Raw genomic sequence first — 71,485 nt, forward strand, 5'->3', positions numbered from 1 at the left:
TGTTCACTGCTGAATAGTATTCCAGAGTGTACATCCGCCACCGTGTATTTACCCATTCACTGGTTGATGGACATTTGGGTTGTTTCCAGGCTCTTATGCATAAAGTTGCTCTGGACATTCATGTACAAGTCTTTGCAGGGACACAGGCTTTTATTTCTTGTGAGTAAATACCCAGGAGTAGAATGACTAGATCATACAGGTGTAGGTATATGTTTAAGCAGGTGTATGTTTAACTTTTTTAAAAAGTTTATAAAATGGTTGTACCATTTTACGTTCCCACCAGCAGTGGGACTAGGCCTTCCACATTCTCACCAATATTTAGTATGGTCGATCTTTTTAATTTTACATATTCTAATAGGTATGGAATGGTATCTCCTTGTGGTTTTAATTTGCATTTCCCTAATGACTAAGGATTTTGAGGATCTTTTCATGTGCTCATTTGCATTTCATGTATCTTCTTTGGTGAAGTATCTGTTCAAGTCTTTTGTCCATTTTTTTAAATTTTATTTTTCAGTTTTTAAAATTTACATCCAAATTAGTTAGCATATAGTGCAACAGTGATTTCAGGAGTAGATTCCTTAGTGCCCCTGACCCATTTAGCCCATCTCCTCTCCCACAACCCCTCCAGTAACCCTCAGTTTGTTCTCCATATTTATGAGTCTCTTCTGTTTTGTCCCCCTCCCTGTTTTTATATTCTTTTTGTTTCCCTTCCCTTATGTCCATCTGTTTTGTCTCTTCAAGTCCTCATATGAATGAAGTCATATGATTTTTGTCTTTCTCTGACTGACTAATTTCACTTAGCATAATACCCTCCAGTTCCATCCACGTAGTTGCAAATGGCAAGGTTTCATTCTTTTTGATTGCCGAGTAATACTCCATAGTATATATATATACCACATTTTCTTTATCCATTCATCCGTCGATGGACATTCGGGCTCTTTCCATACTTTGGCTATTGTTGATAGTGCTGCTATAAACATGGGGGTGCATGTGCCCCTTCGAAACAGCACACTTGCATCCCGTGGATAAATGCTTGGTAGTGCAATTCCTGGGTTGTAGGGTAGTTCTATTTTTAGCTTTTTGAGGAACCTCCGTACTGTTTTCCAGAGTGGCTGCACCAGCTTGCATTCTCATCTTTTGTCCTTTTTTTGATTGGGGTGTTTGTTTCTTTTTTATCGGGTTTGGGGAGGTTCGTTTTTTGTTTTTTTTTGTTTTTTTTTTTACAATTCTTTTTTTTTTAATTTTTTTTTTTTAAAGTTTATTTATTTTTGAGACAGAGAGAGACAGAGCATGAATGGGGGAGGGGCAGAGAGAGAGGGAGACACAGAATCGGAAGCAGGCTCCAGGCTCTGAGCCATCAGCCCAGAGCCTGACGCGGGGCTCGAACTCACGAACCGTGAGATCGTGACCTGAGCTGAAGTCGGACGCTCAACCGACTGAGCCACCCAGGCGAAGGGGAGGTTTTTAAACATATGTTCTGGATACACGTTCTTTATCAGATATGTGATTTGCACATTTTTCTTCTAGTCTGTGGATTGTCTTTTCTTTTTTAAAGGTACTTAGACTCATTCATCTGGGCTGGTTTAGGCCTGGTTCTGTAATGCAGTGGGATTGACTGAATGATAACTCAAAAGCCAGTGGAGCTGTAATAGTTTGTACCTCAGGTTTGATGACGATTATTGTAGGAAGAGATGGCCCACGAAGTGTCACTGTGTTTGCCTCCCTTGAAAATCTCCGAAAAGGGCTGTAGCCAATTTGGGGTCCGCTTCAAAAACCAATTGCTAAGGAATCTATACAAACCAAGAAAAGCATCAAAACCGACAGGATTCGGCAGGAGTCACCGAGAACCTGGGGGAAATGAGGTCTGTATGTGCGACCATGCTTGTAGGAAGCTCAGCCGGTTCCGTGTCAGGGGGATTTGCAGGCTGAGCCTGTTTTTGCCCAGGACGGGGACCGGAAGCTGGAAGGACTAAGGATTGAATACCACTGGAACTTCTTCTCTTGTAAACAGATGCTTTTGTCCTGTGCGTGGCGGGCTAACTTCATGTGAAACTGTGCAAGCCACACGATTGGCCTTGCCTGTCTCCCACCTCCCCTGACGGTGACCCACTTTTCACCTTCACAGCCAGTGCTCACCGTTTGCGCGCCCCAACCAATAATCCGAGAAGCTCAATGACTAACGTGATAAGCACGTAGTAAAAATATTTATTCCCTAGGGCAGTATCTCAAAATATATATATACACCAGACTTTATCTATCCAGCCTACGGTTAATTGGACAGTTCATCCTGTTATTTACACATTCTATACCCTTAATGACTGTTAGCTGCTAAAACATTCCAGGACTTCTCTCCCGGTGCACAAATGTACTTATTTCTGTCAGGTATGTATCAGCAGTGAGCCTGTTGGGTTACAGGACTAAACATATGCTTAGCTTTAGTAGATACTATGAAAGAGTTTTCCAAGTGGTTGTACTAGTTTCCTCTCTTCCTAGTTGTGGATGGAGTTCTGATTGCCTCCCATCCTCATTAATATTTGCTATCATCAGGTTTTGATTTTAGATAGTCTGGTGGATATGTAGCAGTATTGAGTTGTGGTTTAACTTAGAATTTCTATGATGTATTTCTGTGTTTATCGATTTCTAGCTGAATTCTCCCAAGGTCAAATAACATATTTTGTACGATTTCAAGCATTAAAAATTTGTTGATACACGTATGGCCCAGCATGTGATCTATTTTGGTAAATGTTTCATGTGCGTGTGATAAGAATGTATATCCTCCACTTCTTGGGTAAACGTTCTGTTAATGCCAAACATTGTTTATCATTTTGTTTAAACTTCCTATATTCTTTTTTTTTTTCAATATTTTTTTTTTGAGAGAGAGAGAAAGAGAGCACATGAGCAGGGGAGGAGCAGAGAGAGGGGGAGGGAGAGAATCCCAAGCAGTCTCCTCGCTGTCAGCACAGAGCCCCACGTGGGGCTTGATCCCATGAACCATGAGATCACGACCTGAGCCAAAATCAAGAGTCAGACGTTTAACCGACTAAGGCACCCAGGCGCCCCGAAACTTCCTATATTCTTAATGATTTGGCGCAGGGGGGCTCATACTATATCAGTTGCTCAGGTTGTTTTTAAAAAATTTTTCCATTTGACTAAGATTGTGGGTTTTATTTTTGTCTTTAGTTCCGTCAATTTTTGGCTGTATATATTTTAAGGCTACATTATTCGATCATCGAAATCTTAAATGATGATATCTTCCTGGTGAACCACACCTTTGGTCATTGTGAAACATCCTTCTTTGTCTCTGGTTACGTCCACCTTAGTCTTCCCTGTCTGATATCAGTAACTGGCTTTAGTTAGTGTCGGTGACTGTGGCTATTTGTATTTTCCAAAGGTGGCCCCAGCGTTTCCCATCTGGCTCGTTCTCTTTACTCCTGCAGTGGTAGCAGAATTCACGTTGCCTCCTTTTGAGCCCCTGTAGTCCTTTGTATGATTTCTGAGGCTAGCCCATGAGCATCAGTGCACTTCTGTCTTGTTTTCTTGAATGCCAACCCTTGGAATTCGGTCACCAGGCTATGAGAAGCCCAAACTGGCTCGCATGGAGAGACATGGGACAAGACCACGTCAGGTGCTCTAGCCTACAGCCCCTCTAAGGCCCCGGCTGATGTGTCAGACGTGCGAAGATGCCACGATGATACCAGCCCTCAGCGGCCGAGTCTCCCTCAGCCTCAACTCCTCTTGGACCTTCAAGTCTTTCCAGCCGAGGCCCTAGACATCTTGGAGTGAAGAGAAGCCACAGCACTGTGTCTTGTCCAGGTTCCTGATCGTGAACGTTAAAAACGGTTCTGACACCACTAGGTTTTGAAGGTGTGAGCAATTGTAACTGAACGGGGTAGTGTAAGTTTTCTATCCTTTGTTAATCGTTGCATATCTCTATGTTTTTAAGGTGGGTCTCTAGTAAACAGTAGGTAGGCTTTTAAAAAAAACTGAGTCTGATAATACTGGCTTTTAATTGGAGTGTTCAGTTTCTATTCTGTTTAACATAATTATTTCTCCACGGCTTTGAATCAAGATAACAGTCTTAAGCGTAGAGTGAAGTATGCAGACAAGGAGGCCAAGAAAGAAATCAAGAGCGAAAATTATATCTAGGAAAGAGCTCGGTGCGTGGTTTCTGACCCAGGAGGCTGTCTGGTCTACGTCCATCGGAAACGTATTTAGTTTCTGGAGGGATCGTGTTTGCAAAGGAACCATGAGCCCTAAAAAGCCTTTGGCTGTTTTCAGCCAAATTTGGGCCCCCAAATTTCCATAAGTAGGACACAGTCTGCAAAGCAACAGCCTTCAAGGCAAACACACTCTCTCCAAGGGCAGTTCAGATGTGGTTTGATAACAGACAAGGAAAAAGGCCCAAACGGGGAAGCTAGAGGCCACACAGAACAACAGACAAGGGAAGGCTACCCTGAGAGCCCAATCAAGGTCAAATCTGGGAGATCTTCCTGCTTCTCGGGCAGACATGCTCATTACTCGTATGGACTGATGACTGTACCTCCTGTTCCTCCTTTTAGCAAATGGGGGCTTGTCCTCCTTCACCCTGGCCAGCCCGTGACATGCTGCCCTCAGACCTGGGCAGCGGACACAGACCTTCTGGAAAACCTCGCCCCTTTTTTTTTTTTTTCAAGGTTTTATTTAAATTTTAGTTGTTAACATACAGAGAACCTAGCCTTTGAACTGTAGGCAGCGGTTGGTAAACTGCTTTGGGGGTTGTCTCCCCTGGGGTTTCACGAGTGGGGAGAAAAATACCATGAATATTAACCGCCTACAGGGGTATACTGCAGCTGAGACTGGTCTGTATTACCAAACCCATTTCCTCTTTTTTCTTCGGGGCTCACGGACCTCATTCCCCATCCTCCCTTGTAAGAAAGCACGGCTTTGCGGAGTTCTAGCCAATGGAAAATGAATGGAAGAGAAAGGGCCATTTTGAGGCCTGGCCCATAAAAACCTCCTGAGAGATTCCGTCCCATTTTGTCTTGATGCTAAGGGGCACGGTGACTTTAGCAGCCTGCCTTAAGAGGGACGAGCTACAGGCGAGAAGGAGCCTTCCTTCTGGAATCACTGCTCCGGCACCTGTTTTGGAATTTATGCGAGTGGGAGAGAAATACCCATTTGCTAAAGCAAGCTAGCCTTACCCTAACTACCACACAAAGCCTTTCTTCACCTACCTCAATCACACACAAAACTCTCTCTGCTTTGTCTGGTAGTTTAGAGAGGGGAGGGATATACTTTAAACACTCTGTCCTGATAGTGTTTCTAAGTGGGAACAGAACGCTGAATTTTAAAGGAAAAGTCCCCAACTCCATTTGGACAAAGTGTCCTGGCCCACGAGCGGTAACACCTGCCCTGTTCCCATCTCACTCCAGTGGGGAAGGCTTTTGAACCCTGGGAAGCAAGAGCCAGCAAGACCCCAGGAGAACGGAAGAAAAGTGGAGTCAGGCAGAATCACAGATATGTTGAGGCAAAGTTACCTTGAGGTATCCTCGCTGGGTCCTTCTTCCCTTTTTTACAGATAAGGAGACACAGGCTCAAGAATTAAAGGGAGTCGTCGCATAAAATTGGTGACAGGGCTAAGATTAGAAGCCGGGTCTCCTACTATTATCTATGGCAGAAGAAAATAGATAGGCACACACCATTGCTGCAGCCGGGGGTTAAACATTTCTTTGATGTCTCGTGGTTTTCCTGAAGATTTCATGCCAATTCCCCAATCGATACCATAACATACGCTCAATAATTTTATGTAAAAGAAAGTTTTAAATTACTCGTCATCAACTAGAGAGGACTCTCCCGGAAGACGCACTATATTTCTCTACCCCTGGATACACTACCACTTACCTCCAGGCATGCACATACCCCAGGCTGAAACACGTGGCTGGATCGCAGACGCAAAATGATCTTAGCACAAGGGCCTGGGCCTGAACTCTTCTTGTCCTGATTCCTTCCCTCTATGGTCTAGCGCCCAGATTCAGCCTCAGTCCTAGAGAGTCAAGCATCACCCTCCAGGTGGGCCGGTCGGACTCCTCCTTGTCCTTCGAGGTTCAGGTCCAACATCATCTCCTCTAGGAAGCCTCCTATGACCCATCCAAGTTTCCCTGCCCCACCCCCCACGCACTAGGCCCGAGGCATCCTAATTCCCGCACTTCCCACGCCACGTTCCACTGCCGTCTGTTGGTATGTTTGCCTCTTCCAGAAAGTATGACACATAAAAAAGTACTCAGTAATAGAAACGAGTGACCTGAAGGCGGTGCCTGGGCCTCCCTGGGGCCCACATCCCGCGCTCCCCGGCCCACTCCTGCTGGGGCCGCCCAGGTAGGGAGCTCGGCAAGTGCACACTTACTGGCTGGGGGAGGGGCTCCGGAGGTAGTGGGCCTGCACGGCTCTCACACTGGTTTCATCCTCCTCACTTGGGACGACCTGCTCCTCCTCTGGGTCCCCGCTGGTCGCCATGACAGCCTGCCAGTCCCTGTGGGTTTGGCAGGAGAAAGGTGGTTAGGGAATCCGCTTCTGGAGGTTTTGTGGGGGGAAGGGGTATATCGGCGGCGTTAGCGGGGGAAGGTCAGCGCCTACGACCCACCCCCGGGAGGGAGACGACCCACGGGGAAAGCCCGGTCTGACTTGGGTTCGGCAGGACACCGAGATGCACGCCCCAGCTGTGTCAGCTGTCCACCTTGGAGTCACAATATTTAAGAAGCGACACCCTGGCCCCTTCCTCAGATCCCGGCAAGGAGGCAGCGAGGCGACCCAGGGCTCTGCGTGGACTAAGCTAAAGCCGTTGGAAAGCAAGGGATTCCTCAGGCCAGAAGGATCTTTCTGTTGGAACTCCCGGGTGTGCCCTCACATACACACAGGCACGTGAGCACACACACGCACGCGTGCGTACATATATGTAGGCACACGCCCCACTCGTGCACAGACGCACGCCTTCGCCTCTCCCGGGGGAGGGGCGGCTGGCCCTCTTCAGCGCCTCTCACCAAGGCCGCAGGGGTCATTGCCTTTGGCTCAGGCACCACCCTGATTAAGGAACATGAAGTCCCTCCGGAGCTGGTCCCACACACGGCTGGGCCTTGCCACTCCAGGCAGAGTTGCTGCCCCTCTGCTTGTAAGTCTGGGGCTCACAGGACGCAATGAAGGGAGAGGCGCACTCACCGCGGCTTTGCCTAGATCTCCACACCAAAGGGCAGTCACCCAAGGGCTGAGGGACCCGGATAAAAGGGCCAAAAGTTCCGATCAGCGAGAGGGACCAACCTCTCTCCTCTCTTCAGTGCTTCTGCTCTGAGGGACAGGACAGCTGTTAACGGGAAATCTTAGCTACCTTCTAAATTTAGCCTCTGGCCCCAAAGCCTGGCAGATCTCTGGGAGGACGGAATGCAGTCTCAGGACCCAGACCTGAAAGCTGGCCCCATTTAACTCTTTCCCTCCTGCTCCTGGCTGATTCTCTGGACACCGGACACTGACATTGAGCAGCAAAGTTAGAAGACGGTCAGGCTTCATAGATGGAGAGGCCTGAAGAAAAGGTTTCCTTTGGACTCTCTGTCTTGCCTGCAGCTACCTATTCAAAGTCTTTCCAGAAGGCGGTCTAGTGCCACAAATCTAGAAGAACGGAACAAATTGTATCCCAGCCCCATGTCAGTCTAGAGGGTGCTGGGAAACAATACCCAATATATAGATTGGGGCAGGGGCTCTGATGGATGTCGGGAGAGGACCGTGGTGCAACTGAAGGGTATAGTCAACGGCTTGTGACCAGGGTTACGTTTCTTTGAACAGCGATGACTCTGAATAGTAAACGAGTAGTTGTGTTCACCCTCTACAGTCCCTCCCCGACGACACTCACATTCGTGGGGATGGTCAAGTGGCAATCCTGGGTGCTGTAAAAATCCCATGAGCTTCAGGGCTCCTGGCTGGCTCAATCGATTGAGCGTTCGACTTCGGCTCAGGTCATGATCTCACGGTACAGTTCTGTGAGTTCGAATCCTCCATCAGGGCTCGCTGCTGTCAGCACAGAGCCTGCTTCCAATCCTCTGTCCCCCCTCCTTCAGTGCTCCTCCCCCACTCCTGCTCTCTCTCTCAAAAATAAATAAACATTAAAAAAATTCCACAAGCTTCATAAACTTCAAATGAGCTCATAGCCCACCTTACTCCCCTTTGTAAACTCCCACCATCACCATGACCAAAGCAAAGCCCAAAACCCCAATAGTTGAGCCCCTCATCTCACACATTCTATAATTACACCTCCATCCATCCATCCTTCCATCCATCCCATCCCATTTGTCTGCCCATTCACAAATGGTTATCTACTATGCGTCACATAATTATATGCTCAAAATGGTCCTTCTCCTTGGCCAAATGGAACAGTGTCTTGCACGTAGTACCATCAAAAATTGGCTAAATAAATGAATGAGCTCACGCTTTATTAGGAGGAATGAGACACAGATCAAAAATAACTCCAGCATAAGGCAGAATGTAGTTAGTATCCTAAGAGAGATCCAGAGTGCTGTGTGAGTTCACAGGAGGGAAGACCCCTTCTGGCTGAAGAAGTCAGGAAAGGCTCCATAGAAGAGGTAATGATACACACACTGGCCTTTTAAAAAACAAGTTGGATCATAAGAGCAGATATGATGGGGGAAGAAACGCCAGAGGGGAGAGCATGAACGAAACTGGGGGATGTCAGTGGTTAAAGCTGGGAAGAAAGCCAACAGGTTGTGTGGCAGAGACTGGGCAGGGCTGGAGTTAGGGGCTCCTTTGGCAAGAGTGGTCAAGGAACACATCTCTGAGGAGGAACATGGCACCACCCCTGGCCAGTCACCAAACCTCCACCCTGAGGGTCAAAATAGGGACTCAGGAATTGACTGCCAAGGAATGGCCATAACTGAGAAACGCTGGGGATTCATTTCATGCCCACCCAAGGTTCCATAAACATGAAATGTGGTTTGGGAGAGAGGTGAGATAAGGGAGGGAAGGGGCAGGGAAGGACAGAAGGGCTGCCTCAGTCTGGGTAAGGCTCAAGGTGATAGGACCACAGCACAGAGAATGAAAGGGTGGCAGGGAAGTAAGGGAGGGAGGGGAAGACGGAGAGCCAACAACACACCTAAGAGAGGCAACAGATAAGGAGGGGACCGCTCAGGAGGAGGCATGGCCTCTGTCTTCTGTATACCCTCAGTCACCTGCAGAGGGTGACATCAGGCCACTGGAGTGAAATCAGAAAAACACTAGCTGTATGACCTTTGAGAGCTCATTTCACTTCTCTGAGAATCAGATCCCTGTTTGTAAAATAGAGAACCGTCATACTCATCTCCCCACTTTGTTCTGACCACTCAGCCTAAAGTGGGGCCCCTTTCCTTCCCTTAATTTCATTTCCTGTAACATTTTCTGGGTTATGTTCCCCATAGCACCATCACCCTTGAAGTAGGGTGACCAGTCATTTCCACTTTGCCTGGACTAAGAGATTCCAGGGACAAGGGATTTTCTCTTGTCTCCCTGGTTTCTCTAAAACCAGGGTAGTTCCATGGGCGGGGGTGGCAGGGGTGGAGACAATCCCTTTAATAAATGGTGCTGGGACAACTGGACGGCTACATGCAAAAAAATGAAACTGGACCACTTCTTACATCATACACAAAAATAAACTCAGAATGGATTAAGGACCTAAATGTGAGACATGAAACCATAAAACTCCTAGAAGAAAACACAGGCAGTAATTTCTTTGACATCAGCCACAGCAACATTTTTCTAGATATATCTCCTCGGGCAGGGGAAACAAAAGCAAAAATAAACTATTGGGACTACACCAAAATAAAGAGCTTCTGCACCCTGAAAAGAAAAAAAAAAACAAACCATCAACAAAATGAAAAGGGCAACCTACTGATTGGGAGAAGGTGTTTGCAAAAGATATGCCCTATTAGGGGTTATTATCCAAAATATAGAAAGTATTACTCAACACCAAAACAACAATCTGATTAAAGAATGCACAGAGACCCTGAATAGACATTTTCCCAAAGAAGACAGATGGATGGCCAACAGACATATGAAAAGACGCTCAACATCACTAATCATCACGGAAATGCAAATCGGAAACACAATGAAGACATCACCTCACACGTTAGAATAGCCAACATAAAAGAGACAACAAATAACAGGTGTTCACAAGGATGTGGAGAAAAAGGAACCCTCAGGAACTGGTGGTACAGCCACTGTGGGAAATAGTATGGAAGATCCTCAAAAAATTAAAACTAGAAATACCATATGATCCGGTAATTCTACGGATACAAACTCAAAAGAAGATGAAAACACTAACTGGAAAAGACATATGCACCCCTGTTGACTGCAGCGTTATTTACAGTTGCCAAGAAGCAGCCCACGTGCCCTCTGATGGCTAAACAGATGAAGAACATTACTCGGCCACAAAAAAGCACGAGATCCTGCCATTCGCAACAACGTGGTTGGACCCAGGGGGCATTATGCTAAGTGCAATAAGTCCGACAGAGAAAGGCAAATGCCGTTATCATTCCACTTACGTGTGGAATCTAGAAAACAAAACAAACAGACAAACGAAAAGCAGAAACAGGCCCACAGATACAGAGAACAAACCGATGGTGGCCAGAAGGAAGGCGGAAAAATCGGTGAGGGGAGTAGGAGATCCAGGCTCCAGTTAAGGAATGAATAAGGCACAGCCAAGAGAACTACAGTGAAAGGTATCACAATAGCACTGCAGCATGGCGGGTGGTAGCTAACTCGTGACGAGCACAGCATAAGGTATAAACTTGTTGAATCGCTATGTTGTACACCGGAAACGAGTGTCACATTGTGTCTGGTTCAACTCTACCTCGATTCTTTTTTTAAGGACAGTTCCAAGCAAACCGAGACAAGTTGGCCATAGTGTTTCTAAGATGGTCTTCTTTCTTTACTCGTGTTTAACTCTCATCTTCCCAACCAAATGGTCAATTCTCTGAGCATAGAGCCTTCCTGTCTTCTTCGTGACTGTGGCTGTAGTGTGGGTCAGGTGGGGGTTGAGGAGAAGGGAAGGAAGAAGGGGATCCTATTGTGGTCTGGGGTGTGTCAGCAATTGTGGGCAACGCCCTTCTTTTATTGGCTTAGAGAACCTGCCTCTGAGATCATTCCCCTTTTTATTACAAGATGCTAACTTCCTATCTGTTATAGCAGCCCACGCCTTGGTGAGAAGTCCAGGACTTTGTACACCTGCCGAATGGAGAAAAGGCGGGGGGTGAGGGGGCGGTGACTGGTTCAAGTCCAGTCCAATAGGTTAGCTCCTCTGCCAGACCAGCTGACGAGCACAATTGGGGGGCCAGGCTGGGCAGAGGTGTGCAGGAAAAGGGAAACCACAGCGACAGAGGGCTGGGCCAGGCCAGAGGCTGCTGTAAATTCAACTAGTCAGCCCAGACCTGTCTGGGGCTCAAGCCAGGCTGGGCTTGGGGCACAGAGGAAGCAAGACCATGGCGAGGAAGATAAGGCCTGTGCTGGGGATGCTCTGTGCAGGTGAGTAGGCTCTTCCCCTGTCCAGGGCCCAGGGGCGGGTGAGACAAGGGGCCTGAGTGCTGACAGTGCCTCCTCAGGGAGGCCCTCCAGTGACATAGTTGAGTTCCTGCTGGGCAGAATTACAGGTTCTGCTGTGCAGGCGGCAGGTTCCAGGCCAGAACCAGTATCAGAATGGTCTGTGTATGCGTATCAGTAAATACAATTCCAGTCCATTTCTGGAATGAATAATTCATAAATTCTCAAGACTGTAAATTCTGATCCCGAATCAGATCACGAGATCAGACACACGATCTGACAATAGGGACTAAGTATTTGAAATCAAGTCCCAGAGAATCCAGAATGTGTGGATATCGACATGTTCACTACCTGGGGTTTGACCCGTCGCCTTAAAACTAGAGGAAGAGGCAATGGTAAAAGTGATAATATCTCCATCCCACGTAGGGAAACCGAGGCAGAGAGACACTGCAGCTTGCTCAATGTCATCCCCAGAGCAAGAGAAGACTCAAACCCTTCAAAAACCAAACTACAAAGGCCCTCCCCAAAGGTCGAAGCCCTTCAGCCCTCCTGATACTCTGGTCGCTGAAAACTTGGCAGATGGGAACACCCTGCAAAATAGAAATCAGACATTTGTCGATATAATGGTCAAATCCAAATCCACTGCTGCCAAACAGCAAAGTCATTGCGTGGGGCCCATGGGGTGTTTGAGGGTTAGGGCGGAGGCCTTGGTGTTGGGGTACTGGGCACAGGGAGGAAGTAGAATGGAGAACGGAAATTGAGAGACTGGGGCTGAGGGAATTGGAGGAGTATCTCTAATTGAGTGTATTTGGCTATGCTGAGAACTCCCATCAGGCTGCCATCTAGAAACTGTTCCAGGCTTCAGGGATCTGGTAAAAATGGGGAGGAGGTGAAGAGGTATACCAGGAAACTTAGGAAACCCCTAGGCCTGGGAAGTGGGGCCAAGGTATTCAGCTGTTAGAGCAAGCCCCAGGACCAGCTGGCCTGTCGGCCCAGCGGGCCCCACGCTTCCCATCGCTCAAAACCTGGCCTTCAAGCCCGTAGGTGGAGGTCAAGGCCTGGATGTGGACCTTTCTCCATCAGCTCAGGCTTGCTCAAGCCCCACAAGAGGCCCAAATGACTGGGGGTAGAGAGGCCCTCGTGAGCAGGTTAGAGGGCCTCGGTGGTTCATTCCTTCATGGAAACCTCTTTACTGCACGCATGGTTTCTGCAGGGGTCTCAGGAGTGAGGGGTCTGGAATGATCGCAGCCATGAGGGAACCTGTCTCAGCCATCAGTTGCAGATAGTAAGGGTGCTTCAAGCCCTGAGGGAGGGAGACTGAAAGGAAATGACCATCCTCCCCGGACTAGGCCAGGGACGCTCTGAGCCCGAGGTCTTGCCAGGGACGTTTCCCCCTCCGCCACCCCCCCTGTACACATCCTTGCATTTGCAGTCTGGCTACAACCAGTGCATTTTTGGCCTAGCAAACAACTCTAAAACAAAATGCTCACCCGGCTTAGAATGAAAAGTGGCCTTAACTCTGAATTGCCCGGAGGGGTCCATTTTGCCCCTTCCTTTGAGGAGGCGTGTGACCCCTGGGGAAACTCCCCCAGTGGAACCAGCTCTTGGGCCTGTGTTCAGACCGGATGATGAAGCGTGCCTTCTGCCGTCATCCCCTTCCCTCTACCCGCCCGGCCTGCCCGGTCCAGCTCCATGCATTCACCACCTTTGCCTCCATACCTCACACGAAGGGGGAGGAGCTGGAGCAGTGGGCAGGGCAAGCCCCGGTCGGTGGCCAGCTCGGGGCATAGGGACGCTTCGCCAAGTGGAAACATCTGGGGACAAAATGCCCACTGGCATGCACAAGTGAGCGATGAAGGTGTTCAAAGATCAAGCCTAAGAGCATCTGGGTGGCCCTTCCCACCATGTGTCAGGAGAGGACCCCCGAGGAAGGAGCAGGGAAGTCAGGGAGGGGCTCCTGGAGGAAGCGGAGCTTGAGCTGGGTTCCAGAAGACCTATTAGCCTTCCCTCCCGCTTCCTTTCTCCACCTGAACCTGCACAGGAATGACCTAGATTTTGCTGATGTCCTGGGCAGAGCAACACCCCCTCTGAATGAGCCAGTAGGCCCCAGGACTCATCAGACGTTGGGGAGACAGAAATTATGACATACGGTAGGGACCCAAATGGAAGGTGGCATATTAGAAAATTTGAAAACAATATGAAAGCCCACGGGAAATCAGCCTGACGAGACTAGTTCGCCCTTCCAGAGCAAATGTTCCCACCTCCTCCTATCATGGAGCTCTACCCCGTCACAGGCACTGGGAGGGGCCTCTCCCTTCCCGTGCTGACTTTACACGGCGGCGGTGGGGAGGGCAAATTAGTTAACCTCCATCAACCTCCGTTTCCCGCTCTGTGCAATGGGGGAGGGTAATCTATAATGTGTACAAATGCAGTGTGCCTTGGGGCGCCTGGGTGGCGCAGTCGGTTAAGCGTCCGACTTCAGCCAGGTCACGATCTCGCGGTCCGGGAGTTCAAGCCCCGCGTCAGGCTCTGGGCTGATGGCTCAGAGCCTGGAGCCTGTTTCCGATTCTGTGTCTCCCTCTCTCTCTGCCCCTCCCCCGTTCATGCTCTGTCTCTCTCTGTCCCAAAAATAAATAAACGTTGAAAAAAAAAATTAAAAAAAAACAAAAAACAAATGCAGTGTGCCTCCCACAGGGTTATTATGGATAGTAAATGAGTTTGTAAACGTAAAGGTCTTGGAACAGTGCCTGGCACATAATAAGCATTCAATAAATGCCAGTTATGATTATCACGGATATTATTAGTGCGGGCAAGTGTAAGTTACAGAGAATTAGTAGACTTTGGTAATCAGTGGCCTGAGCGCTGGGGTCTGGTTAGACGTGTGCCAAGAAAGAGTCAGGTCACCATGGACGAGTCCTGAGTTATCGCCCCTCCCAAAGGCTTCTGGAGAAAATGGCCCAACTCGTACACAGAACTAAGGCTCTTCCCCTCCGGGGAAGTTTTTCCAGCCACCAGACTCCGTGAGATTTGAAGTGACGGAGGTACAGTTGCAGGAAAAAAGATGTGGAAAGAGGAAGCCGCCCGAGGGAAAATAGAGTCTCTAAGCAGCTCCGCCTGGAGTCACTAAAATCTTTGAAGACTTGATAAAAGACACAAAAAAAGCCCCACCTTCCCAGAACTAGAGGAAACCCCTTTGAAGCTTATATTAGAAAAACTTTGGAAAGTACTGCATTACACAGAGAAACAAAGGAATCTATCATCTCAAAATACAGTAGAGGAGGAAATACACTTTTTCTCCCCCATCCGAAAATTTTTCAACAAATCCATGGATGCTTGACCCATGGGGGGGGGGGGGTCCTTTCCTGGGATCTAGGCGTCCAGGTTCCTGAACTGAGGCTGACACGCCATTTTAGATCCCTTCCCTGGGGTCTCTGCTAGAGCCACAATTCCCAGCAGGATAATTTTCCCTAAAAGACTTACACTTGTCCGCTCTGAAGGTCACACAGGCTCGGGGAGGTCCCTGTGCTCTGCCCTGTCACAGTGCAGCAGATCTGAGCTCAGTGTCAAGCTGTATGTCCAAGCTCCGAAGCAGGGACCCGGCCCAGGCTGTGAGGTTTGTGGATTTCGGCCTTAGACGTGCACACCTGAGTAGAATCAGATAAGAGGGTGGCCTTGCGCCCAGCGAATCTTGACTCTGAGAGGACGGTACTCAGGCCAGGGCCAGCATGGTGTCAGCACGGCGTGCTGTGAGATGGGCAGCCCAGCCTTTCACCTGCTCCGTGGGTATGAGCCCTGTTGTCACGCCCATCCCCCGGGCCCGGCTCCCACCAGGGGCCTGGGCACCACCTGCTCCTGGTATCTGAGCACAGGTCAGAAGCCAGCACTCCCAGGGAGGGCTCATGTGCCCGGGGAATTACACAGGCTACCGGCCAGAGATTCAATCAGGATTAAAATGCCCCAGTCCCAGCCGCAGCCTCAAAGGGGAAGGATGTCATGAATGGTCAGCCCAAGGGGAGTACGCGTGCAAAGGGGGAGGAGTGATGGTTTAGGGCGGTGGCTATCAATCCATAATAACCCTGTGGTTATCACAATCACCCCAGGAGTAAAAAACAGAGATGCCCCGGTCCCCCCAGACCTTCTGAATCAGAATCATGGGGAGGCAGAATCTGCGTGTCTCCCTGAGGTTGACAGAGTTACCCAGGTGATTCTCACGTGCCATCTATGTTTATGTCATATACTGAAACTTGAAAGAAAGTAGGTGTAATCAACGGTCACCTCTGTTGCCACGGATACTCTGCAAGTGACTCGGCTCAGTTGTGCGCCATCTGGAGACTGTCCTGAGTTACAGTCCGGCCTCTGATTTGGTGTCTGGACTCAGGGGCCCAAGTGCGTGCATTCTCGCACTTTCGCGTGCATAAACGTCCCCTGGGGGATCTTGTAAAAATGCAGACTGATTCGGCAGGGCAGGGCCTGAGATTTCGCATTCCTAACAAGCTCCCACGGGATGGTGATGCTGAGAAACGGTTTAGGAAACAAGACTCCAGGGCGGAACGGGTTGGTGGGCACAGGTGTGACCCTCATCTTGCCCTTGTCCCCCAGTCCCATCCCCGGGCTTCTGGGTAAAGCAGCCACACTGCTGACCGTGAGGTTGGTCCCTGGGAGGCCTGGGGAGAACGCGTCTGGCTCAGGATGTGCTTGTATTCCTGGCAGCCCTTGACCCTGCTCATCCCTCCTTCCGGAAACGATTCTGTCTGCTCCCATGATACCCCCTCTCCTGGTTCTCCTCCTCCGTGCTGGCCTCCTCCTCTCAGGTGTGTTTTGGGGCTTCATTCTCCTCTGCCCACCAGGAAATGTCAGAGCTCCTCACGCCTAGACCCGCTTCTATTTTCACCCTACGGTCGCATCCACATCTTCGGGCGTCACCCGTTTCCAAGGGGCTCACGATTTGTGCCTTCAAACCCGACCTCTCTCCTGAGCTACCTACACCCGCAGATCCAACAGCCCGCATGACCTCTCAACTTAGATGTCTCAGAAGCACTTGCAGACTCACCAGCTGCAAAGCAAGCTCGTAATCTTTTCCCCTAACCTGGCCTTTCTCAGCGGACTCTGCCTCGTAAATGACGCTCATCCGTCCCGGAATGAAAGCCAGAAACCTAGCAGTCATCTGTTAACAGCTTCCTATTGCTGTGTGAGTTAGCTGATGCTAACTCTGGCTCCTCTCTCTCCGGGCCCCTCTACAGGGAGGCACAGCCTCTAACTGGCCCGGTGTGCCTGTTTTGCCCCTTCTATCTGTCCTCTACACTGGAGCCAGAACAATCTTTTAAAGTACAATGATGACCATGTCGACTACCCCTACTTAAAGCTCTGCAGTGGTTTCCCACCTGCTGCCAGACTCAAATCGTGAGGGTAGGTTCTCCTAATTAGGTTAGATTTAAGTTCTATAGACCCCTGGAATGTTCACCGAACCCCAGCATGTCAGCACACCGACTGATCCCCAAGACTGCCTCCTATACCTTGGACGGTCCAAAAATTTCTGTCATATCCCGTGTTTACTCTTCGGTTTGGAAACGTATTAATCACTGGCTTTACCTGTAGTATCCACACCTTCCTTTTTTTTTTTTTTTTTCCTGTCTAATCTTCAAAGGCCACAAGTCCCTTTCCTCCATTAAAGCCTTCTCAGGTCACTTTGGGCCCCACTGATGTCTTCCTAATAGGAATTTATCGTCTGACCACTTTGCCATTTGTTATGTTGCCATTCAGTCTTACACTCACTTTGGGGCTTAGTTTTCCTAAACAACCTGGGGGTAAGAACTGTTCAAATTTTTCTCCTTCCTTCCTTCCTTCCTTCCTTCCTTCCTTCCTTCCTCCCTCCCTCCCTCCCTCCCTTGCCTTCCCTCCTCCCTTCCTTTCCTATCACAGTTACCAGAACAAAAGCTCACAAAGTATGCCTGGTTTTCCACAATCCACTATAACTTTCTGGTCCACTTTTCCTCTCCAACTCTTTTCACTGAGCCCTCTCCTCACCTCTGAGACTCCCTTTGGTCTGACTTGGGCTTCCATCCTACCAAGCATTCTTAGCTACTGTTATTGACCTGGGAGATTCCACACTGCAGTCCTGTCCTCGGTGATAAAGGCCTGCTCCTCTCCTTTTCAGTACTCCCCTCCTCTACCCTCAAAATCAAAAGTACCCTTCGAGGCCGACAACTTCCACAAAACAAAGCTTCTTCCCAACCAGCAGCTGACCTCTCACCCCTCCCGAGTCTCCTTGCGCCCATTTCCGGGCACTCGTTCTCTTCCCTAAGATGGCCGCCACGGAGCACAAGGAAGGCGGCTGGCGTCCCGGCCATGCGGGGCCACCATCGTGCTGGGGTGGGGGTGGGGGGGGTCAGAATAGGTTGGGCCCGAGGAAGGGGGCCCTTGAGGAGGAGGAAGGGACGGAGAGGGGGACCCCTGGATATGGCGGGCCCACGAGGCTCACCACTGAGCTCCCAGCCTCTGGCTCTAGCCAGAACCCACCTGCCTGGCACAGGAAGTGGGGGCCTCATCCCCCAGCATCAGGGGCCGGAAGTGATTGTGGCCGGTGCCCAGATGTGGGGTGAGGGCGTCTCTGTGTCCACCGAGCGTTTAGATGGGCTCTTTTTCCGACGTGGCAGAGCTTACGAACCATACTACTGTTGAAAATAAGTAGGCCACTTGGCCCTTTGATGCTCACCACCAGGTTCCTTGGACTGAAACCAGTCGTTATAGCGCAAGCCGTGATGACAAAAGTTGTGTTGAGGGGGTTGCTGTCAACCAAACCAGGAACCTAGGACAAGAGATTGGCTGAGAGCACATGGCAGTGCCTTCCTTGCCAATGAAGACTGGGATAAAGATTTGTGGGAACAGGTCAACGCCCGTTTGGGCATAGCCAGCTACTTTAGCCACAAGAGCCCCACAAACAGCATAGTTATGGAATGTAAGACTAACCTGGCTTTAAGCATGCACCTTTCCAAGTCTGCTGTATGCTCTGCCGTGGAAAACCGATGGCAATGCGCGATAACCGAGTATATTATTCACGTGCTAGACTCTAGATAATGCTTGCCTTTCCCCACTAGCAGGGGGTTCTTCATTTTTCTCCTTATCTAATTGTAGAAAGATAAACTGGTTTTCAAACTAATTAGTGCTCTTTTTCCCCTCCCCCATTTGAGTCTTCACTTCTTTGATGCAAAAAAAGAACTGTATCAATTTAGCCATCAAGGCAGATAGCAAGAAAACCCACACACAATAAAACCCCTCAAATTGTCGTCATGGCCTTTTAGACTTGGGCCCCGTTCCACATTTCTGGCCACAAGGCGTTACAGGACAGCCCAGAATTGCATTGTAGGACAGTCTTGAGGGGACAAGGGGAGGCGACCTGGCTGAAAGAGGACAGATAGTGGAATTTGTCCTAAACGGCTTCTTTTACTTTCTGGAATGTGCCCCACCTTCTCCATGCCCTGACCTCTGTACAATGCTCTTCCCCCACCCCCATCTCTTCTCCAATTTTCTTGTGGTTCACTCCTGCTCATCCTCTAATGTCAGCTCAAGAGGCTGTCCCTTAGGATCACCTCTTCTCATCCCCAAATTTTGTTATATCCTGTCGCTGAATGTGTAATACTTGTTTTCCATGGCGGTTTTACATTTGTCTCTGGGATTCTTCGTTCCAGTTTGACTCACCCAGAAGATTGAGTGTCGTGAGAGCGGTGACCCTGTCTGTCCCTGCTTGTCATTTTCTCCCCAAAGTCTAGCACAGTGCCTGCAACATGCGTGCCCCGCAGCCATTTGCTGAACAGGCTGTTAATGAATGAGAACCTACCCTTTGGAGCCTCACTAGGCAGCAAGCTGGTTTGCGTATAGTTATCTCCTGTCCTGCCTTTCTTTCCTTCCCTCTTTCTCTAGGCAGTCCCAGCTTCTCTCCAAGTCTCCACTTTCTAATCTCATCTGCTTCTATCAAAAGTCACCCATTCTAGGGACGCCTGGGTGGCTCAGTGGGTTAAGCGTCCGACTCTTGATTTGGGGTCGGGTCATGATCTCATGGTTCGTGAGTTTGAGCCCCGCATCGGGCTTTGTGCTAACAACCCAGAGCCTGCTTGGGATTCTCTCTCTTCTCTCTCTGCCCCTCCCCCGCTAGCATTTTTCTCCCCTCCCCCTCCCCCCGCAACAAAATAAACTTAAAAAAAATAATAAAAGCACTTAAAAAAAAAAAAGTTACCCATCCCGAGTGCCTTTCCAGGGTCTGATGGATAAGAGGGACTAATTAAGGAGATGGGTCGGTCCTGCGGGTGAGAGGAAGAGAGTCGCCCAGTGTGTCCCCCCTCCTCCCCAGACGGCACTTGCATTCAGCAGCTTCAGTGTCGCCCCTCAGTGGTAGGGATTTCAGTATTGAGAAAGCTGGTGGCGGACATATTCCACCCGGAGGCTCTTATAGAGGGTGTTGCCCCTCAAACTCCTCCGTGTTGGCAGAGCCCAGGTCTTACCCCCCCCCAACCCCGCCCCCCGCCTGCTGGGCTTGTCTCTGTTCCCAGCTAGCCCTGTCCCTGGAGCGGCCCTCTCTGCCCCAGCACCAGCTGTCACACTTGGAGCCCGCCTCCTTCCTGAGGTGCCTCCCTCCCCTGTGCCACCCGGTGGCCTTTGGGCTGCTTCCTCATTTTCTGCCCTGGTGAGTCAGGGATGCCCTAAACACCTGGCATGGGCAGGACACAGTCACAGATAGGGGCTCCCACGTAGGGACTTGTCTCTCCGCACGCATGGAAGCAGCTGACACTCGCCGTGAGCACGTCTAGTCCCATAGGACCTGATCCCACCCTCCCCCCCCCCCCCCCCTTGCAGGAGTCTTGCTTTTTCTGGCTGCTTCTTCTATGTTCTTACATATACAAGTTCAGCATAGTGAATTGACTCCTTCGGGGCGGGGCAATTCCAAGTCCCGCCTCCTCAATGAGCCTTTCTGTTACAATCCTTCTTGGGGTGGTAACACTGCCCCTCCCGTCCCTCCCCCTACACTTGACTCCCTTGACACTTGCACTTAATTAGGCTCCATTAGGCTGCCGGCTGGCAGGGACCTTTGACTCCTTCCTGTGCAGGGACTGTGCCCCAGGCCACTTGTTTTTAAGTTTATTTATTTTGCACGAGAGAGAGAGTGTCAGTGGGGAAGGGCAGCGAGAAGGAGGGAGGGAGAGAATCCCAAGTAGGCTCTGAGCCGTCAGCACCGAGCCTAACGCAGGGGCCCGTGGCCCCAAGCCCAAGTAGGACGCTTAACCGACCGAGTCGCCCGGACGCCCCAGTCCACAAGGTCTCATGAGCACCCAGCTCTGTAGAAACCTTGTGGGGGGGAGCTGGCAGGCAGTGGCGACAAGAATAACGGGAGACACCCCGCCAGCAGGAGCGTGCCATCTGACTGCACGCACCAGCCGTCAGAACGTGAAGATTGTGTGTGCACGAGAGAAGCGTGCCGCCTGAAGCAGGTCGGGACAAGCCTGCAAGCAGGCGGGGGCTGGGACGGTCCCGGTGGTTTCTGGAGGAGGGCCCAGTGGTTTCTGCTCACTTCCCCAGAGCCTGGCCCTGAAGTAGGACCCTGGCGAAATTCATGGACTCGATTAGAAGTTACGGATCCCTACACGTCCAGGCTGACAAATGCGAAGTTCTAACCACCGCGGCCACCAGTGGAGGCAGCACAGACCCCCCCCCACCAACAGGCCCTGTGAGCTGCCCCTCCCCCTCCAGGGGACTAACACTTCCTCAAGGCCAGAGCCAGCGCCTTGCCCTGGGCCGGGTGGGGTCACCTCTGGCCTCGGGGCACCTCCTCCTTAACCATGTGGTTTCTCAGAGCAGATGGATTTTTCCTAAGTGAAAGCCTCACTACCAATTCCCCAGGGGTTCCAATAATGCGCTGCGTTTGCCTCAAGCGGCCAGTTCCATCAAACATTTCATTATCCTCCTTGGATGTATCACTTTCCGGTGAGCTCTTGGGAGACAGTTTATTATCTCCTTAACAAACCTTAATTATTTACAAGCAGTCATCAGGGCTTCAGGCTGGGTCTCCGACCCCACCCTTTTAGGGAGGTTTAATGGACCTTTCTCCTTTCCAACTGGGGCGTCTTCCCCTCTGGGGGGGGGGCTCTTTTGGTCCTTTATTTGATTTTTTGGCATGTTTCTAGCAATCGGTAAGACAGGTTCTCCAGCAAGTTTCTCTGGGTGTGAATCCCACCCACCTTTCAAGCTCAGATTCTCTACAACTCGTTTATTTGCTGTGGAAGAGCGCTTGCTTGAGCACCTCCTCGGTGGGGCCCTTTGTTGAGCCCTGGGGACACAAAGATGAGGAAAACAGAGTAGCAGAGGGGGAAGACGTGACGATCTAGAATGCTGGTATAGTTCTTGCCCCTGTGCCAGGGTAGAGGACGTGCGTGCTGACTGTGGTAAGCCATGCAATCCCCCCCAACAACCTTGAGTTAGGTAATACTGTTATCCTCGTTTCATAGCTGGGAAAACGGAGGCACAGAAAACTTAAGTTGGTTAAGGCCCCCTCTTTTTCAGAGGGGCGCCGAGGCGGCTCTGTCGGTTAGGTGTCCACCTTTGGTTCAGGTCATGATCTTTCGGTTCGTGGGTTCGAGCCCCGCGTCGGGCTCTGTGCTGACAGCTCGGAGCCTGGAGCCTGCTTCCGATTCTGTGTCTCCCTCTCTCTCTGCCCCTCCCCGCTCACGCTCTGTCTCTCTCTCTTTCAAAAATAAATAAACATTAAAAAAAAAACTTTTTTAATGAAAGAGGATGGCAGCCTGGGCAGTTTGGCTCCCGCATTTGGGCCCTTGGCCACTCTGCCACTTGTGTTATAAACTTTCACGAGACAGAAGTGCTAAGAGGCAGGTACTCCTGGGTAGCAGGTGGCACAAAGGAGAGAGGCATCCACTCTGCTTGGGAGAGCCTGGACCTTCCCTCTAGGACAGTGGACCCACTCTAAACTTCTTCCTCAGCAAACTATGGCACCAGGAGATCCTGATTCCTTCCAAGAGGTGAAAGCACTCGCTCTCCCACTTTGTCTGTCCTTGGAGAGGTTAACACAACGCTGACCATTTTTAACCCCTTGTGGGGAATTAGCTGAGTCAGTTGGATATTCTTCACGAATAGAAGGGCTCGGCCTTGAGGAGAACCTTGAGGGGGGTGAGGGTGAGAGAGAACCCTTTGAGCATGAGGCAGGCCGCTCTCAGGCAGCAGCAGGAAGGGGGGCGGCAGCTGTTCGGGGCAGGGTGGGTTCTGGGCAGATAGAAAGGAGATACTGGATAACTGGAAGGCTCTAGAGATGAACTTCTGTACTTCTTACTTTTCTCATCACAGATTAGATGTCCCGTCCGACACTTTTGTCTCCCTCGCTGAGTAGGGATGCAAAGATCCCATAGAAGAGGAAAACAAAGGCTGCAGTATTAAAAAAACATTGTTTAAATCATGAAACATATATTTTTAAAAAGGCACAAACCTCTCTCAGCCCTTCAGACTCCTTTAGCCCCCACAGCCCCTTTTCTCTCTCTCCCTTTTTTTTTTTTCAATGTTTATTTACTTTTGAGAGAAAGAGAGAGAGACAGAGGCGTGAGCAGGGGAGGGGCAGAGAGAGGGGGAGACACAGAATCCGAAGCAGGCCCCAGGCTCCGAGCTGTCTCCAGGCTCTGAGCTGTCGGCACAGAGCCCAAGGCGGGGCTCGAACTCACAGACCGTGAGATCATGACCTGAGTGTCAGTACAGAGCCCAAGGCGGGACTTGAACTCACAGACCGTGAGATCATGACCTGAGCCAAAGTCGGCCGCTTAACCCACTGAGACATACAGGAGCCTCCCCTCTCTCTCCCTTTTGGCAAAAGCCGTCCTCTTCCTCTCCTCCCGTTTGCTCTTGAACCCATTTCCCGGGCTCCATCCCTCTCCACTCCGTGGAATCTGCTCATACCAAGGTCACCTCCATGTGACCACAGCCAGTGGTCATCTCTCGGTTCCCAGTTCCCTGGCCCAACAGATGGGCAGCATCGGAGAGGTTGGCCCCCTCTGCGTTCATGAAACGCTTCCTGAGCGGCCTCTGGGAAATGCTTTCTCTTGGCTCTCTTCCTAGCCCCCTGGCCAGTTCTCTTTCTCCCTTGCCGGTTTCCCCTCATTTTCGCCACCACTAAGCACTGGAGTGCCCCAGGGCCCCGTCCCGGATATCTTCCCTGTCTTTGTGCACTTCTCTGTTTTCCTCCCCATCCTCTGGCCTTCAAAGACTTCTTCGGGGAACTTCAGACTTGCACAACCGTCTCCTCAACACCTAGGTGTCTAATAAGCATCTCAAACTTCACATGTCCACAAACTCCAGCTCTTCCCCCTGAAACCTGCCCCTCCCTCAGCCTTCGTCTTCTCCGTAAATGACGATCCCACCCTCCCAGTTGTTCAGGCCAAATCCTGTACGGATCCTTGCCTCCTCTTTTCCTCTAACATGTCAAATCTAATGTGCAGCCAAATCCCATTGGCTCCATTTTCTACATCCATTCGAATGTGGATCACTTCTCTCCACCGCCACCACCACGACCTCCTGCGCCCAAGCCACCATTTGCACTCATCTGGACTGTTGAAATAGCCCCTTGAATGTTTGCCCTGCTTCCGTTCTGTTCCCCAGTATCCTCCTTCCTTTCACCTCACTTCAGCCAGGATGATGCTTTAAAAATGTATGTCAAATATGGGAAGGCAAGCTGGTGCAGCCACTCTGGAAAACAGTATGGGGGTGCCTCAAAAAACTAAAAATAGAACCGCCCTCCAACCGAGCAATGGCACTACTAGGTATTTAGCCAAGGGATACAGGTGTGCTGTTTCGAAGGGACACAGGCACCCCCATGTTTATAGCAGCTCTATCAACAATAGCCAAAGTATGGAAAGAGCCCAAATGTCCATCAATGGATGAATGGATAAAGAAGATATATATATATATATATATACACACACATATATATATATTGTGATATATATATAATGTGATATATATATAATGTGATATATATATATATATATATATATATATATATATATATAATGGAGTATTACTCAGCAATAAAAAAGAATGAAATCTTTCCACTTGCACCTATATGGATGGAACTGGAGGGGATTATGCTAAGTGAAATTAGTCAGTCAGAGAAAGACAAAAATCATATGACTTCATTCACATGAGGACTTGAAGAGACAAAACAGATGAACATAAGGGAAGGGAAACAAAAATCATATAAACACAGGGAGGGGGACAAAACAGAAGAGACTCAAAAATATGGAGAACAAACTGAGGGTTGCTGGAGGGGTTGTGGGAGGGGGGATGGGCTAAATGGGTCAGGGGCCCTCAGAAATCTACTCCTGAAATCACTGTTGCACTAGATGCTAACTAATTTGGATGTCAACTTAAAATTAAATTAGAAAAACGTATGTCACATAGATTACCTCTGCTTAAAACCCTCCCAAGGGCTTCCCACGCCTCCAGAGTAAAATCTAAAGCCCCAAATATGTGCTACAAGACCCTTCTCTGTCTCATCTCTCCTCCTCACTCCCCTCCCACCCTTGTGTCTTCCTTGCTGTTCCTCGCGTGGACCACACTTACTCCTGCCTAGAAAATTCTCATGACACGTATCCACGTGGCTTTCTGCTCCAACCACCCATTGCTACAAACCAAACCACCCAAGACTCTGTGTCTTAAAACAGCGCCAACATGTATTTTGCTCAGGAATCCTCACTATGGGCGGGTTCTGCAGGGTCCGTTCGGTTCTGCTTCCCTCGATGGCTGGGCTTGCTCAGTTACATGCTGGGAAGTGAGGGTGGCTGCCCGGGGACCTCCGCTGGGGGCGTGTCCCAAATACCTGCACGTGCTCTTTCCATGTGGCCGCTTCACTTCCTCGCGGAATGTTGATTTAGGTCCTCAGAGTGAGCATCTCAAGAGGGCCAGGCAAAGCTTATGGCCTCTTACAGGTTAGCTTGAGGAGCCATATGGTGAAACTCACACTGTAGTCACAGCCTCACCCAGATCCAAGAGGAGGGGACACGGAGGAGAGTCACCATCATGTGGTAAGATGAGCACACATGATGGGACATACTCGCGTGGCCGCACTGGTTTCCTCACCTTGTCCTGATAAACTTATGTAGAATAAACTCACCAGGCACACCTTTTCCCGACAAACCCCGGGGAATACCTTCTATCTCTTTACCTTGATATAAATCTTATTTATAAAACTCCTTACCACCTTTAAGCGCTGCGTAAAAATGTGCTCAATGAATGACTACATCATCATCACAACGAAAAAGATGGTGAGGACTGTTTATCAAGAGCCGTCTATGTGACGGGGACTAAAAGAATATATCTATTTACGCGTCTTATCCCATCAAGTTCTCCCAGAAGCTCTAGGAAGTATCCGTGTTCCTACTTGATGGATGAGAAAAGTTCACGCAGCTGGTAAGAGGTGGGGCTGAGGCTCAAAGCCGGGCTTTTAGCTACCACACTACCGCACAATGCATTTAACTTTGTGGTGCTGCAGGATGGGTATAGGGTGGACCAAGGTACACGTTTGTCTTCGCCTTAGTCTTGGAGGAGAACAGCTGGTGCGCCACGGCCAAGATCACAGTGTGATCTTGTCCGGCTGCGAGTGCAGGGGGAGGATGTCCCTGGGTATTCCCTCAGAAGCCCTATGGGCAACGAGTGGCTATGCCGTATCATTTACTTCTTCCCGCTTCCCACTTTCTTTCCAGTCTGGGTGACTGCCAATGCCGTCATTGTGGAAACCCCCCGGAATGTTCTCCGGGCTGCCCGGGGAAACAGCGTTACCCTTCCGTGCACCTACCACACTTCTGCGTCCAACCGAGATGGATTTGTGCAATGGGACAAGCTTCTAAGGAGTCACTCGGTAAGGATCCTTAAAAAATACTCCTGTCGTGGGAATGCGTATTACCTGACCACGACCTCTTAGGGGACAAGCACTAAAGAGTCTTTCAAAAAATGTTAGAATAAACGTTAACACCCAGGCTGGGCCGACGGGAGGAAGCAGTGAATGTTGGCTCCGGGGAGGGGTCCTTTATATGAAAAAGTGACCTTCTCTAAAATACCCTTCTGCTGGACTGTCTCACATGACCTAAATTGTGTCATTCGAGACCGTCATTCCTTTTCACGAGCACAGAGCTCTCCCTGAGACCAGATTTTATAGGCAGCATATTCCAGGCCGTTCTGCCCCTTGCATTTTTCACTTAATATCGTTCTCGGAGAGCTTCCTGTATCAGTTAATAGAGAGCGCCCGCATTCCTTAAGAGCTCATAGGAGTCCATTGTGTGGAGACACTGTTAATATTTAACCAGCCCCGCAGTGATAGGCACTTGTTTCTTCCCAAGCCTCCAATAACCAGTAATAGCCATTTCCATATGTCATTGTGTTCGTGCACAGGTAGAATGCGCTCCCAGAGAGGGTGCGTGCTTTTACGATTTCACGGAGGCTACCAAGCTGCCCCCCACGGGGCAGCATTTTGTGTTCCACCAGCAGGGCCCGAGTGCCTGTTTCCCCACGGCCTCAGCTGGGTGAATGTGTGTGTCTAAATAACACATGCTTGACAGAAGACCTCGGGGGAGGGGAAGGGGGGAAAAAAAAGTCACAGAGAGGGAGGGAGGCAAACCCTAAGAGACGCTTGGATCCGGAGAACAAACTGAGGGCTAAGGGGGCGTGGGGGAGAGGGGAAAGTGGGTGATGGGCATGGAGGAGGGCGCTTGTCGGGATGAGCACCGGGTGTGGTAGGGAACCTGATTTGTCAATAAGTGACATTAAAAAAGTAAATATATAAATAAATAACACATGCATAGCACCGAAGTTGAAGCAGTAAAAAGGTACCCAGAGTGAAAGTCTGTCTACCTCATACCCTAAACCCCCAGTCTCCTGTTCCCCTCACCAGAGGGAACCACCCTTAACAGTTTGGGGGTGGCCTTCCATAAAGGCCATACACAAATACAAACGTACGTGTAGACTTATGTATGTGCACATATACATATATGAATATGTATGTTTACACAGACTACCCGCAGGTGGTTCTGCACTTGGCTTTTTTCTGTTAATACGTACCATGAAGATCTTTTCATACGTCAGTACATTTATATCTATCTCATTTTCTTTTTTTTATTTTTTTTTTTCAACGTTTTTTATTTATTTTTGGGACAGAGAGAGACAGAGCATGAACGGGGGAGGGGCAGAGAGAGAGGGAGACACAGAATCGGAAACAGGCTCCAGGCTCTGAGCCATCAGCCCAGAGCCCGACGCGGGGCTCGAACTCACGGACCGCGAGATGGTGACCTGGCTGAAGTCGGACGCTTAACCGACTGCGCCACCCAGGCGCCCCTCTATCTCATTTTCTAACCATCTGCATTGTGTTTCATTTTAGGAATGTGCTATTTGTACCAACGATAGACATTTGATTTCTTTCCTATATTTTGCTGTTACGAGTAACGCTGCAATAAATATCTCTATATGAGTGTCTATGGATATATATATACACACACATATAATAGCATGAAGGTATATTTAAATTATATACATATAGGATCAATTATTTAAAACGGAACTTTGGCTCCTAGGTGGCTCAGTCGGTTGAGTGTCCGACGCTTGGTTTCTGCTCACAGTTCGTGAGTTCGAGCCCCTCATTGGGCTCTGCACTGACAGCCCGGAGCCTGCTTGGGATTCTCTCTCCCCCTGTCTCTCTCTGCCCCTCCCTCTCTCCCAAAAATAACTCAATAAAAACAAAATTTTTAATGGAACTTTTGAGTCACAGGATATGTGAATTTAAAACTTTTATAAATAAAATCGAATGGCTCTCATTAGATGTCATGGCAATGTCCACTCTCACCAACACGAGGGCACCTCCTTCTCCAACACAGAGCATTCTCCAGACTGTTTGATATTTGCCATGTTGATAAGTGAAAAAGGTATCTCGTTATTGATCAAATTCACATTTCTCTAATTTTAAGAGGTGGAGCACCTATTTGATTTTTTTAATTTTATTTTTGGAGGGGGGGGAAGAAAAAAGAACATCCAAAATTTATTCTCCAGCAGACAGACAGCATCAGCTGCTAAAACTACAGGGGTTTCTCTCCTGCCTTCACAAGGCACTATTTGCTTACCAGTGAGAAAGCCTCTGGTGTGTTCTTTGTAACAATATCCACTTCACGGTATAAATGGGCACCAGGATTGTGTTCCATTTACAATCCAGGAGGAAAGGCACAACGTGGCAAAAAAAAAAAAAAAAAAAAATTTTTTTTTTTGGATCCTAAAGTCAGGGGCAATCACGCACACAGACTTTTTTTTTTTTTAATGTTTATTTTTGAGAGAGAGATAGAGTGCGAGCAGATGAGGGGCAGAGAGAGGGAGACAGAATCTGAAGCGGGCTCCAGGCTCTGAGCTGTCAGCACAGAGCCCGATGAGGGGCTTGAACTCATGAACTGCAAGATCATGACCCGAGCCAAAGTCTGATGCCTGACCGACTGAGCCACCCAGGCGCCCCCAGACAAACTTTTGATAACAGTCCTGATCTCCTTTTCCACATAGACGGAGACCCCCTCCCAGAAATTAGGGTCTTTCTTTCTCCTTCCTTTGTTAAACATTAGAGCCATATTTCCTCATTTTCTCATGCTTAGCATTACATATACAAAAAGGGGGGGAGGTTAAAAAATCACAAAAGTATCTTGAACGTCCCCCGCTCCCCAAACGTGCCTGCCAGAGGTGAGCATTGGGACCCTGGAATACCCAGAGTGAGGGCATTTAGCTTTCTCCCGGACAGGAGAGAAGGGGTGACCCAGGACACCCAGGGCGTACAGCAGAAGGACGGATGGTAAAGGAGAGGAAATCGTGGCCTGCTGCACCTGCTGTGTGTGGCTCCAGGGACGCTGATGGGCCACGGGCACACGTCCTATCTATTTCCCGGAATCCTAGCGGGAAAACCTAGAGAGGGAAGCTGCTGCCTTCAGCCTGAGAAACTGAAGGATGTCTCTTTCACCACCACGTGGGTTCAGCCAAGCAGATGCAAAGTCGGCCAGGCACCTCCCCGAGTGCTTAAACACTAAAGCTCTTCCGGATGGCTCCCTCACCTCTGAAAGGATCTGAGGCAATCCCCTTGAGAGTAAGCAGGGGTGCAGAGGAAGGGATTCGCTCTGTGTTCTCAGGGAGATTCCTGTGACACGGGCGAGGGGATGGGTGATCAGGGAGAAGCCACAGGACAGCTGTGATTGGAAGGGCGGTTGGGGCATGAAGAGTCGGGGGCAGAGCCAGCAGGGCCGAAAAGAGCCGAGCTGGGAAGGATCTGCGTCCACCGACCGGTCCACAGCCGAGACCGGCCCTCGTCTCCCGCCCTGATGCTCCGCCCCTTCTATCTGTCCCCTCCGGGGCGGTCACAGTGACGCCCTGCCCGGCAGGGGGCACTCCATTAGCCAGCTCGAGTGCCCCGGCACAGGCTGCGTCTGCCCGAACACTAGGCCTCCTTTTTCTAATTTCCCCAAAGGACACGGGCGGCGGCACCCCTGACACTGTGGCCACGCTGCCGTCTCTCCCCAGCGTGCTCGGCCCGCTGCCCCCGCCAAGCCCCTGGCGTCACCAGCAACTTCTCTTCCGCTGACTTCAATGTGCTCCTCCGGCCTCCGGTTTCATCTCATCTGGCGCTAGCAGCTCCCACTATCAACCTCTTTCAACCTCCGTCTCGAATCTTCCTCCCTTGGCCTTTCGGCAGTCTCTTCCCGGGTTTTCTTCCTACCTCTCTGACCTCGCCTTGACCTTTCAGAACGAAGTAACCCGGCACTTGGCGCACCTTCTTCATTTACCTGGGGCGGCTTCCTGTGGCCCACGGCTCAGTCAACATCTAGGTCACTGACTCCCAAGCCCCCATCCCTTGGAGCCCAGCTCCTACCGAACTCCCCCCCGCCCCCCTGCTCCCCGCCCCCGTGTCCCATCAACACGTCAGGCACATCACGTTTAGCACAGATGAAGTTTGTCTTAGAACGTTCTCTCTCTCGGGGCACCTGGGTGGCTCAGTCGGTTAAGCATCTGACTCTTAATTTGGGCTCAGGTCATGATCTCCGTGTTCTCGGTTGGTGGGATGGGGCCCCACATCAGACTCTGCACTGAGCATGGAGCCTGCTCGAGATTCTCTCCCTCTCTCTCTCTGCCCCTCCCCTCAAAACAAATAAGCATAAAAAAACCCATTCTCTCTCTAGGTGTTTCCTCTCTTGGAAGTGATATCACCACACCCAAATATCTGGGCCAAAGACTCTCACCCTTGACGTCTGCCACTCCCCAACCCTATACATTTAATACGCCCCAAGTCCCATTGTCTGTCCCCTTCACGCTCCTCAAATTCACTCATTCTTCCCATCTGCACGGGCACAGCCTTACCTCATGACCCATCACTTGTCATCTGAATTGCTAACTGCGGATTTCCTAACCGCCTTTCCTTCTCCTAATTCATTCCCCACCCTGGGTTGAAATACGCAGGCTCTCCATGCTTTGGGGGTAAAAACGCAAACTCTTCAGGCCCATATACCCGGAGCCTGCAATCTGGTAACAGAGAACCACCAGAGTTCAGGCCCTGAAGCCACAACATCTGGTTCAAATCCCTGCCCTGCCATTCAGTTAACCATGTAAACCTGGGAGAAGTCCTTAACCTCTCGGGGCCTTGGTTTCCGCATGTGTGAAATGGGTGTGATCATAATACCTCCATCACGGGGGTATTGTGAGGATTAAGTGAGACAATACATACAAAGTGCTTAGAGGAGTACCCAGCATGCAACACGTGCTCAGTAGACAGTCTGATCTTCATTGCTACCTGCCCGTGGCTCACCTCCCGCCCACCCTTCACTGCACGCTCACCTCCTTTCCTGTGAACCACTTGGGGTTGACCCGGAGCTTCCCACGCCGAGGACCTTCCCCGTTGTTCTCCGTTTGCCTAAAATGCCGGATACGTCTGTCTTCCTCCAACAGGCACCGCCCCAACTCCCCAGCCCTTTGCCTGGCCGGTTCTCCTTTGTCCTTCGGGGTCCAAGGCACTGTCTTCCGGGAACTCTTCCAGGAAGGCTTCCCTGATTTCCCAGTTTAGAAGCAATACCTCTCTTCTGAGGTCCCATAGCTAATTATCGGGCGTTGTTAACATTGGGTTGCCTATCGCTCTTGTTACTCTTTAAGGGCAGAAATCATGAGTGACCCGTTTTTGTTTTTTGTTTTTATTTTTTTTTTAATTTTTTTTTCAACGTTTTATTTTATTTTTGGGACAGAGAGAGACAGAGCATGAACGGGGGAGGGGCAGAGAGAGAGGGAGACACAGAATCGGAAACAGGCTCCATCCAGACTCTGAGCCATCAGCCCAGAGCCCGACACGGGGCTCGAACTCACGGACCGCGAGATGGTGACCTGGCTGAAGTCGGACGCTTAACCGACTGCGCCACCCAGGCGCCCCGAGTGACCATTTTTGAATGTCAGGCACACCTAGTAGGTCCTCAGGAACAATTATGTCTAGTGCTCACAGCAAACCTAGCACGTCGGGCAAAGCCCTAACTGCTTTGCATATATTATCTACTGTCCTCCTCACAAAAATCGTATAAAATAGGCATTATTATTTTGACCTCCATTTCGTAGAGGAGGAAACAGGGAGGCCAGCATTTTGCTCAAGGTCATACAACTGGTAAGTGGAGGAACTGGAATTTGAATAGAGGCAGTCTGGCTAGAAAGTAGTGATCTGAGCCAGTGTCATGTTCGTTTTGGTAAACAACGAGTATATCAACGAATGAACATATTCCAAAGGCACGAGTCAAGTAAATAAAGTGGGCTTGGAAGCCGAGGGGGGGGGCTGCCTAACACCACGTATGGCACATAATAGGTGCTCAATAAATATGCGTTGGCTGAATGAATGAGAACAGACAATGGACTGAAATTGAATGGGTAAGAGAGAGGCCAGAACTGCCCCTTGTACGAAAGGCGACAGTGTGGGGGTCTGAGAAGGCCCCATTTATCCACATGTGCTCCTGCGGTATGAACGGCCTACCTGCCCAGCTCTTCCAAAATTTTCGTTAAAAACATACATGCACAATAAAGGGATCCGCAAACGGGCACCACGTATTAGAGCTGTGTGTTCTGATGGGTTGGTGTGTCGGCACTTTGGGCTTGGGAACGATGGGTGAGGGTGGTCAGCACGGGCTGCAAGCTCCGTGCTGAGACTTGGGGTAAGACCGAGTGCCGTTTCTTCTTCCTCCCAGGAAATGGTGCTCATCTGGAAATTTTTGACCAAAACCCTCATCAGTGGTGAACTTTACAAGGACCGAGTCAATGTATCTGGCAACGCTGAGATCGCAGATGCCTCCATCACTATCGGTCAGCTGACTATGGAAGACAATGGCACCTACGAGTGCTCAGTGTCACTGATGGAGGACCTGGGAGGCACCCCAAAGTCACGTGTCCAGCTCTTAGTCCTCGGTGAGTGTCTCCATCTCTTTCCTGGGCCAGCAGGGCCGTGGTGCAGGGAGGGGTGCAGGGAGGAGGAGCTCCCTGGTGGTCAGGTAAAGCCAGATTCCCCCAGGGCAGGGGGCTGCTCCTCCCTTTTTATTCTGAGCTGTGTCCACCAAGGACAGTTCCCCGGGCAGAGGAGAAGGCCTGTTTGGAGTGGCCCCGGGGTCAGCCTGGGAAATTCTGTCCCTGCTCTGTCCGGTGCTCTTCCCCATGCCCCAAGCTCTCTTCCTTTTCAAGGCGAACTTATTAGGGAGAAGCAAAGAGAAATCGCAGATCCTAGATAAGGGCTCTCACTGTGCCTTTCTGTGGTGCTGAGGGCCAGACATCTACTTTAGTATCTGCATTTTGTAGACGAGGCCCAGAGAAAGTAGGCACCTGACTCAGAGTCCAACTGTTACTGGGAACATTTTAGTCAATGCCTATTCTATGTCCAATAGGAGGAATGGCCTCTACCCTGGGAGGTGAGCAGCACTTTATTTTTTATTATTATTTTTTTAACATTTATTCATTTTTTTTAAAAAATCTTTTTAATGTTTATTTATTATTGAGAGACAGAGAGAGACAGAGCATGAGCAGGGGAGGGGCAGAGAGAGGAGGAGACACAGAATCCGAAACAGGCTCCAGGCTCCGAGCTGTCAGCACAGAGCCCAACGCGGGGCTCGAACTCACGAACCGCGAGATCATGACCTGAGCCGAAGTCGGACGCTCAACCGACTGAGCCACCCAGACGCCCCTAACATTGATTCATTTTTGAGAGACAGAGAGAGACAGAGCATGAGTGGGGAAGGGGCAGAGAGAGAGAAGGAGGCACAGAATCTGAAGCAGCCTCCGGGCTCCGAGCTAACGCTTTAAACCCAAACGATGGATCATTTTCCTTTGTAGTCTCCCTTTACACTACTTGGTGGGATTTTCTTTTTAATTGAATAAAGTGGCTGCCTGGAAGCATTTGTTGATATAATGCCAAACAGTATAGCCGTGAATAAAGAATAATTAACTGTCTCTTCCTTCCGGTCTACCACCAGCACGGTAACTAGTGGTGGTACTGATGTGGATTCTTCCATACTTTTCTCCATGTGCTTTCAAAACACGCACATGCGCACATGCGTGTGCATGTACACACACACACACACACACACACACACACACTTTTTCTTTCTTTCCTTTCCTTTGGGAAAAAAAAAGAGATCATATTATAAAGATCACCCTGCAACTTATCTTGGGTAATGTTACGTGCATATTTTTCCAGGTCAATATTGATAGAGCTACCTATTAGCATACGTTCGGTCACATGGATGTACTACGATTTGTTCCACTGTTCCATACTGATGGATATTCTCAGGCTGTTCCCATTGTTTTTTGTCTGCACAATACTGATATCAATAGATACATAGATATTCTTCCACTCCGTTGTTTTTATTTTTATTGGATAGATTCTTAAAAGTAGGATTTCCAGGGGCGCCTGGGTGGCGCAGTCGGTTAAGCGTCCGACTTCAGCTCAGGTCACGATCTCACGTTCCATGGGCTCGAGCCCCGCGTCAGGCTCTGGGCTGATGGCTCAAAGCCTGGAGCCTGTTTCCGATTCTGTGTCTCCCTCTCTCTCTGCCCCTCCCCCTTCATGCTCTGTCTCTCTCTGTCCCAAAAATAAATAAAAACGTGGAAAAAAAATTAAAAAAAAAAAAAGTAGGATTTCTGGGTCAAAGACTATGCTCTCATTAAATGGCAATCCGTCCCGGCAAAGTGTTTTCCCCAGAGCAACTTACATTGCTGGGAGCATTATCTGAGCATAACTGTGTCCCCATATCCTTACCAGTACCGAATGTTACCTATCTTTTAAATTTTCGTAAATATTGTTCATTCGTTAGGTGAAAAAAAAAAATCAGTTGAGCCTAAATCAAAATCTTAATCCAGCCGCTAATAGGCCTCACTATCCCCCAATCGGGCCCAACCCCCTAAAGCTTAGGGACCAGCGGCGGGGAGTGAGGGCTTGGGTCTGTCTCCTTCCCCTCCTTAGTCCAACTCCTTCCACCCCGCGAGGCCATGTGGCTCCTCTGAGGCCATGGCCAAGGGAGGCAGGGATAAAGGGGAAAAGGCAAAGGCCTGCTCCCCTGGCTGGACCAGGTACATCTCCGTCCTGGCCCTCATACAATTCCAGTCACGGCGGACCTCCCCACCACAGCCTTTTTGGGGGTGCATGGTGGGTTCCTCCACCTGACACAGGTAGTGTGTGTGCCCCCCTCCTTTTCTCTACCCAGCCCCTGCTTGTGACACTCACTCCTGCTCTCCGCGCACCCACTCTGGGCTCCCTGCAGCCCAGCAGGCAGAGTCCTTCCGTATGACACGAATCGGCCCCCGCCCTCACCCTGCCTTCGCAGCCTGCTCCGGCCAGCTTCTCTCGGCAACAGGCAGGCCCCACAGTCTTCAGATGGGTCCCCAGAAACGCAGGAGCGACTATAAAGTCCTTCCATCATCGGGTTGCAGGATCAGCACCCAGGAGCTTACAGGTTTCCGTCACTCAGGGAGCTTCGGCCAGGGAATGAGAGATGCTCGCTCTAATGGCAGAGCACCCCAGTCTCCACGTGGGATTCTCTGGGTGCCTCCCTGACTTGAGATGGGGGACATGCCTCCTTCACTTCTAAAAGAAGGAGGTGGGGAGGGGCGCCTGGGTCACTCAGTCAGTTAAGCGTCTGACTCTTGATTTCCGCTCAGGTCATGATCTCATGGTCCGTGAGTTCGAGCCCCCTCCTGGGCTCTGTACTGACAGTGCGGAGCCTGCTTGGGACTCTCTCTCTCTCTCTCTCTCTCTGCCCTCCCCCCCCCACTCTCTCTCTGTGTCTCTCTCTCAAAAGAAACAAAATAAAAACTTAAAACAAACAAAAAAAAAAGGAGGGAAATGCTTCCGGATCTCTATTCCTGAGCACTTCCTCAGAGGAATCTCCTTCCTAATGAACCTCCAGGCTTCTTTCCCGTGGGTGGGAGGAGGGTGACGGATAACCCAAGGGTTTGCTCCTGGAGAGGCTGCTGGGACCTTTCTCATGCTTCTCCTTAATTCTGAGGACACTTGCCGTCCTGGAAGTTGTGGTGGAAATTCTGAGACACAGAAGTCCCGATCTTCGTCTTGTTGACGATTTCTGTCATGCATTTGGGGCCCCTTGTCATGAACGTCTCTCTCCACTGCCTTTGGGACTATAAAAATGAACTTAATGTTCTTTCCTTATGTCTTTAAGTCTTATTTTTTACACTCAGACCTTTATTATATCTGGAATTTATTTGTGTAAATAGGATGCTGGGAGTTTAACTTTGTTTTCTTCCAAATGGACAGTCAATGACATCGGCATCATTTGCTGCAACAAAGAAACACTTATCATTTCACCAGACTTCCAGCTTTGTCACATATTAAGTTCTTACACAGACATGGCTGTTTTTTTACTCTTCATTTTGTTCATTTTCCTTTTGATTATTCCTCTGCTGATATGACATGGTTTTGATTACAGCATGTTTAGAATCAGGATTGATATGTATATTTTAGTTGGAGCTATCAGGCTTTTAATATCTGGCACCGTGTAATATCTTTTCTTGCTAAACTTTTCCCAAACAATGTTGTCAGTTTTTACACATTTACTCTTCCATGTTAATTTTTAACATGTTGCTTAGTTTAAAATAAAAGTTGATTGGGGGTGCCTGGGTGGCTCAGTCGGTTAAGCGGCTGATTGCAGCTCGGGTCATGATCTCACAGTTTGTGAGTTTCAGTCTTGTGTCAGGCTCTGTGCTGACAGCTCAGAGGCTGGAGCCTGCTTTGGATTCTGTGCCTCCCTCTCTCTCTGCCCACCCCCTGCTTATTCTCTCTCTCTCAAATAAATAAACATTAAAAAATAAATTAAAAAAATAAAAGTTTACTGGAAGTATGGTCAATTTACACCCTAATTTGCAAAGGAATGACATGTTAAAAATATTAAGTCCTCTCATCTAGGAAGATGTATTATCAGATTCAATGACCTTCAATAACAAGGCATCTCTGTAGAATATTCCAGGCCTCCTGTGGACAAATGCGGAGCCTTTCTTTGTGTGCAGGAGGCAAGCAAGGAACCCTTTCACAACCCTGCACCCATCCCCAAAGCCAAATTCTTTGTGTCCTCCTGCTCTGCAAACAGAGGGGATTTATCTTAAATAGAGAGAAAACTACCATCAACTTGCAATGACCTCTGTCTGTGTGAAAGTTGCCAGAAATTCATGGTGCTGACGGCTCCCATTTACTGAGCACCAGGTATGCACCAGGCATCTGAGAGCTTTACAGATATCAGGGCTTCTAATCTTTGCAATCTATCGGTGGAAGCGGACATTAACACTCATGCTTGATGAAGAGAACACTGAGGCTCGAGAGGTTGAATGACCTGTAGAAAATTCTCCAAGCTTCCATGGAAACAGGACAGCCCAAACGCAAAGCCCTTCACTGCTCCACCTCGTAAGCCTGCCACTCCCAGCCAGCAATGGGCGCAGTTCAGGATGATTCCCGAATTCTTCTAGATTGATTCTCCTTTTCAAAGTACCGTCTCTTTGAGTGGATAGCAGACGTAAGCTTGAGGATGATGTTTGATCGCGCCCCAGGCAGTAACTTGTGCTTTGCCCGGGGCCAACAAAAGAAGGTTGGAGGGGGCAAAGCCGTGTCAGCCCTGGATGCGCCCCTAGCCCTCGTTTGCCCATAGAACACCCACATCTTGGACACGACGCTCATTGATAAGCGAGAGTCTGTAACTGCTCTTCTCCGGGAAGGTCTTTGCTTAGGGTCTGGGAGACGGCCGGTGAGTGCACGAGCCATGGTTTCTGCGTCTTCACTGGGAGCTCTAGAGGGTCTTAGACCCTTGGAAACATCCCCACCCCCTCTCATCTCAGGGACCAGGCTGTCATCGTCACACTCTATCCTCTATAGCATTTTTACCGCTGTGTTTTAGTTGCTCCCAATCTAGGTGGCGTGCCCCGATGTGTTGGGCTAGCTAGCTCCGTTCGTTCGAGCAGGGGGCCTGCTGTCTGGAGGGCTCCTCGCGTAAGAGACTCAAGTACACAGAGCTCAAGGAGCTCTGCTCGCCCGCTGTCTCCCAGTGTAGCGACCTTGATCCAAACACATATAAGGGCGTCTGGTGATCCCTCCCCTCTTAAAAATACTAATAAGAAAAAAAAAAAGAGAGAGGGAGAGAAACTAAAAAAGAAATTCAGTGGCGTCCCTAGGTTTTATGCTTGTGCGCGTTTACTTCAGCTCGGTCCCCGACTGACCGAATTTGTAGCCTAACACGTAGCACTTCCTGCTGCCCTAGCCCTGAGCGCCCTCGAAGCCCCCCCGCAGTTCCAGCAAGTGGGTGCAGCGTCCCCCGTCCCTGGACGGAACATGCAGCCCGTTCCAATTAAGGCTTTGTAAACAATGTTGCAACAAACCGTTCTGTGCGCATAGCTCTTCGTTTTTTATCTGCATCAGCTCCCGGGAGAGAGAGAGAGCACCAAGCCAAGAAAACGCGCATTTTTCGCTGGTTTCTATTCTGCACTGCTGATTGCCTGGTAGCCCCCGGCTGAATCCCTCGCTTCCCCTGGTCCTTTTCTGGCTGATTCTGTCTCCTTCCGGCTTCCCTTAAGCAGCTCCCGTGTTCAGCGGCCAACGCGCTGGTTCGGGGCTGGGCACCCAGACGTCACCTTAGTGTGAACGTCCGCCTCCTCCCTCCCCTCTCAGGGCCAGCTTCATTGTAAGACGGGGACTGGCTAGCTGGGAGGGCAAAAGATACAGTTTAATCTGGGAAGGTGGAACTCGGTGAAACCAACGTTTTGCTTTCAAACAGAGGAAGAGAGCGCGAAAGAAAGTGAGAAATCATTTTGTACCAAAGGTTAAGGAAGCCCATCAAAATCTTAAAAAAAAAAAAAAAGTTTCCAAATGCCTTTGCCACTGGGTTATTTTTAGGCAGAAGGGCTTTAATTATACGGGGCCGCCCCCTCGGGCCGGGTGACCTCACCGTAAACACCGAGCCGAGAGCTTCCGGACGGAGGCGGAGCCCACGGAGCTGGTCACCGAGCCGGGGAAGCCACCTGGCCCGGGGGCGGGACAGCCCGTCTCCCCGGCCTCTGGCGCCCCCTGGCGTCCTCGGCGGGAGGGGCGGGCTGTGGAGCGACGCGGTGCCCTAGCGCCCCGGGCTGGCCCCCCCCAGCGCTCCGGCTCCTGAAATCCTTCCAGCTACAAACTGGGGGGAAGGACGAGCCCACCCAGAACCCGGGATCTCCGGGAGCCCCGCAGGCCTCACAGCCGCGCAGCGGGCGGAGGGACTATTTGAACTAGAGCTGACTCGAGGCCCTAGCTAGTTCGGATGGGGTAGAGGCTGGGGAGGGAACCCTTAGAGAAGGGTCTGGACAGAGTGAGGGCGGGAGCGCTGGGTTGAGGCGGGAGGGCAGCTTGGGGGCTGAGGTTAATGGCCCCGGGGTGACAAATACTGACACATTCCTCCGGAAGGCTGGCCTCCTAGGCGCTGGTTGGTCTCTTGTCATCTCTTCTGCCTCCGGAGTGAGTTCAGGATTTGCCTTGATAATTTCCCCTAGCAAAGCTAGCCTCCGGTTTGTTCAGATTGCTTTTCTATGCTCCTTTGCCTCGGACCCTCGTCTCCCCTTTTTGTCTTGGATCCCAGAGAGAAACCTGGACGCAGAGGGGCCTGGCTACATTTATGCGCACTTCGTATGACGCTGGTTGTTGTGACACTTCTCAGGGGATACTGTATTTTCAGCCAGCTCTCTGTGAAATAAAGTTTTAGTCCCTTGGTAAAGGCATACTGGGCAACAGGGTGATGCTTTTGATGAGTGGAGAGGGATGTTCCTGTACCTCTGGAGAGTGCAGAGGCAAAGCTTGGCTCCGCAGCCCTGACCTAGAGCCAGTCTCTTGGGAAGCCGTCCCCCCCCCCCCCCCCCCCCGTACCTGCTTGCTGGGCCAGCAGAGAGGAGGGCTCCTTGTCAGGGCGGTGAAGGCAGCAGCCTCTTCCTTCCCGGGCTGCTTCACTCCTGGCGCCTGGACCAGGATGTAAGAAGCCTGTTCTTGAACTTCGGGCCTCTTAGGTTTAGGGGCTGTCCAACCGGGCTGGCATAGGGGAGCACCTGTAATGTGTTCCATGCTTGTCCCACACCTGGCTGGCCCTCCCTAAAGCAGCAGGAGATGTGGGTCACACCTACAAACCCCCTGCCTGTTTCAGAGAAAACCTGGTTCTGGTTGGCAGGGAGAGGTGCATTCTGGGTAGCTTCCCCCAGCAACTCCTGGTGGGGCTACGCAAGACCGGAAGGCAGGCTCCACGCTCCGTGACCACTCAGTGCAGCACTATTTCCTGGGCAAGGGTCTAAAGAAAGAGGTGGAGGGGACAGGCCTGCCACACAGCAGTTCAGTAATAGCCCTCTGCACTGCGTGTCCTCCCCTTCCCTGCCCCAAGGACACTACCTGAAACCTCACGCATACTTGATGCTTCTTCCTGCCTCAGAGCCTTTGCACATGCTGTTCCCTCTGTGTGGAGTGCCCTCACCTCTCTGACCACCACCACCTCCATTATTGGCCTTGTTTAGTCTCATTCTTCCTTCAGGTCCCAGCTCAGGGTGCGATGGGGTCAGAGTCCCTTCCCTACCCTAGCAGCCTTGCCTCCTGCCTGGTCATTGTCCAATTACTTGTCTCTCGTCCCCACCGGATTCCTTGAACACAGGAAGTCGCTCACTATGTCGTCCCAGTGCCCAGCGGTATCAGACATAATAGGTGCCCAATATGGTTTGTAGAATGAACCCCCCTACACAGTGGTAGTTAGTGCCGAGTGAAAAACACCGGCTTAAGGTCTTCAGGAATTATGGGAGATCAGGTTAGGATTGAGTTCAGGGGGGCTGTTGGTTTTTGGAGCCTCCTTTCTGTAGGCTTCCCTTTCCCTGTCTCTGCCTCTCTGTCCAGCCCCCCCTCCTTTCTGTCCTCATTTTCCACCCAGAATGCAACTCTGCTGCCCCCTGGGGTTTTTCCAATCACCCAGTTGCTCCGAGCAGTTGCGTTTTATCAGCAAAACATGGGACAAGGGTCATGCTTAACACAAAGGGAATATTCCTAAGAAGTTTGAGTTGAAGGGCTCCAGAGAGAGGGGTTTTCCCCTAATCCAGGGGTGGGCAGATGTGGCCAAATCCAGCCTGGGCCTGTTCATACATGGCCTGAAAGCTAAGAATGGTTTTTGTGTGTATAAAGCTTTATTTAAAAAGTCGAAGCAGTGACAGAGCGCCATGTGGCTCACGAAGTCCAAAATATTACCTTTGACCCTTTACAGAAAAAGTCTATTGTCCCCTTGTCTTACAGATGGGAACACTGAGGGATTGCAAGATTTCCCTAAAATGGCACAGATGAGCCAACATTAGGGGGAACTTGAATGGGCTGGTGGAGAGAGCACTGGAAGTGGAAGTCAGATGACCTGGGTTCCAGTCCCACCAGGCTCTTGCCTAGTCTTCTCTCTGGGCCTCAGTGTCACCCACCTTTATAACAGTGGTGACTCTAATCTTGCACTCAGGATGCTTCCTGTGGCACTGACTCTCTGTGATGGTGACAGGCCACGGAGGAGATACTTCGGGCTGCACTGACCTTCCAGCAGTATTTGTCACCACCAGGCTATGAACTTCTCCACCTGAGAACAAACAAAGCAGTATGTGTGTATTTCTGGGCCAGGAGGTGGCTGTCCCCAAAGTCCCGCCTGATTCATGCCTTCTCTTTGGTCCTTCGCCTACACAGTCCAACCCTCCAAACCAGAGTGTGGCATCGAGGGAGACACCATCATTGGGAACAACATCCGGCTGACCTGCCAATCAAAGGAGGGCTCTCCTGCCCCTCAGTACAGCTGGAGGACCTACGACATCCTGAACCAGGAGCGGCCAGCCCCACCAGGTAACAGGGAAGACAGCGGGGAAGACAGGTGCCCCGCCCACCCCAAGATGCAGGTGATGGGCTGAGGCTGACCAATCAGGCCCCCCCGAAGGCCGTCCCTTTCCCCCACCCTGCAGTCAGCCTTTGATATCTTGCAGCATCTCTAAGTTAACTCGTGACAATACCCATCTTATAGGTTGTTGTGGGAAATAAAAGTGACTCATGTAAAGCACTCAGTGGAAGCACATAGTAAATGTTCATTTGTTATCTTCATTCCCCGCAACTCAATTCTCTTGAATGAGCGTGTCTGGATAACCACTCTGTGCAAAAGCACTGAGGAGAGGAGGATTTTAATTTTGACTACGGTCATGCCCTGAAGGATACATTTGAGGCCCCCAGTCTAACTCTATGGCTCCACTCAAGGGTGGGAATTTCTCATACCCATTCCAGATCCAGGCTGGTTCATCTTAGATTCCGCTGAACCTCAGCTTCCCAAACCTGGCCCCTGTTTATGGGCGTGCCCACCCACATGACCAGGTCCGCTGTAAGGGTCCCACATTCTCAGAAAAGGACACGGTAGGTTCAGCTGTGGTTGCCTGGACACCAGCTTTGTACTGGGAAGCTTGGTATTTGACCTTTGGTCAGGAAACAAACTGAAAAAAAAAAAGTCCCCCGTCCCTGGGCTCAACATACAGCCCGTTCCAAACAGGAATTTCAGTCCTGACCTCGACACTTTGTAGCTGTAAGTCACTTACAGCCCCTCTGACACTTATCCTCATCTGGAAAACCAGGATGATCGTTATACCACCTTCCCTGAGGGCTGTAAGGAGGATAAGAGGAGATCCCATGTGTGATAGTTCTGAACATCCTTGGTAAACCCCACCCCAGTCAGCTGAGCGTCATGAACTGATGGAGTAGGGATTGGGGTATCAGTGAAGGAGGGAAGGGTAATTCTGGGGGCTAGAGCACTTTAGGGGAGGAGGTTCTTGAAAGGTTGAGGGGTGGGCACAGGCCCCGCAGCCAGGGAGGATCTTGAGGGTCCTGGATGAGAGGTGGCAGCCCGAGCTTGCGGAGAAGCCATAGGATCGGGGTTGGGGGGGACGAGTGGAGAGCGGCCGGGAACGGGAAAGCTAAATCTTGCCAATTCGACATCAGGGCCCCTGGGAGACCAGGGTTCCTCGGTGGGGAAATCTCTCTCCAGCAGGAGCCCTGGGAAGTGGGAGGCTGACTTCCCATTGTGTCCCCCTTGTTGACCACAAGGTGCCGCCACTGCAGCGGAAACGTTAGCTTCAGCGGACTTTCAAAAAACTGTGCCAGGTCCTTTCCAAGAGGAAAAGGGGCTTGGGAGCCCCAAGTCAGGATAAGAACAGGTCTTGTGGCACTGGATATGCACTGGTTAATCCCAGAGCAGTTTCTAATGTCCACCGTTCCCTTTGAGGAACAAGGCCCGGAGCCCAAAGCTGGCCTCTGATAACCGGAAGGTCCGAGGAGACACTCTGAAGTCTTCTGTCCTCATCTGTCTGCAATGTGCTGTGTGTGTATACCTTACACGTAGACCGCATCTCTCACTCTGAGGAGTGGGATTCTGATAGGGGCTATAGACCCCCTAAGTATTCCCAGGGTCATAGAGCATTTCCCAAAGTGTGTTCCTTCTAGATGCCTCTTAAAAAAAAAAAAAAAAATCGGGTTAGTTTACAAAATAAGACCGTTAATACTATAACCCCCATTTTTTTTTATTTTTTAAATGTAATTTATTGTCAAATTGGCTTCCATACATAGCCAGTACTCATCCCAACAGGTGCCCTCCTCCATGCCCATCACCCACTTTCCCCTCTCCCCCACATCCCCATCCACCCTCCGTTTGTTCTCTGTATTTAAGAGTCTCTTATGGTTTGCCTCCCTCCCTCTCTGTGACTATTTTTTCCCCTTCCTTTCCCCCATGGTCTTCTTTTAAGTTTCTCAAGATCCACATATGAGTGAAAACATACGATATCTGTCCTTCTATGACTGACTTATTTCACTCAGCATAATACCCTCCAGTTCCATCCACGTTGCTGCAAATGGCAGGATTTCATTCTTTCTCATTGCCAAGGAGCATTCCATTGTATATAGAACCCATAACTTCTTTATCCATTTGTCAGTTGATGGACATTTAGGCTCTTTCGATAAATTGGCTATTGTTGAAAGTGCTGCTATAAACATTGGGGTCCAAGTGCCCCTACGCATCAGCACTCCCTGTATCCCTTCTATAACGCCCATTTTATGGATACGCGGTGCTCATTAGCATATTAGAAGCTCTAAGAGTTGTGTTCTTCAAAAACGGATTTAACCCTCTCTTGATGATGTCTAAAATTGTTAGGTCATGGACCCCTTTCTTAGCACCGTATGTTAATGTCACATGTAAGCAATGTTCCAGAAAACACTCAGAGGTATGTGAGACTATAGGAGAGAAGAGGTAGCATTTTATAGAGAGTGAAATACTGTATAGAAATACTGTACAGTATAGAAATACTGTTGTGGGTTTCAAGGGAAGAATCTAAAGAAAGTGCATGGGGAAAGATTGGAAGAAAATAACCCAAATCACCAGCTGTTATTTCTAGCTGGTGAGATTATAGATGATTTTATTTTATTCTCTGCTCTTTATACCGGCTTTCCCTGCCCCTTCGGATGAGTTTAAACTCCCTTACTGTAAACCCAAATAGCATTTCCGCTTTGAACTCTAATCACCCTGTGGTCACCCTGGTTTCATATCTAGCATTTTCCTACCAGGAGGACACAGACCCTCCTCATCTTGTTTCGAGCTGATGCGAGCAGCCTCCGAAGATTTTCTGGACTGGACTGAATTGAAATAATAGCTTAATGTCATGTACAAAGTCTTATAACGAACATACGTTGTTTTTAGAATGTATATGTATTTTTGAAGACAACTGTCAGTTGCTCCAGGGAGTTCTAGACCTAAAACAGGACTTTTGTGACGCTTGGTCATTTCTTAATTTTGCTACCTTGGGCAAGTACCTTGGCTTCTCTGAGCCTCCAGTTACCTCTGTGACATTGGAGATGGAAATATTTGGTCCGCCGTCCAGACACGATTGTTAAAAAAATCGTAGGAAATCGTCCTTGAGGAAGTCTAGCGGGTAGCACATCCAGACCAGGAAAATCCACACCAAGCGACTATCTTGCCAGAGCGTGGAGGCGGGGCAGGGCCTGGTCTGGACACCAGGAGAATTGGCAACAGATAAAGCTGGTGTGAATGCAGGACCAGATCTGTAACCCTGTGATCATATTAGGACGCCTGGCCTTTGCTATTTTTCTTTTAAGTTTTAATTTCAATTCCAGTTAGTTAACATACAATGTTATATGAGTTTCAAGTATAACCTATAGTGATTCAACAATTCCGTACAACATCCAATGCGCATCGCCACAAGTACACTTCTTAATCCCCATCACCTCTTTAACCCACCCCACACCCTCTTCCCTTCTGTTGCCCATCAATTTGTTCTCTATTAATAATAGCCTGTTTCTTGATTTCTCGCTCTCTCTTTCCTCTTCGCTCATTTGTTTTGTTTCTTTTTGTTAATGTTTCTTTATTTTTGATAGAGAGAGAGAGACATACAGAGTGTGAGTGAGGGGAGGGCAGAGACAGAGAGGCAGACAGAATCCGAAGCAGGCTTCAGGCTCTGAGCTGTCAGCCCAGAGCCCAATGCGGGGCTCGAGCTCACGGACCATGAGATCATGACCTGAGCTGAAGTCGGGCGCTTAACTGACTGAGCCACCCAGGCGCCCCTCATTCGTTTTGTTTCTTAAATTTCAAGTATGTGGAAAACAAGATGGCGTTTCCTCAGAAAGTTAAAGTATTTACCCAAAGAATACAAAAACACGAATTCAAAGGGATACGCGCACCCCTATGTTTATAGCAGCATTGTTGACAATAGCCAAGATATTGAAGCAGCCCAAGTGTACATTGATTGTTGAATGGATAAGAAGTGATATATATATATATATATATATATATAATGGATTATATATATTGGATTATATATATATATATATATATATAATTCGGCCATAAAATGAATGACATCTTGCCATTTGCAATGGATGGACCTACAGAGTGTAATGCTAAGTGAAATAAGTCAGAGAAAGCCAGGACCTGTTACTGGAGCTGGTAGGCCACCTCTGAGCAGTGCCGTGACTAGATCCTGCTTGCCATGTCAGATGTCTCCTCTGGATGAGACGGAACCACCTGGTGGCAGCAGAATCTTATGAGGTTGACTCTGCAGCAAATTAGACGGAAAGGTCTCTCACTCTCCACTCCAAACAGCAGTTATGACGAAGCGTCTTTGAGGACAGGAAGTACGTGTAAGCATAAAGCTCTCCCTTTCCAGGTGAAGAAACCCACAGGATCACAGATTCAGCAGGACGGTGTCTCATGAGGACAACTGGACCGTTCTTGATTTCTTAGAGACTTCTCCCATGAGTCCAAGCTAAGGGATTCGGTTTCGGAAGATCATAAAAGTGGTTACAGCCACATTTTCTACTTACAAAGCATTTTCATGTCATGCCTAACGTATTTTATGTTTCCTGAGCACTTGCAATACACCAGGCATTCTGCCGTGGGCTTGTATCGATTAGTACCTCATTTTATGCTCACAGTTACCATGTGCGCCGCGGATTATGACTATTTCCATTTGTAAATAAAGAAGCTAAGGTTCAGTGCACCTAAATTCCTGGGCCAAAGCCGCAACATTAATCAGTGGCGGAACCAGGCTGCGAACCCAGGGGGTTTGAATTCTAAGCACTTCAGAGTTGCTCTTCCTGCCTGCATTTGTTCTAGAAGGCCCGGAGGTGGACATTTTGTCCACCTTACGGACGAGGCTCAGACAAGTTCAGTGGCAGTGCTCGTATCCACCTAGGAAGTCAGGCTTCCGAAATCCCAGCTGTTTCCACTAAACTGCGGTGACCGGTCTCCTCACCCTGACTGTCCTTCCTTCCCAGTCACAGGCCAGACTTTGTCTCTGAAGAACATCTCCACAGACATGTCGGGGTATTACATCTGCACCTCCAGAAATGAGGTGGGGGAGAAGTCCTGTAACATCACTGTGGCTGTCAGACCTCGTAAGAGCAGTTTGGGCGTGGGGGGAGGGAGAAGGGTAAGGGGGGTGGCCGAAGGCCAGACGCTCCTGTCCCAGGCTCCCTTGTCTAGAGGCCAGTCCTGTTCCCTTGGTTCTTGGAAGAAGAGCCTCAGACTGACTTCTGAAGACCTGCTCGGTCCCGCCCGCCCTTAGGGCTGCTCGGTGGCTATGGGGAAGTGCCCAGAGTCAGCTGCCACAGAGTCTGGACCTTACCCGGTCACTCTGACCAGCTCAAGGACAAGCTAGAGAGGACCTGGCAGGGCTGACAGCTGAGGACGTTTCAGGAGCCTGGGTAGCCCAGGGAGTGTTGGGACCCAAGTCGATTGGCCTGTGTATCTTTGTATACACCTCCATCCTGAAGAGTGTTCCCCGGCCCCACCCGGTCACCTTCCTACAAGGCCATGCCTCATGGAGTGTTACTAGAAGCTGGCTGCGCTGGCCCCTGGGCTGGGAGGGGGACTGGGCCTTTCCAGAGGAATCCCTCAGCACGGTTCGTCATCGTCAGCTCTGCTCACGCCCCCAGAGCCTGGGCTTCTGGCCTGGGAGGTGCACCTGCCCTGCTCTGTGTCTTGCAGCCTCCATGAACGTGGCCTTGTATGCGGGCATTGCGGGGGGCCTGGCTGCAGCCATCATTGTCATCGGCATTGTCGTCTACTGCTGCTGTTGCCAGGGGAAGGACGAGGCCAAGGACACAAGGCAGTGAGTGTCTGGGGACGCCCGTTGGCGAGGGTCTGAGCAGTGTGGGAGGAAGCGTCACAGCTCCTCATGGCCTCTTCTAGTCATGCCAGCACTGGGCACAGCTGCCCCCAGGTGGCGTTGCAGGCCTGGTACCTGACTCCAAGGCCCCCGGTTCCTCAGGCTTCCTGTGGCCTGTGCAGGGACAAGCTTGGGGTTGAGCCCCTGCCACCGTCTGGCCCCTCCTTGTCTAGTGGAGCCGGCCTGTTCCCGTGACACCCTGAGCTCATGAGCAGAGCAAATCTGTGCCCCCTGCCCGTCCTGCAGCCCAGTGTCCCTTTGCATCTGGAGGAGTAGGGACGGCAGGTCCCGTGGCTCTCTTCCCACGCAGGGCACTAGGCCCACCTCCCCGACGCCAGAACGAGGGCAAACCCTTCCCCTCTGTCCTCGTGCCCGCAGGAATCGGGTGGCCTACCAGAAGCCTCCAGAGCAGCTGAGAGAGCTTCAGACGGGGAGGGAAGAGGAGGACGACTACAGCCAAGAAGACGAGAGGAGCTACGGGCGGGAGTCCCCGGGCCACGCTGACCGGTGACTGGAGCACACTGCAGGCTGGGGTCGGGGGAAGATTGCGGTTCATGCCTCTGCTCCTGCCTCCCGTCTCCTCACCCATTTTTCTGGCCCTCCGTCCCCGTCATGGATGGGATGCCTCTTCCCCATATCATCTGCTGGAGGACCTGGCCAAGGGGATCTCGCTCGTGACTGACCCTGCCAAGTGCCCTCACCCAGGAAGTGACCTCTCCCTGCCGCCCGCCTAGCTCAGGGCCCTGGACCTCACCCTGGACCAGGCCACAGCCCCACCTTCCTCTGGAGCCGGGAGGGGGGGCTCCCAAGGCACAGCATGGGGCCGGGCGCTCCCTCGATTGGCCTCAGGAGGGCAGTGGCTGCCAACAGGTGCACACAGGGGGGCGCCTCGGGAGCGCCTGCCTGTGTGCGTATTTGTTGAATAAAAGAGAGAATGAGTCCAGGAAGGACTCCCTGTGATTTATCCACCCTAAGTGAAAACCCCTGCTTCGGGACCCACTTTGGCCTCCGGCTCCCTTTCCAGTTCCTCCTCCCCGCTCCCCCACCCCCCCCCCCCGCCCCAGATTTCCCATGCACTCCAGAAACTGCAACCTCCAACCCACTGCATGCTTCCTCAGGGATTCCTGGCTTTCTCTCTCTGCCTGGGATGCCCATGCAGTTCCTCTCCCTCTCCCCCCCCCCCCCCGTCCCAGCAGGCCCATCTCAAATCCCAGGGACTCCGGATCGTCCCACACATGGGAACAATCTTGTCACCTTGTCCCACACTCATCATGGGCCACACGGCCATTACCTGGGCATTAGTCTCTCCCTACGTTGACGTCTGAGCTACCCCAGCCGCATGACCCTCCTGGCAGGTGCTCACCCCAGCTGAAGTCGGGTCCCTGCCTTGATAGGTTGAGTCTCCCCCTCCGTGGTCTCTGCGATATGTTTGTAGATTCACAACTCCCACCCAACCCCCCTTGCTAGTTTAGGGAAGGAAGTAAAAAAGTTTATATATATATATATATATATATAGTTGTTGTTAAATTTGTTGCTTCATTCAAAGTGCTATCAGTAATAATAAACTTGTTAGTGGAAATTCTTATTTCTTTTTTTAACGTGGGGCTTGTTCCCACCAAGGTAAATCTTGTGTCTCATGGGTTTGTGTCTACTTACTGTATACGTCATCTGCTTCCGAGGAGAGGAAGGCGACGTGATGCCTGAGACTAGAGGGTCAGATCCTGTGGGTCCCATTGCCCATGGCCATAGGAGGGTCAGGCTGTCTCTAGTGGTTGCTAGGGACAGGACAGAATCATACCTGGCAGCCGAGAGACACTCCAGGTAAAGTGTTGGACAGACCATGGCGGGCCTCGGCAGTCAGTTTCCGGGCTTCAGGGAAAATGGTGGAGATGGTTATACCCAAAATGGCGCCCCTCCCGGGAAAGAGGAGAAAACAGTTCTCCTGTTCTAGCCGTCAGAGAGAGCAGGTGGCTCTCCCTCCTCAAAGCAGCATGATCCACAGTTGCTTCTCGCCTCTGACATTGTCTCTTCTGCTACATGTTCAAAGTTCTCTCTTCCGTGTCCCTTCCCATGGCGACCTGTGCTCCCTCCTGTCCCAGCATCTGTTACCATATGGTCTGTTTCTACCTAGGCCTTACGATTTATGAGGACAGGAACCGAATCTCATTCATGGCCTGGCACATGTTGACACTTGGTCAGTGTTTGCAGAATAAATGATGTTTGGTATCAGTGCGTCTTGCCCAAGGTCATCTCCTGGTCTTCTAGATACTTGGAGGCGTCTTCCAGTCCTTATGGTGCAAGGCTGTACCGGCCTGTTCTTGAGGCAGCTGTGGAAGGGCAGGTGTCCACCTCCTCTGACGTGGGCTGGCTTGTCTCTCTGCTTCTGGAGAGGCTCTGAAGGTTCATGTGCCTTAGCCCCAGGCTTGAGTAAGAAAATAGGGGAAATCAGGGCCCACTGCATTAATTCAATGGCCTTAAATCAGGACCTAATGCATTAATTCAATAACGAGCCTTTTGTGAGCACGTACTATGGACCAAGCACTCTGCTGCATGCAGGGTATATTAAGGTCACTAAGACACTCTTACTTAGGAGGAGTGACAGACAGGAACACATGTACATGAGACGGAGAAGATGCCATAGGAACACACTGGGGACCCTCAGGGAGTTCAAGAAAGCTCCAAAGAGGAGGTGACATTTGGGTTGCATCTTGAAGGAAGATGAGTGGTTTTGTAAGGGGGAGAGGGGTGGTGCTGACACGTCCATACTCCAGTGTGGGGCTCTATTACTTGAGTCTCAAATCACATGACCAGCTGGCAAGGCCACCGCCTCCCACTGAATTTATTTCAATCCAGAAACTCAACGGCAGTTAGATCGTTGCAGGTTCTCTGATGGTCAGAACCAGCTGATCCAGTCTCCTCAGGCTGTCAGGCACTCCCTTCCCAATTTGTGGTTTCTGGCCGACAGTTCAAAGACTTGTGGTGCTTGAGAAGAGAGACAAAGGCCACCAGTGACCTGGTGTCTCAACAACACACGTGAGACAGTTTTTCATACAATCCTTATTTACGGCTTCAAACACGAAGGCACGTGGCAAGATGAGGCATGCGTATTATCACCTAAGGAAGGACTCCGGCTGCCCAGAGACGTCCCTTCAAAGTAGCACGGACCTCGGTAAATCGGCCACTCTTCGGGGTCTTGTTCTTAAGTTGCTTTTGTGCACACCCACGTAGCACTGGCTTGCAAAGGCAGAGTGACATTAACCAACCTCACAGAGCTTGATGGACAATACTAATAGCAAACACTCAGGTAGGACTTGCCCTGGGCCAGCCACTGTTGCAAACGCTTTCTATATAGCTCTCATAATCCTCACGGCAACTTGGAGAGCTAGGTGCTATTATTATCCCCATGTTACAGTCGAGGAAGCTGAAGCACAGTGAGTTTTAGCAATTTGAATAAACACAGAATGTCACTGTGCTATTTGCAGTGTTAAGCACACCAGACTTTCTGTCTACCTACCCCAGGCATTCTCACCCCATGAGTCCCATGCTCTCGGTTGCTTATTGAACACGGAATCAGAACGAGGGAAGCAAGTTACGTTCAAAGAGCCATGTGCGTCACCAGGCATCGTGTTATCTGGGGGGGGATGGTGAAAGATTCGCCGGCCTTTCCCCATCCCTGGGGTTCTGGCTCAGGACCCTGAGCGTAGGCAGGGGTGGTGCCTTGTCCCTACTGGAAAGTGCTGCCCTGTGGGAAGGACCTCCTCGGGGACACTCAGCTATTGGCTCTTGAGTTTGTTCCTGGAGACTGGCTCTCTTCTGGCCAATTTCCGGAAAGGTCTTTCTACCCTTTCTGTTACAGATGAGGAAACCGAGGCTCAGGGAGATAAGCTCATCTGAGCTAACATAGGTAGTAGGATTAGACTCAGTTCTGTCTGATTCTGAAGACCATGTCCTTTCTCCTTGACCACATTTCCTCCTGACCCCCATGCGTGTGTACAGGATGACTGAATGGGGAAAAAAAGCAGGGATGAAGAAAGAGTTATGGGCTTTTTGCTTGTTTTAAATTTGTATATGGGAATTGTTATCTGCTATAATACAGACATTTCAGATATAACACTATATGTGCATTTCTGAAGACCTTTGCATTCTGCAAAATCGCACACTAAAAATAATAGGGCTTATAAGAAAATTAGGGTAAGAGGCAGACCACAGAAAACCAGTGGAATTTCATAACTGAATCACTTTTAAGACAACAATCCCAGAAAAAAATACAGTGGGGCTAAATCTATGCTGTTAACAGCAAGTAGCTCATCAAACTTCCACCCTCAAACCCTTTTGATGTTCATTTCTATAGCAACCAACTTATCAAAATTTTAAAAATGACCCAGGCGGGGCGCCTGGGTGGCTCTGTCAGTTAAGCGTCAGACTTCAGCTCAGGTCATGATCTTACAGTTCATGGGTTCGAGCCTCGCGTCAGGCTCTGTGCTGACAGCGCAGAGCCTGGAGCCTGCTTCGGATTCTGTGTCTCTGTCTCTCTCTCTCTGTCCCATCCCTACTCAGGCTCTGTCTCTCTCTCAAAAATAAAATAAACATTAAAAAAAAATTTTTTTTTAAATGACCCAGGCAATTCATCTGGCTGTAGAATTGGGGAAGGGGAGTCTCCCTTTAAAAATTGTTGGCTTTTATCCTCCGTGTTGATTTCTGGCTATGTGCCTATCTTTGTACTCGAGTTCTCCTGTTGGCATATGGGTATATCCTGCCTTTGCCAGTTGTGGGAAGGGGCCAGGATATATTGCAAGGTGGCTTACCATTAGATCATCTTTTATAAAACCAATCCTTCCTTTTTTTTTTTTTTTAATAGTACAAGGTAAGTGTCTTTTGTATTAATCAGCTTGAGGCAAGTTATGGGATGGTAACCACCTACGATCTCAGCGGCTCACAACTACAAAGGGTTATTTCTTGCTCACATTGTGTGGGATCCCAGGTTAGCTCAGGGATGCCGCACTCCTGATCGTGGGATGCCGCACTCCTGATCGTGGGATGCCGCACTCCTGATCGTGGGATGCAGGCTGAAGATCAACCCAGCTCTCGGGACCTTGCTGGTCTCAAAGGCAGAGGGAGAAGAAAATGACCGACACTGAGAAGACTCATAGGGCTTCTGCTCAGCAGGGGCCGCCACTCCCCACCCCGGCTCCGATTTCGTCGCACGGAGCGAATCACATGGCTCCGGGACACAGGCCCACCATCCTTCTCAGGGAGAAGCGGTGAATATCGTTCAGCGGTGAACTGAACGATCACACCATCTACTCCACCTTCACCGTCTCCTCCTGGGCGCTCACGACTTCCCCGTATGGTTTAACCCAAAGCAAAGTGAATCGATTCTTGAAATCACTTACCCTGAAGGCACTTCCTGAATGAAAGGAAGGCACTTGGCGCAGTTACATTTAGCTTTTTTTTTTTTTTTGTATTAAGGCCACCATGTATTGCGTAGGCTTTGTCATGTCTGGGAAAGCCATCACCTCGCCAAGGCCCAAAAGACAAGGGGAGAGAAGGGGGTGAACCCTTCCAGAACCCAGTGGGAGCTAGAGACACAGGAGAAGGGGTTTCTAACAGGAAGTGGAGTCATGGAGAGACTCCAAAGCCAAAATGGCAGCACCAACGCAGGGAGTGGGCAGGGGAGGAACCACCACTCTCCCGCCCTGCCCGCCTCCCCTGGCAGAACCCAAGCAGAAGCCAGATGACAAGACATTAGGTCACTCATACTGTGGGGATCAGCCTCTTGGAGTAAAAATGGAGGAAGAAAAGGCAAGAGAATGAAGGTGCGGGGGAGGTGCAAATGAAGACTAACCAACACACCTGCCTTCCCCTACAACCAATGGTGCATATTCTATTTTGAGTGGGCGGGCATTAAATCTCTTCATTCCCACTCTTTGGCACCCCCTGCACCTTCTTAAGGGATGAAGAGGGTTTCATTCTACCTTCCATTGTTTTTTCTTTTTTTAATTTATTTTGAGAGAGAGGGAGAGAAAGAGAGAGAGAGCACGAGCAGGGGAGGGGCAGAGAAAGAGAGGGAGAGAGAGAATTCCAAGCAGTCTCTGCAGTCAGCACAGAGCCCCACATGAACTTAAACTCACAAACCATGAGATCATGACCTGAGCTGAAACCAAGAGTCAGACGCTTCATCGAGTGAGCCACCCAGGCGCCCCCGTTCTACCTTCTAAAAGAGTAAAAGCTCATTCAGAGATGACTCAGTCTAAGCTCCAAAAAAAGGAATTTAGAAACACTTATATCCTATTTTGGGGGCCCAAAGAACAAATGTCTTCCAGTGTCTTCCTAGTACCAGAAAATGGGGGATTGATTCTTCAGATGGCTGGTCCTGCAACAGCATCACAGGTGACTGGGAGAGGCTGTAGGAGAGGTGCAGAAGGGATGCCAAACATATACAGGAAGGTGCTATACTATCTCTCCACTGGATTATTTTCTTCTTACACTATTTTTCTTGAAACAACCGCAAACTTACAAAAAACGTACAACACGAAAGACCTCTTCCCCGAACAATCTGAGGATGCCAACACAATGCTCCCTCCCCCTACATGTGTATTATGTATGTATAACATTTAATGTGCATTTCCTCCCTATAAGGATATTCTCTTGTGTAACCACAATGCAGCCATCAATATCAGGAAATCAGCATCAATATCCTCAGACCCCCCTGTTTTCCCAATCTTCCCAGTAATATCCATTAGAGTAAAAGAGTCTAGCTCAGAATTACTCATTGCATCTAGTTATATGTATATATCTCTACCTATCTGTTGTATCTGTCTATCTATCATCTATCTATCATCTCATATATGTTGAGACTGAAACAATTCCTCAGTCTTCCCTTGATTTTCATGACTCGAACACTTCTGACGATGGTAAGCTAGGTATTTTGAGGAAGACTCTCGATTTGGGTTTGCCTGGTGTTTCTTCATGATGAAACTCGTGTGTTTTTAAGAAGAGTATTACAGAAACGAAACTGTGTCCTCATTATATCCTGTCTGGTGGCACAAGAGTTTAGTATTCCTCTTGCTGATAATGTTAACTTTGATCACTAAATTAAAGCGGTGTTTACAAGTTGTTTCCACTCTAAAGTTACTTGTTTTCCCACTGCAACAACTTTTTTTTTGAGAACTTCTTAGACACTATGCAAACATCCCATTTCTCATCAAAATTTTAACTTACCCATCAATTTATTAAATCTCTACGGGCTCTTGTGTCTCTATTTTATCTTCTGGGTTGTAATCCATTGCTATCATTATTTAAAACAATTTTTTTTAACGTTTATTTTTGAAAGAGAGAGAGACAGAGCGTGAGCAGGGGAGGGGCAGAGAGAAAGGGAGACACAGAATCCGAAGCAGGCTCCAGGCTCTGAGCTGTCAGCAGAGAGCCCGACACAGGGCTCGAACCCATGAACTGTGAGATCATGACCTAGGCCGAAGTCAGACGCTTAACCGACTGAGCCACCCAGACGCCCCTATCATTATTTATTTTGATGCTCAAATAGTCCCAGGTTTGGCTTCTGTGACCTTTGACAATCCTTCTTTGTACACTTCACCATTTTCTGACATAAGGTATCTCAGGTTCATTTTGTACTTTCTCTTTCTCAGCGCTGAAATCGGTTGTTTCCCCAGAGAGCACTTGTCCATTTCAGTGAAAAATGGTGTGCAGAAATGAAGATCTGAGAATTAGGTGAGCTCATTGTTATTGTTTTCAAGGCCCTCTCAGCACTGTAAAGATCTAGTGAGTGAATTATATGTCTATCAGACATAAAAAGTTATGTATAATATATAATTTTAATATAATTATTATATAATTTTTCTATATACACATTATCCTTTACTTTACCTCTATATTTGTTTCTATATTAATAATCTCTCTATTGAAGATCGTTAGGCCACACCAGTGCCTCCAGTTCCGGGCCAACACCCCAGGGGGCTTGAGTGTCCTCCTCTTCTATATTTGTAGCTTCCTCCTCCAGCAGTGGGAACCATCAGCGATCTTTCTCCTTCCAGACGTGAGAGAAGTTTGGAGACAATTTCCTATAACCAACTCAAGGGAAGTAGCGTGTCCCTGATCTCTTCTTACCAGCAAACCTCTATTAGCCAAAAAAATAACAGTTAAGTTAAATTTTAAAAAGGAATGAAAAGAAAAATTGTGAGAAAACACTCCACTTGGTTTTCAGTAGTGGTCCCAACGCCACTTGTCATTTTTATGGTGTGGGGGATTCACCCAGAACTTCGGAGGAACAACAAGGTCAGTGAGAAGAAGAAAAAGAGAAGGGGAGGAGTGAGGGGTGGACTAAGGAGCCATGAAAGTGAATGCATAATTTCTAGACGTATTTTGGTGGTTCCGACTCTCAGCAGTATGCATGGCCTGAAGCTCCTTCTAATCCTAGACCGAAAGACTGTCTTCTGAGCTTGCCAGGGGCCACACGGCAGGGGGAGCAGCTCCGTATCTGTTCCTCTTGCCCTCAAGAAGGGAGTACCCATCCAGATGGTTACCCTTATTCTCTCTGAAAGGCCTTCCCCACTTCAACCAGAAGCTGCTGTAGAGGTACAAGCACAGGTCTTACACAAACGTCTTGGCAAAGAGGCTGATGGGCTGAGGTTAACTGAAAGCCAGAAGCAATGGTGTCTTAGCTGTAGAACAGAGACATGACCAACTGGCATTGAGGTCTGAGTGGCTTTGATCACCCGATGCTAAGGGAAATGGGCCAAGAGCGAGATATATGACCTGGTAAGCTTGTTTCCTCTCCATTTCCTTTGTTGGAAGGCAGAGAAATTGAAGATAAGGGTTTGTGGAAGGTGATAGATACACCCAATAAAGTTACACAGAGACCATCTAACTTCACCTACTGCAATAACCTGCTTGTCTCTCCCTGGAACTCCTATTATTTGAGTAACAACACGTCCACTTCTAGCATCCAGATCTAACACTTTTTAGATTTTCCATCATTCATTTCTTCCTGATACCTTCTGGGAGTGTTCCTTAATCCGGTCTTCGAGCTCTAATTCTGGGATTGGGGCTGGCTTCCTACGGCTTCCCCTGAAAGCAGAGCCTGGGAACAAGGTGCTTGTCTTACAAGGTGATATCAGGGAGCAGCCGTGAGGCAGTAAGGAGAGTGACATAGGGAAAAAGTCAGTAAAATCTGTGTGACTGAGCTGGTTCCTGCGGTGGGCAACTAGGGCTCAAACACACTGCGCACCTTCCGAGAAACTGTGCAACATGCCTCGGAATTTTCCCACTGAAGGGATGACCTACAGGGGCATTTATCTACTAACTCCCATCCCCTATAGATTCTGCTAGTCAAGAGTTGTTTCTGTGGGTGTTGACCTTCCCACCCTTCCTAGCTGCCCCTGCATAGGTCATGTGATGTCCTCCTGAGGCAAAAAAAAAAAGGGAAAGAGATTGTAGCATGCACCCAAGTGGGTGCAGAAGCATCATGCACGGACCTGTCTGTCTCGTAGCTCCACTGAACTCAGGTGACAAAGAGAATGAGGTGAGGGACCACAAGTGTCTGCCAACCCTAGTTGCCAGGGTGGAGAGTCTACAAGGTTGCTTCCACCCATCTCCCCTCCGGTAACCATATAGTTTCTTCTCTACAGTTGAGTGTCCAGGTTTTGTTGTTGTTTGGGTTTGTCTCTTTTTTCCCCTTTGGTTTGGTTATTTTGTTTCTTAAATTACATACAAGTGAAATCCTATGGTATTTGTCTTTCTCTGGCCAGCTTATTTCACTTAGCATAATACCCTCTAGGTCCATCCATGTCGTTGTAAACGGCAAGATTTCATTCTTTTTCATGGTCGAATAATATTCCGTTACTCTTCATCCATTCATCAGTCCATGGACACTTGGGCTGCTTCCATAGTTTGGCTGTTGTAAACAACGTGACAATAAACACAGCGGTGCAAATATCCCTTTGAATTAGTGTTTTTGTGTGTTTTGGGTAAACACTCAGTAGTGTGAATCCTGAATCATAGGGTAGTTCTACTTTTAGTATTTGGAGGAACCTCCATGTTGCTTTCCAGAGTGGCTGTATCAGTTTGCATTTCCACCAACAGTGCACGAGGGTTCCTTTTCTCCATATCCTCGCCAACACTTGTCTTTTGAGTTTTTTATTTCGGTCATTCTGACGGGGATGAGGTGATGTCTCATTGTGGTTTTGATTTACATTTCTCTGATGATGAGTGATGTTGAGCATCTTTACATGTGTCTATTGGCCTTCTGCATGTCTTATTTGGAGAAACGTCTGTTCGTGTCTTCTGCCTATATATATGTTTGAAGTTTTTATTTATTTATTTATTTTGAGAGAGAGAGAGAGCGAGGGAGAGAGAGAATCCCAAGCAGGCTCTGTGCCATCAGTGCGGAGCCCGATGCAGGGCTCGAACTCATGAACTGTGAGATCATGACCTAAGCTGGAAACAAGAGTCAGACACTTAACCGACTGGGCCACCCAGACGCCCCTCTCCTGCCCCTATTTTAATTGGATTATTTGTTTTTTGGATGTTGAATTGTATGAGTTCTTTATATATTTTGGATACTAACACTTTATCAGATATGTCATTTGCCAATACCTTCTCCCATTCAGTAGGCTGTTTTTAGTTTTGTTGGTTGTTTCCTTTGCTGTACAGAAGCTCTGTTTTTTTGTAGTCCCAATAGTTTATTTTTGCTTTTGTTTCCCTAGAATACATCTAGAGATATGTATCTGAAAAAAAGTTGCTAAGGTTGATGTCAAAGAGGTTACTGCCTGTGTTCTCTTCTAAGATTTTTATGGTTTCCGGTCTCACATTTAGATCCTTAATCCATTTTGAGTGTATTGTTGTGGATGGTGTAAGAAAATGGTCCAGTTTCATTCTTTTGCATGTTGCTATCCAGTTTTCCCAACATTATTTGTTCCCATACTTCAGCCTCAGGCATTGCCCCTCTACAGCCTCAAAAATGTGGAAGGAAGGAGGGTCCAGCCAGGGTCCTTCTCTTGTTATTCGCTCTGGCATGTGCCTTGATGTTTCCAACTGATTCCTGTAGTGTTGCATTGTAGCCACCTCTCTTCTGTGTATCAGCAGTGATTTGCCCAGGGCAACATGGCGAAGAGAAAAGAGCACAAGTGAAAGTCTTTCCCCAACATGAGGGTCCTGCTAGACCACTCTTTCTCTTCAAATCAACCTGTGGTCAGTTCTGAAGATTCCCCCTTTTCTTTAGCTTTTCTCCCTTGTGTCGTCATCCTCCTCTCCATTCTCCTTGCTATTTTGGCATTCTTCCATGGCACAGAGATCTGGGCCTCATTCGTGGACACATCCCTGGTGTGGACCGAACCTGGAATTGTTTTCTGTCCCTTGGTAGCCCCTCAGTCCATCTCCTTGAAGAGACAGGTGGAATGGCTTCTGCTAGGTAAGCGTCTAGATTATGCATTGCAACATTCATAGAAGGATGTCACTTTTACCCCGACCCCCCGATGGCTGGCTTTTAAAGCAAGTGTGTCCTCACTTAACTGCCAAGAAAGACTATTTGCACACCAGAAACATTAAGCAACTGTAACTTAAGACTCACTGTCAGTCAAGAAATTTCAAAATGTCTGTTGAAAAAAAAATGCAACTCACAGAAAATTCTACAGAGTATATAATATTCTTTACCCTTGACTGAAACCACACCATCCGTTTTGCGTACTTGGTTTGCACCATTTTAATTTCTTCTGGAATTCTTTCACATTAGCTGTGTTATACGTGTTCTTTTACATAGCTATGTCATTCCGTTGGACACTATGGTAGAAGGTTTTTAGAAACAGTGTTGGGTCTCTCATTTTTGTATTTAGGATGCTGTCGAGGACACTGGTCATTACACTGCAAATTTCTTGTTGATGAGAAGCCACCAAAGAAGTTTCGCTCATTTCTGCTTCCTAGAAAGGTTTTTGCTACTTGTGAACAATGAATTTGCGACAGCCATACTGTTTTAATTTAACGTATGAATTGCGAACTTGTGTTTCCCTCTTTGCGAAGGTTACTAGCAAGCTCAAAGTCAGACCTATGATGCGGGTCAAACAACCATATAGAACTTTTCTGAACAGATTTGTGAACTAACGTTTTCCATTACCTGACTTTTTTTTTTCTTTGCCCTCATTTTTATCTTCACATTGACTTTGACTTTATTCATCGTTTTGAGTTTTCATCTTTTATGTATCTTTGGACTCCACTTTAAAACTCTTTTGAAAATAAGTTGGGCTTGATTGGCAATAAGGCTAATAGGAACAGCTATGGGGTGTGAGGTCTGAGTGCCTGGAGCTCCGGAGAGAGTTTTAGCTGGTTCAGCACTTCAAGGGTCACCAGCATCCAGGAGGTGGTGAAGCCATGGAAATGGAGGAGATGCCCTGGGTGAGGGGGTGGTGAGAGAGAAGCCAAGAAGAAGTCCCGGGGACATCTCTAATGACGCATGGAGGAAGAGAACTCAGCAAAGGAGAAGAAAGTGAAGCCTGCAGCAAGGTTGGAGGAAAGCCCAAGAGAACAGCAGGAGAATGGAGAGTCTTCTCTTTTAAAATATCTTAAACTGAGGCGCCTGGGTGGCCCAGTCGGTTGGGCAACCCACTCTTGATTTCAGCTCAGGTCGTGATCCCAGGGGGCGTGGCCTGGAGCCTTGCTCAGCGCGGACCCCGCTTGAGATTCTCTCTCTTTCTCTGCCCTTCTCCCCTCTGCGCGTGTGCGCGCGCGCCCTCTCTGTCTAAAACAAAGAAGAAAGAAAGAAAAGAAATCTTAAACCCATCGTGTCTCTCTATTTCACCTTTGCCTCATAAAATCAACACGAAGTATTTCCCTGTTTAAAGTGTTGACTGAGCCTAGCTTATTCAGCACAGCAAGCTTCTGTGATTGTTTATTTTTTTAATTTTTTATTTTACCCACGGAGAGACGAGCCTTTCTGTTTCCACCCCCACATTCCCGGAGGCCTTGATGGACACCTGTCAGCCTGATCTCCCGCCAGGTTAAGAAGCCTTCCGGTACTTTGAGGCTGAGAGTCTGCCCAGACTGCAGGCGGACCTCCCCGGGCGCAGAAGTGCGGGGCTCGGGAAGCCCCGGTGGTGGAAGAGTGACGTCAGCATCGCAGAGGGGCGGAAGTGGGTTTCTGCAGAGACACCTGGACTCATAATTTAGGCAACTGTCACTTCCTCCCGCACTTGGCGATCAACACCGGAGATGCGTTTGAGCTTTCTTTTGTGCTGCCAGGAGAGAAGATGGGCTCACTGTGCCAATGGGTAATTATTTCGTGTCGCTCCAGAAAGAGTACAGACTGCAGCTGCCGTGGAGCAGGGGCTTTGAGAGGTGGATTTAAAGAGCCTCATCTCACCCGGCATCAAAGAACCTGCTGAAACATTAACTGAGCAACTTTCTGGAAAAATCAGCCTCAGCCAATGGCAACTAGTCTCTCTATCTAAATTCTGTGGGGTATGTATACGCGTGCTTGAGGTTGTCGGGGTGGGAACCGTGTATCAGAAGTTCAGGAATGGCTAGTTCAAGATTGGGAGAAGTATTGAACTTGGTAAAGCGTATTCAAAGACATGACCTATTTTGATCTTCCCAGTCACACTGTCAGCCAGATAGCCACACTATCTCAGAAGAAACCGAGGCTCAGAAGAATTGAAGTGACCCGTCAAGGATTCAGGCAGCTCGTTAGTGATAGAGCAGGAGACCAAACTCAGGTCTCACTACGTAAGTCCTGGGCTTTGTTATAGAACTTTTACTCAGAGAGAGAGAGAGCCAGAACCCTCAAACAAATAGGTTAGTTGCTTATGTATGACTCTACATGCCATGCGCCTTCTTCCTTTCCTTCAGGAATAATCTATATGGTTTATCAGCTCAGAGCAGCCTTCCTCCTTTTCCAGCACGTTGCTTTTATCTTCCTGCACCCACTTTTCTCGAACTGGCTTCTATTATCTCCCTCATGAAATTAAAAACACCTTGCAGTCCCTTCGAATCCATTCCATGACTCCGGGGAGCTCTGTGGCTTGGCACGTAGGGTAGAGCCAGGAAACAGTCAGGCAGAAACAATGCCACCACCAAAAATTGCCCAAGGCCCCATTAATTGGAGTTATTCTCTAGACCAGACAGGGACCAACAGACGGGGTTCCATTTGTGTTCATTTTGCTCCCTTAACTACAATGTTGATGCTGTGGAAATAGGAAGACCTGAAAACCAGGGGCTTGGCTTAGCCACGGGTGTGACTTAGTAGTAAGAGCTCTGATTTTTTTTCCTTCATTGATAAAAGAAGGCAGTGAGACAAAATGAGGTCCAAAGGTCCTCTTCCAGCACCAATAGCCATTTCTATGGCGACAGTTTACCGCTGCTTTGACCCACTGGTAGGATTGACCCCAAATTTCTGGGTTTCACAGGCGGAACCATGGGGAAAGTCGTATGAACTAAGAGTATATTCTTTTAGGGAGAATCTTTCAGCCTGAATCAGAAGAATAATGTCATTTCCTTCTCCATCAGCTTCCTGAGGTCGGAGAACGAGCTTGTTGCTGGATGTCCAGTACCTAAAACAGTGCTTGGATATAGCATGTGCTCAGTAGATATCAGTTACATTAATGAGTAAATGAAATTAACTTAAACACCCAAGAAATCTAAGGTTTTCAATCTCGTCACTCAAAACCCTGATCAATATTTGAACATATTTGTACATATCACCCTTCGACTTCAAACTGAAAGGTTTCTTTGATGTATCCTATTCTTGCTAAAATTTGAGACTGCGTTAGCCGAAAGATAATAACTTGAAACATAAGGAAAAGCCTGAAGAATCCATTATCAGAGATATGAATAGACAATGCACAAAAGAAGAGTGAAAATTACCCTTACCATGTGAAAAGATGTTCAACATCACTCACAATAAGATAAATGTAAATTAGGGGTGTCTGGGTGGCTCAGTCAGCTAAGCGACTGACTTCGGCTCAGGTCATGATCTCATAGCTCATGGGTTCGAACCCCGCGTCGCACTCTGTGCTGACAGCTTGGAGCCTGGAGCCTGCTTCGGATTCTGTGTCCCCCTCTTTCTCTGACCCTCCCCCTGCTCATGAGCACGCGCGCTCTCTCTCAAACATAAATATTTTTTAAAAGTTTTTTTAAATGTTTTTTGAAAAAAAAAGAAAAGATAAATGTAAATGAAAACTACACTGAGCTCTACTTCCCACCTGTAAGACCTGTAAGAATCCAAAATTTGGCCCATACACTCTGTTGGTGAGGCTGCGGTAAAACAGAATCTGTATGCGTTACTGGGAGGCATACAATGGCCCCACAGTCTCGAGGGAGGGGAAATTGGCAATATTTGGCCACGTTATACGTACGTGTATCGTGTGGTCCAGTAATCCCACTAGAAATTGATATTGTAGGAGTCTAGATTTCACTATCCTGAAAACCCACTACCAAAAATATGAGATGATGTATGCCCAGCTGATGTGCACCATCTGTAATAATAAGACTGGCAATAACCTGAGTCATGAGGAAAACAGTTAAATGAAAAGTGCTTGAGCTGCACGATGTAAAAAGGAATGAGGAGTTAATGTCTACACCCGACAATGCAGGGATCTCCAGGGAGTATCGTTAAGGAGAAAAGGCATAGCAGAGAAGAACGTGTATAGTATGCTACCATTTATATTAGAAAGGGATGATTTGCATTTATCTGTACGTTGATATAGATATTAGATAGACACGTGGATATACATTTATGCGTCTTCACCTGTAATAAAAACCAATAAAAACCAAACTAAAGGAATAGCGCAAAATTAAAAATGGTTATATAGAGGGCAAGATGGAGGAACTTCTTCAAATAGTATAAAGATTTGTCTTTAGAGGCATAAATATTTCACAAAATTAGAAAACAAAATTAAATAAACCCCCCCCAAAACAAAAATAAAATACATGTGATTATATCTGCATATCCAGTTAATAGCGTAATGATACAGAGGTGAGCTTTTTCAGGTGACTTTACGATAGTAATTTGACCGTATGTTCCCACCGAGATCAACCGTAAGCACAAAATAACAGCAAAAACCAGAACAAAGCCTTAAACTGTTCTCAGTAATCATAGCGTTGCTGGTAGATGGGGGGCTGCTATTCTGAGATCGTTTTACTGGAAGAGTGAAGAAAAGTGATTACTTGTTATCGTTAAGAACCAGATATTTCTGGCCCAGTTGGAAGGAGATACAGACACAGGATTAGTGAGTTAAGTAAAAGCCTGAGGACCTGTACTTTGTAACGTAGTAGGAAGTCAGGATGTGTTCAATCTTAAAAATGCATATTCTCTACTTGTATCTACTGAGGAGACACAGACACAGTTCCTGACTATATTCAGGGGTCCCCGAGACAAACCTGAGGCTCACCGGCTCTCTACAAATATTTATAGAACTCAGCAAAGCTGTTATACTCATGGTTACAGTTTATTCAGTGAAAGGGTACAGGTTGAAATCAGCGATGGAAAAAGGCACATAGGGCAGAGACCAGGAGAGGCCAGGAATAAGCTTCCAATGGGTCTCTTCTCAGTGGAGTCATGCAGACAGTACTTAATTTTCCCAGCAGTGATGTGTGGTAACCACAGAATCTTACTCTAGTCTTGACGTCAGGATACTGACCTGGTACCAGTGAGGCCCCCCCTAGTACTCCGATCCTGGTTTTTAAACACTACTGCTCACAAAAGATAATAGGGCTCTTTGGATAAATGGCTGAATGCGGGCCGAGGGCAGGAAATAATGTACAAGGCAAGCCTAGAACATATCGTCATACCGGAGTAAGATATCAAAGACCATTGGGATTGTGTCAGTAGGAGTCAGGAATCAATCTTCCACTGGCCAAAAAGAACAATTCGAGCATCGACAGAGATAATTACTACAGTAGATTAAAACACATGAAAAATATTTATATCTAGGGGCGCCTGGGTGGCTCAGTCGGTTAAGCCTCCGACTTTAGCTCAGGTCATGATCTCACACAGTTCATGGGTTTGAGCCCTGCATTGGGCTCTGTGCTGATAGCTCAGAACCTGGAGCCTGCTTTGGATTCCGTGTCTCCCTCTCTCTCTCTCTCTGCCTGTCCCCCACTCACACTCTCTCTCTCTCTCTCTCTCTCTCTCTCTCAAAAATAAACATTAAAAAAGTTTTAAAAAATACTTATATCTGTTATTCATAATGGCATTAAAATAACCATCTTTGGAAGATGCTAGGAGCAACACACATCATTAGTTTGAAAAGACGTAAATGAAGCATTTGCCTTTTCTTTCCTAAATGATCAGGGAAACCAGATCATTGACGTGGGGTGGATGTGCAAGGGCTTCTCTTTGTGAAAGTATTTCAACTAAAAAGAGGCGGAAGGAATGATAGAATACCACTCTTTTTCAAACACTACTGAACTATTGGATTTGGGCAATGATCATCACCCCTTAAAAAAGAGAGGAAACAAGAGACTGTTCCTCCTGTTAGAAGTACAAATACCACCAGTAAAGAGGTTTGAGAAAAACAGAGGAACCAAAATGTGACCAAGCACCTAAATCTACTGACCAGTTTACAGGCAACAGGAGACAAGGGGACACGTAAAAGGTCCCTTGGGAAGGCAGCGATGCAGTCAACAGAATCCAGACTATGGGGAATACAGTACATTTATGGGGAATTAGTGCCCTGGAGCTGGTTTTCTCTACCAAAAATTTGCAGAAAATAAAGGAAGAATCCATAGAATAAAAGAGGCACAACATCAAACTGGAATATGTAATACTTATTTGTATCCTAATTCAAACTATCAAAGTGAAGAACGAAGCAAAAATAAAAACACAGCTGGGAAAAGGTGAACACGCATTATGTGACGATATTAAGAAATGAATTGATTTTAGGTGTGATGAAATTGTGTCTTTCTAAAGGACTCCTTACCTTTCAAAGATACACAATAGAATCCTTACGAATGAAAAAAATACGATGTTTGGGATTTGCTTCAAAGTAATCTTTTGGGAGGTACGGGGGAATGGATGGGAATATAGATGAAACGAAATTGGTCATACTTGTATTGATAATTGTTCAATTGGGGGGAGAGCTCAGCATATATTCTACCTTCTACATGTTTGAAATTTTCTGTAATAAAAAATAAAAATAACAAAAGACAACAAAAACAAAAGTCCTGTAGCAAATAGTAAGGCGATCCCATTATTTTGACTGAAAAAAGGAATAGGCAATCTCATTCATTCATTCATTCATTCATTCAACAAATTATTGAGCATCCATTCTGTGCCAGACAACAGTGAAGGGAAGAGAAAGAAAAATTCCTTGTCTCCATGGAGCTTACATTCTAGTGATGGGAAAAGGCCACTGTAAATAAAATGAGTGAGTGAAACAAAGTATGCCAGATGATTCTGTCATGGTGGACTGTCAATTAGCCTAAGGGGCTAGAGAATTTGGGGGAATGGTTATTTTGAAGAAGCTGTCCACAAGACGCTGACATTTATTTCTTTTTTTTAAGTTTTTATTTTAATTCCAGTTAACTACAGTGTTACATAGTTTCAGGTGTAAAATATAGTGATTCAACAATTTTATGCATCACCCAGTGCTCATCGTGACAGCCACACTCCTTAATCCCCATCACCTATTGAACCCATCCCCCCCCCCCACCTCCCCTCTGGTAACCGTCTGTTCTCTATAATTAAGAGTCTGTTGGGGCACCTGGGCGACTCAGTCGGTTAAGTGGCCGACTTCGGCTCAGGTCGTGATCTCGCGGTCCGTGAGTTCGAGCCCTGCGTCGGGCTCTGTGCTGACAGCTCAGAGCCTGGAGCCTGTTTCAGATTCTGTGTCTCCCTCTCTCTGACCCTCCCCTGTTCATGCTCTGTCTCTCCCTGTGTCAAAAATAAATAAAACGTTAAAAAAAATTTTTTAAAAAGAGTCTGTTTCTTGATTTGTCTCTCTCTTTTTTCCTTTTGCTCATTTATTTTGTTTCTTAAGTTTCATGTGAGTGAAATCATATGGTAGTTGCCTTCCTCTGTCTGACTTATTTCACTTAGCATTATACCCTCTAGTTCCATCCATGTCATTGCAAATGGCAAAATTTCATTCTTCTTTATGGATTAATAACATTCCATATATATATCCCTTCATCAATCCATTCATCAATCGATGGACACTTGGGCTGCTTCCATATCTTGGCTGTTATAAGTAATGCTATTATAAACATTAAGGTGCACGTATCTCTTTGAATGAGTGCTTTTGTATTGTTTGGGTGAATACCCAGTATAAGTAGTGCAATTCCTGGATCATAGGTAGTTCTATTTTTAACTTCTTGAGGAACCTCCATACTGTCTGCCATAGTGGCTGTACCCGCTTGTATTCCCACCAACAGTGCATGAATGTTCCTTTTCCCCCACATCCTTGCCAACACCTGTCGTCTCTTGTTTGTTGATTTTAGCCATTCTGACAGGTATGAGGTGATATCTCATTGTGGTTTTGACACGCATTTCCCTGATGATGAGTGATGTTGAACGTCTTTTCGTGTGTCTGTTGGCTATCTGGATGTCTTCTCTGGAGAAATGTCTGTTCATGTCTTCTGTCCATTTTTAGTTGGATTATTTGGATTTTGGATGTTGAGTCAATTCTTTATATATTTTGGATACTAACCCTTTTCAGAAATGTCATTTGCAAATGTCTTCTCCTATTCAGTAGGTTGCCTTTTAGTTTTGTTGAATGTTTCTTTTGCTATTTATTTTAATGCAGAAGCTCTTTATTTTGATGTAATCCCAATAGTTTGTTTTTGCTTTCATTTTGATGTAGTCCCAATAGTTTATTTTTCCTTTGTTTCCCTTGCTTCAAGAGACATATCTAGAAAAAAGTTGCTAAGGCTGATGACAAAGGGGTTACTGCCTGTGTTCTCTTCTAGGATTTTCATGATTTCGGGTCTTACATTTATGTCTTTAATCCATTTTGAGTGTATTTTTGTGTATGGTGTAAGAAAGTGGTCCAATTTCTTTCTTTTGCATGTTGCTGTCTATTTTCCCTACACCATCTGTTGAAGAGACTGTCCTTTTCCCATTGGATGTTCTTTCCTGCTTTGTTGAAAGTTAATTGATCATACAGTTGTGGATTCATTTCTGGGTTTCCTATTCTGTTCCATTGATCTAGGTGTCTATTTTTGTGCCAGTACCATACTGTATTGGTCACTATAGCTTTGTAATATAGCTTTAAGTTTGGAATTGTGATGTGTCCAGCTTTGCCTTCCTTTTTCAAGGTTGCTTTGACTATTTGGGATGTTTTCTGGTTCCACACAAATTTTAGGATTGTTAATTCTAGTTCTGTGAAAAATGCTGTTGGTATTTTGATAGGGATGCATTAAATGTGTAGATGGCTTTGGGTAGTATAGAAATTTAAAAATATTTGTTCTCCCAATCCATGAACATGGAATGTCTTTCTATTTCTTTGTGTCATCTTCAGTGTTTTATAGTTTTCAGGCTGCAGGTCTTTCACCTCTTTGGTCAGATTTTTTCCTGGTGCAATTGTAAATGGGATTATTTTATTAAGTTATTTTTGGTGCAATTGTAAATGGGATTATTGTAATAATTTATCTTTCTGCTGCTTCATTATTGGTGTATAGAAATGCAACAGATTTCTGTACCTTAATTCTGTATCCTGTGACTTTACTTAATTCATTTATCAGTTCTAGCAGGGTTTTTTTTGGTGGAATCTTTTAATAGTATCATGTCATCTGCAAATAGTGAAAGTTTTACTTTTTCCTTACTGATATGATGCCTTTTATTTATTTTCGTTGTCTGATTGCTATGGCTAGGACTTCCAATACTATGTTGAATAAAAGTGGTGAGAGTGGACATCCTTGTCTTGTTCCTGACCTTGGGGGAAAAAGCTCTGAGTTTTTCCCATTAAAGATGATGTTAGCTGTGGGTTTTTCATACACGGCCTCTATTATGTTTATATGCTCCCTCTAAACCTACTTTGTTGAGGGGTTTTATTGTGAATGGATGTTGTACTTTGTCCAATGCTTTTTCTGTGTCAGTCGAAATGATCATATAGTTCTTAACCTTTCTTATTGAGGTGATGTATCACATTGATTGATTTGTGAATATTGAACCACTCTAGCAACGTGGGAATAAATCTCGCTTGATTGTGGTAAATGATTTTTTAAATGTCTCGTTGGATTTGGTTTGCTAGTGTTTTATTGGGGATTTTCCCTCAATCTATGAAGATCTATATTCATCGGGGATATTGGCCTGTAGTTTTCTTATTTGGTGGTGTCTTCATCTGGTTTTGGTATCAGGATAATTCTGGCCTCATAGGATGAATTTGGAAGTTTTCCTTCCTTTTCTGTTTTTTGGAATGATTTGGGAAGAATAGGTGTTACCTCGTCTTTAAATGTTTGGAAGGATTAGCCCGTGGAGCCATCTGGTCCTGGACTTTTGTCTCGTGGGAGGTTTTGCTTGTTTGTTTGTTTCCTGCTAGAATTTCTTTCCTGGTTATTGGTCTCTTCAAATTTTCTATTTCCTCCTGTTTCAGGCTTTGGTGGTTTATCTAGGAATTTATCCATTTGAGAAAACATGTAAAGAAGGTAAGGGGAGAGGTGCATAGGTATCTATGGGAAGAGCATTCCAGGCAGATGGACCTAGCACACAGGCACTGAGGCAAGAGGGCACTGAGAGTGCTAACAGAACAGCAAGGAGACTAGTGTGGCTGCAGGAGAGTGAGCAAAGGCGAGGGTAGGAAGCCAAGTCCAAGACGTAGTGCAGGCTCTTGGTAGCTACAGACAGGACTCTGTGACATGAATTGAAATGGAAAGCCATTAGAGGTTGATTGGTCTGTATTGATTGATTGATTGATTTAAAAGTAGGCTCCGGGGCGCCTGGGTGGCTCAGTCGGTTAAGCGTCCGACTTCGGCCCAGGTCATGATCTCACAGTTCGTGGGTTCGAGCCCTGCATTGGGCTCTGTGCTGACAGCTCAGAGCCTGGAACCTGCTTCGGATTCTGTGTCTCCCTGTCTCTCTGTTCCTCCCCTGCTCTCACTCTGTCTCTCTCTCACTCTCTCAAAAATAAGTAAAGATTAAAATAAATAAATAAATAAAAGTAGGCTCCATGCACGCCCAATGTGGGGCTTGAACTCACTACCCTGAGATTAAGAGCTGCATGCTCTACTGACTGAGTCAGCCAGGTGTCCCCGATTGGTGTGTTTTTTTTTTTAGTTTCTTGAAGTATGTATTAATTTCTTAGGACCGCCATACAAATTACTACAAATTGGAGAGCTTAAACCAACAGAAATTTATTCTCTCAACATTCTGGAGTCTACAAGTCCAAAATCAGAGTGTCAGTAGGGTTTATTCTTTCTGGAGGCTGAGCCCTGAGGAACTGTAAAATTTAGATGAAGGGAGAAAGCATAGCTAAGACGGATGAACAATCAGACAGGAGGGAACCAAGAGAATGTGGTGTCCTGGAAACCAAGTGAAGAACCTGTTTCAGCTGTGTCTAAGAAGTGTTGCTGATAGGTTCATTAAGAGGAGGACTGAGATTGACCATTCAACTGAGCCATACGAAAGGCACCGGTGACCTTGGCAGGAACAATTACAGCTAAATGACAGGGACAGATACCTTATTGGGTTCGGGAGACGATGGGAGCAGAGAAAAAGAAGAAAAGACCATTCTTTTTGAGAAGTTTTGCTTTAAGAGCGAGCCAATAATGGAGCAATATAGAGAAGTACAAAGATAGCTTGTTTTTTTTTTTTTAATTTTTTAATTTATTTCTTATTTTTTACAGAGAGAGACAGAGAGAGAGAGAGAGCACACCAGCAAGCGGGGAGGGGCAGAGAGAGAAGAGACACAAAATCTGAACAGGCTCCAGGCTCTGAGCTGTCAGCACGGAGCCCGATGCGGGGCTCGAACTCACGAACCACGAAATCATGACCTGAGCTGAAGGCAGACACTCGACCGACTGAACCACCCAGGCGCCCCAAGCTTGTTTTTATTTTTAATGGGAGACACAATATTGAGTTCATAGAGTAATGGGAATGATCAAACAGGGAAGGAAACACGAAGGGTGCTAGAGGAAAAAGAATTGCACGTGAAATGCGCTGGATGAGAGGGATGAGATTTAGATTGAAGGAGTGGTGTTGTCCTGAGTGTGACCAGATCATCCCTTCTACAGGCTGGGGTGGAGAGGACACAGACATAGGACAGACGCCAGCAGCTGGGTATATGTCATGGTGGGAGCTTGTACAAGTTCTCTTCTGAATACTGCTTCTTTCTTAGTAAAGTGTGAAGCTAGGAGTGAGGATGGGGTAGGAGGTGTTGGAGTTTTGAAGAAAGACGGGTAGGTACGAGAGAGAGTGGGAGAGTGAGGGACTAGGGCAACATAGCAGCATTAAGGGTGTCCTTGAGGTGGTGGTCAAACACTTAGTGAGACGGGGCAGCCTGGCAGCGTGCCTTTCGCCAGCTCTTGTCAGATGTGCAGGTGTTGACACAGAGTAGGCAGAGAGCTGGGTTTAGCAAGGAGCTGCGTTATGCCAAGCGAAGAAAGAAGATAAGCAACGGCGGTGAGAATGTATGCAAGGGAGGGATGGTAATACTTGACGTGGACTTTGAACATGGGAAAAAGCAAAGTGAAGACGGTGTGATACAAGGGGGGAATG

The 71,485-nt window shown here is 48.2% G+C and overlaps 1 protein-coding gene across 1 annotated transcript; it reads left to right on the plus strand.

Annotated features, from left to right (window-relative positions):
• Positions 1 to 11,216: 11,216 nt before the first annotated feature.
• Positions 11,217 to 48,779, plus strand: GPA33 (glycoprotein A33). The gene is made up of 7 exons (XM_047077070.1): positions 11,217 to 11,532; positions 26,292 to 26,446; positions 32,808 to 33,024; positions 41,813 to 41,965; positions 46,940 to 47,059; positions 47,652 to 47,775; positions 48,211 to 48,779. Exons 1-7 carry the CDS (start codon positions 11,490 to 11,492, stop codon positions 48,341 to 48,343), a joined length of 945 nt encoding a protein of 314 aa, XP_046933026.1. The 5' UTR covers positions 11,217 to 11,489; the 3' UTR covers positions 48,344 to 48,779.
• The last annotated feature ends 22,706 nt before the right edge of the window (positions 48,780 to 71,485 follow it).

Source organism: Lynx rufus, unplaced genomic scaffold (assembly GCF_022079265.1).
Source record: "Lynx rufus isolate CCGP_SWC_20201006 ecotype Redwood Valley unplaced genomic scaffold, mLynRuf1.p SCAF_15, whole genome shotgun sequence".
Lineage (NCBI taxonomy): Eukaryota > Metazoa > Chordata > Mammalia > Carnivora > Felidae > Lynx > Lynx rufus.

Coding starts and splice junctions, on each gene's coding strand:
- GPA33 (XM_047077070.1), top strand. CDS start 11,490: ATGGCGAGGAAGATAAGGCCTGTGCTGGGGATGCTCTGTGCAG. Junction 41,966..46,939: donor GGAGCGGCCAGCCCCACCAG/GTAACAGGGAAG, acceptor CTTCCTTCCCAG/TCACAGGCCAGACTTTGTCT. Junction 47,060..47,651: donor CACTGTGGCTGTCAGACCTC/GTAAGAGCAGTT, acceptor TGTGTCTTGCAG/CCTCCATGAACGTGGCCTTG.